Here is a 72,089-nt window from a genome sequence, read left to right on the forward strand (position 1 = left end):
AAGTCAACCATCAAAAGGGCTCTCTAGAATTCCAGAAGAAAGACACTGGGTGTAGAGTTGTAAAGGGGAGTTAGCAGGTCATTTTCCATGGCCAGAAGCTTAATAGTGGCCCCCAAACAATCTCCATGCAGGAGGGAAAGGGAAGATTTTAGCTTCCCAGGCCAGGGAGTGGGACCTGTGCACCCATCTGTTCACTCTGTCCCAACAGCACGACGAACACCAGGGGGCCGCACCTCTCCTGAGCTTGGAGACAGCTTGGGCTCCATACAGGAAGGCTCAGATCTCAAAAGAACTGATAATTCCTCCCACTGTGACAACTGACCCCCTGCTGACAATGGTGCAGCCCTCCAGACCCACTGGATGTCACAGGATGTGTACTTCTTGTTCGTCTATGACCCACAAGCAAGACTTGCTGTCATGTTGACCTCTTTTTCATATTGGTTCGGGACAACAACCAATATGTTAACAGCTTCCACTTTCACTTATAATGATATATACTTTTTCTTTTTTTTAAGTAAGTAAAAATTTTTATTTTTATTTTTTATTTTTATTAATTAGGTTGTTAAAAAATACCAATCCAAGGTCTGTCTCTCTCCCCTACTCCCATTCTCTCCAGACTCCCTCCCACTTTATCCCTATCCAATCATCAGAGAGGGTAAGGCACATTGCTTTGTGGAAGGTCCAAGGCCCTCCCTACTATATCTAGGTTGAGCAAGGTATCCATCCAAAGAGAATAGGTTCCCAAAAAGCCACTACATGCAATAGAGATACATTCTGGTGCCCCTGTCAGTGGCCTCTCAATCTGCCCCAGCCAATGCAACTGTCAACCACATACAGAGGGACTAGTGTGGACCTATCCTTGTTCTTTCCTAGGTCGGCTGGAGTTGGTGAGTTCCATTAGCTCAGGTAGACGGTTTCAGTGGGTGCAACCATCATGGTCTTGACTTCTTTGCTTATATTCTCATTTCTCCCATTCTTCAACTGGACTTTGGCAGCTCAGCCCAGTGCTCCCATGTAGATCTCTGCCTCTGTTTCCATCAGTTGCTGGATGAAGGTTCTATGGTGATATTTAAGATATTTATTAGCCTGACTACAGGGCAAGTCAAGTTCGGGCCCCCTCTTCTCTATTTCTTAGGGTCTTAGTTGGAGGTCATTCTTGGGAATTCCTTGGAATTTCTCTAGAGCCAGGTTTCTGCTAATCCTATAATGGCTCCCTCAATCAAGACAACTCTTTCCTTGCTCTCATCTCTGTCTTTCCTCCATTTCGACTATCCCATTCCCTCAGGTTCTCCTCAATCCTCTTTTCTCCTCCTCTCCCCTTCCACCCCCCCCTTCTCCGCTGACCACCATGCTCCCAATTTTGTCAGGCAATCTTGTTTGTTTCCAATTTCCAGGTGGATCTATATACATTTTTCTTTTGGTTCACCTAATTATTTAGCTTCTCTAGGATCATGAACTATAGGCTCAATGTTCTTTGTTTATAGCGAGTATCCACTTATGAGTGACTACGTATCGTACTCGTCTTTTTGGGTCTGGATTATCTCACTCAGGATAATGTTTCAAATTCCATCCATTTGCATGCAAAATTCAAGACGTCCTTGTTTTTTACTGCTGAGTGGTACTCTAATGTGTAAATGTATCACATTTTCTTTATCCATTCTTTGGTTGAGGGGCATTTAAGCTGTTTCCAGGTTCTGGCTATTACAAATAATGCTGCGATAAACATAGTTGAACAAATGCTTTTGTAGTATGATTGAGCATTTCTTAGGTATATGCCCAACAGTAGTAATGCTGGATCCTCAGGTAGGTTGATTTCCAATTTTCTGAGAAACTACCATACTGATTTCCAGTGGTTGTTCAAAATTGGTTCATTCCCATCAGCAATGCATGAATGTTTCTTTTATTCCACATCTTCTCCAGAATAAGGTATCATTATTGATTTTGATTTTAGCCATTCCGACTGGTGTAAGATGGTATCTCAGAGTTGTTTTGATTTTCATTTTCCTGATGGCTAATGATGTCAAACATTTCCTTATGTATCTTTTGGCCATTTGTGATTTTTCTGTTGAGATTACACTATTTAGTTCTGTACCCCATTTTTTAATTGGTTTATTTTGAATTTTAATGTGTAATCTTGAGTTCTTTATATATTTTGGAGATTAGTCCTGTTAACCAGTTAGCTCTTTTTCCCTCCTCAGTCAAGGTGATTTCAGATTCTCCTGGTATGGTACGGGTGAAAGGGACTAAGTCCTTTTTGCTAACCCCCAACCAGAAGACATTGACACTGGTTTCATATCCCCAAGCAGCACAATAAAATACTTCAAGCCCCCCCACACTGTCGAGTTTGCTTACCTCCCCCCGCCCCGACAAATATACCATTCAGAATATCTGCATGCAGGATAAGTGTTTCCAGATGTTCATTCAGTATTCAGCACTCCTAAAAAAAAAGGGATATTATAGATATGATAATATAGATATGAATATATGAAAAGGTAGATTATTGAATCTACTTCTAAAAAGCACATACTAGTTTTAAATGTTGATCATTGGATCGGATTTTTGTAATATTATTTACAAATTTTGTATATTGAGATTAATTTTTAAAACATACTATACACCGATTAAAACTCTCATTCAAGGTATTGTACCTATATAACTCATTTAATAGTGTAATGCAAATTTCTCGCCCTTGAATATTATTATTACCAACTTTTTAGAATAATAAGGAAATACAAGTTAATATTCAATAACCTAGTATAATCGAACTTGTAGTCATATTAGGTGTGTTTTCAAGGTTAAAAAAGATACATTTTAGATCGGCATGTCATCTTCAAACATTTCAGAGATCTACAGAATATGGCATTTAAGATGTTTTAATGCCCTAGGTCCTTCTATTTTTTTTTAATATGAGACATGCCTACTCCTGTCAGTACCAGTCTATTCAAGAAGATAATGGGTTTCAAAGAAACACAACATAGAGCTGTTTTTTTTTTTTTTGGTTTTTTTTTTATTTAGCAAAAGCAAGCCACTGCACAAGAAAACGTCCTTGTCTTGGCTGGTGATAGTATGCTGTCCTAATTGAACAAAGAGGACACAAAGAAAGTGACTGCCAATCATTTCCAAGACAAAGAAGGAGAGTGCTTCAGAATGTTCTGCTTCACAGAAAGGTCTATTGGATATGTTGGGCCTGTAGACTTGAAGATGGAGTTGCCTCAGTGTTGCAGAGGAACTTTGGGTGACTGTCCAGCCAGCCAGCTGTTTCTGTCATTCCTCACATTTTATGGAAGTCGCTTGCACTTCCTGCTTAATGTTACTTCCTTTTTGGTTGTCTGAGGGAGTTGAACACTGGAGTTGATATTTATAGTTTCCCTTATTTAACAGATAGAGAAAGAGAATTATGGTAGAAAGTAAATTAACTATAAGAACTACAACCACCAAGATAGTCTAGATATGGAGCCATTTCTTTGAATTTGTTAAATGCAAATGGGCTAGACATTGTTGATATACTCATTGCCTGTATATATTGTAAATAGTTATTGCACTTACTGTACATAGTTTTTCATATACTAGTTATAGCCTTCTTTTTTATTTTAGACAAAAAAAGGGAAAATATAGTGATATTTTTTATGTTTTAATGAACAAAACTTGCTTAAAGATCAGAAAGCCAAAGCTAAACCACTAGAGGTTAGGCCTTGGTAGCACACACCTCTAATCTCTGGATTTGGGAGACAGAGACAGGTGGAGCTCTTTGAGTTCAAGCCCATCCTGAGCTCCACAAAGTCTATGCAGAAACAAATCCAGGTGGTGGTGCCTCACACCTTTAATCCCAGCACTAATGAGCCATAAACCTTTAATCCCTGCACTGGAGGAAATGTAAAATGGGAGAAGAGAAAGAGTTTTAGTCTGTTTAGTTTTCAGTCACGCAGCCTTGGTAGATGTAAGACTTCTCTAGTGGTTGGTTTCTTATCGAGTTTTCGATTTCCCTCTCTGGGTTTTTATTATTAATGCTGTAGTGATTTGGACCACCGTTGGTTGATTTTGAGGTCTATGCTGGATTCATTTCCATTTTCCAGGGGGGCCTTGAGTCAGTCACCAGGACTTCCTTGAGACCGTGCCACATTCCCTGAGTGAGCCCAGGAGATACTCCCAGGGCTATCCGCAATTCCGGCCTACCTCAGACCCTGAACATCACTGCCCATCTGAACTTTTTATTTGTTGAGCCTGTTGTAGCTCAGGGATAATTTTTAATGAGAGTTCTTTAATCAACTTTTGCCTTAATACATGTATATAAAGCAATGAACTGAAATATTGGAGCATGTTTTGAAATTTGAAGTTTGGGGCTGGATATCTGCCCAATATTTAAGAACATTTACTGACTAAACCTTTTGTAGTGGTTGCTGACTCACTTTTTATAGTAAGTTTTTAAATTTATTTTACCTACCAAGCACAGTTTCCCCTCTCTTCTTTCCCCCCCTCCCCCACAATCTCCTCTCTGTCTGACCCCCATCCACTCCTCTTCTATCTCCATTTAGAAAGAGTAAAGCCCCCTGTTGTATGACATATGAAGTTGAGGCAGGACCAAGGTCCACTCCCCTGCATCAAGGCTGAGCATGGCATCCCATCATAGGGAATGGTTCCAAAAGCCAGCTCATGCACCAGGGACAAGTCCTGGCCCACCTCCTAGGGGCTGTACAAAGAAATCAAGCTACACAACTGTCACCCACATGCACAAAGTCTAGGTTGGTCCCATGCAGGCTCGCTAGCTCTTGGTCTAAAGTGTGTGAGCTCCCAGGAGCTTGGATCAGCAATGTCTGTGGGTTTCTCCATCATTATCTTGACCCTTCTTTACCATATAATCCGGTCTCCCTCTCTTCAGCTGGACTCCTGGAACCCAACCCAGTGCTTAGCTGTGGTTCTCTGTATCTGCTTTCATCAGTTACTGGATGAAGGTTCTATGATGACAATTAGCGTAGTCACCAATATGATTACAAGGGAAGGCCAGTTCAGGCACCCTCTCCACTATTGCTAGGAGTCTTAACTGGAGTCATCCTTGTGGATTCCTAGAAGTTTCCCTGGTACCAGTTTTCTGCCTAACCCCATAATGGCCCCCTCTATCAATATATCTCTTTCATTGCTTTCCCTCTCCGTCCCTCCCCTAACTCAACCATCCTGATTCTTCAAATTCCTATCCCCAATCCCTTCTCTTCTACCCCCGCATGCACCCCCAGTTTCCATTGATATCTCATCTATTTCCCCTTCCAGAGTGACCAATGCATCCCTCTTAGGGTCCTCCTTCTTTCCTCACTACCCTGGGCCTGTGGATTGGTTACCTGGTTATCCTCTGCTTTATATCTCATATGCACTTATGTGTACATACCATTTTGGTCTTTCTCAGTCTGAGTTACTGCACTCCGGACTCTTTTTTTCTAGTTCCATCTATTTCTCTGCAAATTTCATGATGTCATTGTTTTTTTTTAACTGATGAGTAATTCTCCATTGTGTAAATGTTCCACATTTTCTTTATCCATTCTTCCGTTGAAGCACATCTAGGTTGTTTCCAAGTTCTGGGTATTATAGATAATACTGTTATGAACATAGTTGAGCAAGTGACCTTGTGGTATGATTGAGCATCCTTTGGATATATACCCAAGAGCAGTATCACTGGGTCTTGAGGTAGATTGATTCCCCATTTTCTAAAAAATTGCCATACTGATTACCAACGTGGCTGTACAAGTTTGCACTCCCACCAGCAATGGAGTGTTCCCCTTACTCCACATCCTCTCCAATATAGACTGTCAATAACCTTTTTTCTTGGCCATCTGACAGGTGTAAGATGGTATCTCAGAGTCACTTTGATTTTCATGTCCTCAAGCTATGATCTTGAACAGTTCTTTAAGTGTATCTTGGTCATTCAAGATTCTTCTGTTGAGAATTCTCTGTTTAAATCTGTACCCCATTTTTTAATTGGATTATTTGGTATTTTGATGTCTAACTTCTTGATTTCTTTATATACTTTAAAGATCAGTCCTCTGTCAGATGTGGGGTTGGTAAAGCTCTTTTCCCACTCTATATGGTGCTGTTTTGTTTTATTGACAGTGTCCTTTGCCTTGCAGAAGTTTTTCAGTTTCAAGAGTTCCCATTGATTGTCATTATCAGTGTCTATGCTGCTGGTGTTATATTCAGGAAGTGCTCTCCTGTACCAATTTGTTAAAGCTATTTCCTACTTTCTCTTGTATCAGGTCTATGTAACCTGATTTATGTTGAGGTCTTTCTCTATTTGGACTTGAGTTTTGTTCAATGTGGTAGATATTTGATCTATTTGCATTCTTCTACATGTTGACATCAGTAATGTCAGTACCATTTGTTGAAGATGCTTTCTTTTTTCCATTGTACATTTTTGGCTTCTTTATCAAAAATCAGGTGTTCATACATGTGTGGATATATGTCAGAGTCTTTGATAGGATTCCATTGATCACATGTCTATTTTTATGCCAATGCCAATTTTCTTTATTACTCAGTTATGTAGTAAAGCTTAAAGTAGAAATCGGGGATGGTGATGCTTCATAAGTTCCTTTATTGCACACGATTGTTTTAGCTATCATGGGTTTTTTGTTTTTTCATATTCAAGTTTAGTATTGTTCTTTTGAAGTCTGTGAGTAATTGTGTTGGCATTTCAATAGGGAATGCATGGAATCTGTAGATTGCTTTTGGTAAGACTGCCATTTTTACTATGCAAATCCTACCTATCCAAGAGCATGGGAGATCATTCCATTTTCTGATATTTTCTTCAACTTCTTTCTTCAAAGTCTTAAAGTTCTTATCATACAGGTCTTTCACTTGATTGAATAAAGTTACCCCAAGACATTTCATATTATTTATGGCTATTGTAAAGGACGTTGTTTCTCTTATTTCTTTCTCAGCCTGTTTATCATTTTTTATAGAAGGGTTACTGATTTTCTTTAGTTAATCTTGTATCCAACCACATTATTAAAGGATTTTATCAGCTGTAGGAGTTCCCTGATAGAATTTTTGTATACATAAGGTCACTTAGAAATACTGTCATAACATCTGCCAATAAGGAAAGTTGACTTTTTCTTTCCAATCTGTATTGCTTTGTTCTCTTTTTCTTGTTTTATTTCTCTAGCTGGAACTTCTAGTACTATATTGAATTGACATGATGAGAGTAGACACCCTTGCCTTGTTCCTGATTTTAGTGGAACCACTTTGAGTTTCTTTCCATTTAATTTGATGTTGGCTGGCACCTTGCTGTATACTGCTTTTATTATGTCTAAGTATATTTCTTATATCCCTGACCTCCCAAGACTTTTATTATGAATGGCCATTGGATTTTGTCAAAGGCTTTTCTAGCATCGAATGAGATGATTACATGATGTTTTTCTTTCTGTTTTATTATATGGTGGATTAAATTAACAGAATTTCATGTGTTGAATCAATCCTGCATTTCTGGGATGAAGCATATCTGACGACAGCAGATTTTTTAGTGCTTTTGGAATCATTTTGACAGTATTTTATTGAGTATTATTGCATCAATGTCCATGAGGAAGATTGGTACATAATTCCCTTTGTTGTATCTTTGTGTCTTTTGGTATTAGGGTAACTGTAGCTTCATAAAATGAGTTTGGCACTGTTCCTTCTATTTCTATCATGTGGAAAAATTTGAGGAGTATTGGTATTATGTGTTCTTTCAAATTCAAACCATCTTGTCCTGGACATTTTAGTTGGGAGACTTTTGATGACTTACTATATTTCATTAGTGGTTATAGGTTTATTTAAATTGTTTATCTGGTCTTGATTTTATTTTGGTATATGGTACCTATCCAGAAAATTGTCCATTTCTTTTAAATTTTCCAATTTTGTGGAGTACAGGCTTTTGTAGTATGACCTAATGATTCTCTGGTTTTCTCAGTGTCTGTTGTTATGGTCCCCTTTCCATTTCTGGTTTTGTTAATTTGGATCTTCTCTCTCTAGCTTTTGGTTAGTTTGGATAAGGGTTTATCTATCTTGTTGATTTTCCCAAAGAACCAACTCTTTGTTTCTTTAGTTACTTGTCGTCTCTTTGTTTCTATTTTATTGATTTCAGCTGGGAGTTTGACTATTTCCTGCCACATCCTCCTCCTGGGTGAGCTTGATTGTTTTTGTTTTAGACATTTCAGGTATGTTGTTGAGTCCTTTTGTGAGATTTCTCCAAATTCTTTATGTAGGCATTTAGTGCTATGAACCTTCCTCTTAGCACTGCTTTCATAGTGTCTCATAAATTTGGGTATGAATTTCATTGAATTCTAGAAAGCATTTAATTTCTCTCTTTATTTCTTCCTTGACCCAGTTGTGATTCAGCTGAGTATTGTTTAGTTTCTATGAGTTTGTAGGCTTTCTGTCATTTGTGTTGACCCAGTTGTGATTCAGCTGAGTATTGTTTAGTTTCTATGAGTTTGTAGGCTTTCTGTCATTTGTGTTGATTTTGTGTTCTAACTTTAAGCCAGAGTGATCCAATGAGATACAGGAGGTTATTCTAAATTTCTTGTATATGTTGAGGTTTGCTTTGTGAAAGATTATGTGGTCAATTTTAGAGAAGGTTCCATGTGGTACTGAGAATAAGGTATATTCTTTTATGTTTGGGTGGAATTTCTGTATATGTCTGTAACATGAGGGCCTGTTTTGTTGGGGTTTCTGTCCTGCCCAGTTCCCACTGCCAGCAAGTCCCAAAGAAAATCACACAGACGTCTCCATAAGATTATAAACTGATTGGCCCATTAAATTAGGCTATGTATTAGCTCTTATAACATATACCAGCCCATTATTCTAGTATATGTTAGCCACATGGCTTGGTACCTTTTTCAGCGGGGTAGGTCACATCTTGCTTCTACCATTGTCTGAGCAGGACTGTGAAAAAGCTTCCTTCTTCCCAGAATACTCCTGTTCTCATTGCCCCACCTCTAATTCCTGTCTGGCTACAGGCTAATCAGCATTTATGTAAAACATAATTGACAGAGTATAGAACTGTCTCACACCAGATGTCTGTTAAGTCTATTTGAGTCATGACATCTGTTTGTTCCCTTATCTATTAGTCTCTGTCTGGCAGACCTGTCCATTGGCATGAGTGGGGTGATGATGTCTCCTACTATTAGTGTATGGGTTTTGATGTGTAATTTAAGCTTTAGTAATATTTCTTTTACACACGTGGATGTCTTTATATTTGAGGTATAAATCTTTAGAATTCAGTCTTCATCTTGATGAAATTTTTTTGATAAATATAAAATGTCCTTCTCCATTTCTTTTGATTTATTTTAGTTTGAAGTCTATTTTGTAAGATATTAGGATAGCTACTTGAGCTTGCCTCTTAGATCCATTTGATTGGAAAATTTTTTCCCAATTCTTTACTCTGAGGTAATGTCTGATTTTGAAGTTGAGGTGTGTTTCTTGTATGCAGCAGAAGGATGTTTTTGTATCCATTCTGTTAGACTGTGTGTTTTTATAGGCAACTTGAGTCCACTAATATTAAGAGATATTAATGGCCAATGATTGTTAATTCCAGTAATTTTGGGGTGGGGGGGTTTGGTGGTGGTGGTAGTGTGTGTTTCCCTTCTTTGGGATTTGTAGGTATGACAAGTATTGCCTGTATTTTTGTGGGTGCAGCTCACTTCCTTGGGTTGGAGTTTTTCTTCTAGTACTTTCTGTAAGGCTGGATTTATGGAGAAGTATTGTTTAAATCTCGTTTTGTCATGGAATATCTTGTTTCCTCATCTATGGTGATTGTAAATTTTTCTTTGTATAATCATCTGGGCTGGCATCTGTGGTCTCTTAGTGTCTGCAAATCATCTTTCCTGTATCTTCTGTCTTTCAGAGTCTCCATTGAAAAGTCAGGTATAATTCTAATAGGTCTACCTTTAAATGTCACTTGGTCTTTTTCCTTTGCAGCTCTTAATATTGTTTATTCTGTATGTACAGTTTTTTTATTATTATGTGGCAGGGAGATTTTGGTTTTGGTCCAGTATACTTGGTATTCTGTAAATTTCTTGTGCCTTCATAGGCATGCCCTACTTTAGGCTGGGAATATTTTCTTCTATGATTTTTTGAATAACTTTTCTGTGCTTTTGAGCTGAAATTCTTCTTTTCTATCCCTATTATTCTTACGTTTGGTCTTTTCATGGTGTCCCAGATTTCCTGATTGTTTTGTCTTAAATTTTGTAGAATTTAATGTTTTCCTCTATCGTATCTTCAACACCTGAGATTGTTAGTATTGCGACTCTGGAGGCTGCAAAGGTGTCCTGACTTCTCAGGAAGACAGGCTATACCTAGAACCACACTAGGATAGCTCTGTAGGATAGAGCCACTGTAGGTCATCTCTGGAGGGTAGAGCCACTATAGGACATCTCTGGAGTATAGAGCCACTATAGGTCATCTCTGGAGTATAGAGCCACTATAGGTCATCTCTGGAGGGTAGAGCCACTATAGGTCATCTCTGGAGGGTAGAGCAACTATAGGTCATCTCTGGAGGATAGAGCAACTATAGGTCATCTCTGGAGTATAGAGCCACTATAGGTCATCTCTGGAGGGTAGAGCCACTATAGGTCATCTCTGGAGTATAGAGCCACTATAGGTCATCTCTGGAGTATAGAGCCACTATAGGTCATCTCTGGAGTATAGAGCCACTATAGGTCATCTCTGGAGTACAGAGCCACTATAGGTCATCTCTGGAGGGTAGAGCTGCAACAGGACAGTTGTGGATGCTGGAGCCTCAGTAGGACAGCTCAGTTCTGAACAAAAAGATATCCTGACTTTTGGGGAAGCCAGGCTACACCTAGAGTCACAATGGGGTAGAGCTGCAATGGGATAGCTCTGGAGGCTGGAGGAAAAGGTTTCCGGACTTGTCAGGAAGTCAGGTGATACCCGAAGCTGGGGTGCAGTGGGAGAGGTCTAAACACAGAATATAGCAATCCTGCCCCTCTCCCAGAGAGAGCAGTTACAACTGAGCTCTGCTCTGTTCCCATAAGGGAACGGCCTATCAAGGTCCTTCTGTTCTGCTCTGGCAAACAAAGAGCTTCACCCAAGACTCTTTTGAGAAAGAGATTTATTTGGGAAGGAATGCAGGAGAATGGCTGCCTCTGCCAGGGTGGGAAAGGACTGTCCCAGACTGAACAGGCAGAGGGGATTCTATGGGGTTTCTTAGGGGCAGAGTTTCTCCAGGGGAAAAAAAATTCTGCTCAGAGATTGGCTAGTTTTCCTGCTCAGGGACTGCTGAGTTTAGTTTGTCAGGAGTAGAGTGGGTTCTGGTTGTAGGGCTAAACTGTGTTTCTTTCACTTGCCCTTTTTAGTTTTGGGTTTTTTTTGTTGTTGTTGTTTGTTTTTTTTTGGGGGGGGGGTTGGTTTTTTTTTTTTTTTTATTTATTTTTAGGGCTAAGATGTATTTCTTTCACTGGTTCTGGTTCTGGGGCCAAGGTGTGTTTCTTTGACTCTGGTTTCAGAGGCAGGGTGTTTCTCTTGGTTCTGTGTTCAGGGATTTCAGTTTCTTTCCCTGGCTCAGGTCTCAGATCCAGGGTTTCTTTTACTGGCTCTGGGTTCAGGGTCAGAGTGCTCAGAGACTGATTAGTTTCCTGCTCAGGGACTGATTGGATTGCCTGCTCAGGGATTGGTTGGTTTTCTGTCTCAGTTGGTCAGGAGCAGATTTGCCCCTGGTTTTCAGGGCCAAACTGCGTTTCTCCCACTAGTCCCTTTTATTTAGTTTTTTTTTTTTTGCTCTATTTTTCAGGGCTGTGGCATATTTCTTCCACTGACGCTGGTTCTAGAGTAAAAGTGTGGATTTGGGCTCTGGTTTCAGAGTCAGTGTGTTTTTCTTTGGCTGACTCTTTGACCCTACAGAGGTTCTCTCATGCATCTCTTGTATTCTGTTGTTTATGCTTGCATCTGTAGTTCCTGTTCATTTCCCCAGTGTCCACTTCCAGAATTCCCTCGTGTTTTTTTCATTGCCTCTATTTCAGTTTTCAAGTCTTGAACTGTTTCCTTCACTTGTTTGTCCTTGGATTTCTTTAAGGGATGTTTTGATTTCTTCCAAGTTTGATTTGTCTTTTTCTCAATTTCTTTAAGAAACTTTTCACTTTCTCTTTAAGGGCCTCTAACATCTTCATAAAGCTATTTTTAAGGTTTTTTTCTGTGTCATCTGTGTTGAGCTGTCTGGTCTTGCTGCTGTAGAACCACTAGGTTCTGGTGGTGCCATATTGCTCTTTATGTTGTTGAATATATTCTTACACTGCCACTTACCCTTCTGAATTTGGGATAATTATAGGTACAAGTGTTGATTCTTGTGTTGTCTTCACTGAATCAGTCTTGGTTCCTTTATTGTTTCCTATACTGTCTTTTGACCTGAATGGTCAAGGGTTCTGGTGATCGGATGGTTCTTTGGTCAAGTGTGGTGATCCCCTATATCATCCAGTTCTTCTGGATGGTACGGGCTTTACCTTTGTCTGTGGAGTCTGTTCTTCCGACTGGTATAGGTTTTGCCTGTTCCTGCTCTTCTGACTGGTGTGGGTTGTGCTTATATTTATAGGGTCTTCGGATGCTGCTGGAGAGGGCTGCTCACAGGGAGGAGGATGGGGTAGGTGGGAGTGGGCAGCAGAGTGGAACTGTTCTTCCAACTGGTTTAGATGGTACTTGTGCCCATAGGAGCTGCTGTTCTTCCAACTGGCATAGGTTCTGTGCCTCTAGGGGCTGTTACATTGCAGGAAAGGTTGGCCAAGAATGGGAGGATGATGGGTTTGGTGGATTTGTGTGACCGAGTGGGTCTTGTAGATTGCAGAGTCCAATGGGAGGCAATGGGAGAGGCCTACCTGCAGGAGTCTTCCCTGTTGTCTGGCTGCTTACTAACTCATCCTTCAGAGAATACAACCTGGAATCCCGTGATCCCAGCACCCATGATAGAAGTTCCACAATGAACACATGCATATAAACCCCCCCACACACACAGTTAGGTATGGTGTTGCACAGGTCTCAGGTTTCAAGGCCAGCATGAAGCCTGGTCTACATAGGGAGTTTTAGGACAGCCTAAGAACTTACACAGAGAAACCCTGTCTTTAGAAATAAGTGAACATATAAAATCACAAGAGACTGTAGCTCCATCTTCTGGGGCATTACTCACAGGCATATACCCTCATCATATACACAGTTAAAAATAAATATATGATAATCGTAAGGTATATTTATATGTTCTGAAATGTTTTCTTCTAGTATATGTAAATCTAAGCAAAATCACACCAAACAACACTCAAATAAGTAAACAAACGAAATCTGGATCCAGTGATTTTTGTTACATTCGTCGTGTGTGTGTGTGTCTGTCTGTGTGTAGGTATGTCTGTGTATGTATGTTGCGTGTATGTGTCTCTGTGTGTGTAGGTGTGTAGTTGTGTGTGTCTATGTGTGTAGGTATATCTGTGTGTAGGTGTGTGTAGGTGTGTCTGAGTACAGGTGTTTATGTATTGTCTGTGTAGGTGTGTGTATGTGTGTATGTGGGGGTGTGTGTCCCTGTGTATGTGTCTCTGTGTGTGTGTCTGTATATGTAGGTGTGTCTTTGTGTGTATGTGTGTGTCTGTGTGTGTAGGTGTGTGCGTAGGTGTGTCTGTATGTGTAGGTGTGTCTGTGTGTGTAGGTATGTCTCTGTGTGTGTGTCTATGTGTAGGTGTGTGTGTCGGTGTGTCTGTGTATGTAGGTATGGGGGGCATGTGTAGTTGTGTGTTTTCCGTGGGTCCCAGTTTAGGAAGTCACTTCTCCCTCCACCAGTGTTTCTGAGGACTGATAGTTCTTCAGACTTGTGAGCAGCTGCTCTTACCTGCTGGTCCATCTTGTTGACTTCCACAGATGTTCATATCAGACATGTGAATGAGGACAAACCTGGACCACATCACCCTGGAAGGCTGCACAGCACCAAGAGCCTTCTGAGGCCCAACTGTAGAGGACAGGGTGAGAGCACCTTTTTCTATCTGCAGAACCAGCGAGGGCTAGAGCCCGACATGGACCTTGGACCCGTGGTTTCAACCTTCCTCATGCCATGACCCTGTAGTACACTTCCCCAGGTTGTGGGGACCCCAGCCATAAAACCATTTTCTTTGCTACTTCATAACTGTAATGAATGCTACTGTTATGATTGAGATTGTAAATATCTGATATGTGACCCCTCTGAAAAACACTGGCTTGGAGATTGTTCTTCTGGGAATAGAGCGAAGCTCATTTGTGCTCAGGCCTAGGAGAAAGAAGCAGAGCACATGGTGGTGTCTCATGACATCCACGTGAATTTGCCTCACAATGAAATGAGATGGCACTGGACCAATGAGATGGTTAAGTGGACAAGGATGCTTGCCACCAAGATTTTTTCAACTGAGTGGAATCCCTAAGACCCACATGGGACATGGGGAGAACCAACACCAACAACTATCTTCTGACATCCACACTTTCACCCTGGCTCACACACTTCCAAACATACAACACACACTGAACACACGAGTATATGAATATGTGGATAGGCTTGGGTGCAAATGGGAAGTGTGCTATGTGAGAAACACACAGAACATGTGAGCTGCAGAATGACTTATTCTTCCAGACTAGACATGATTATGGCTGTCTGGAAACAGAAAAAGTGTCCTCATCCCAAAGATCCCACTGCCTGAAACTACAATGTTAAAAATCAAGTCTAATTCAACAATTTGGCTGCTTTGCCTTTATTTGTGAACACTGGGTAAGATACATTCTTTATACACCAACTTTGAGAAGTCATCTGTGACTCTCAAATGGCAGGTGTGTGTGGACGCGCACGTGTGTGTGTGTGTGTGTGTGTGTGTGTGTGTGTGAGAGAGAGAGAGAGAGAGAGAGAGAGAGAGAGAGAGAGAGAGAGAGAGAGACTACTAATCTAGTGGTAAAATGACATTTTCAAGAAATGGAAGAGAGGGAGAGAAACTTGAATTTTCAGCTTCCTCTACACTTGGCCCAGAGGACGGGAGGTCAGTGTTGAGCAGCCTGAGCTGCACTTAGCTCTCAGAAACAGGAAGTGACTGGCCAATGAAACCTCACTGGAAGCGGGGGAGTTACCAGTATCCAGAGGCTTGCCACGTTCTGGAAAGAGGAAGGTGCTCAAGCAGCTCTTTCCAGCGTGGCCACTGTCCTACCAACTCTATCAGAACTCTGAGGCGTTGGTCTTAGACAGCTTCCTGAGTGCGGGGCAGTAAGCTGTAAGGCAGGACATCCGTTTAGGGGTCAGAGATCAATGCACCTTCAGAAGCTGTCACAGGATGCAGTGTGGCTGACCTCACAGGTACAGGTCAGGCTATCAAAACTCAGTTCTTAGACTATGTCAGAAGCTCTGTGTCTGCTCTGCCTGCTGGCTGGCGCCTCTTGACTGGAGCCTCATTGGTGGACTCCTGCACTCCTAGTTCACAATGGCGTCGACCAAGACCACATCTTCCAGTTGACTTGTAGTGACGAGAAGAAGATGGACCCAGGGTAGGTGGTGGGACAGGGGCTCGATCAGGCTTCTGGACCTCACCAACTGCGGCATCTGACGGTTGCCTGTAGATGCAAGCAATCTTACTGCCAGTGGCTCTAGGCAGAAGAGAGTGTGAGACCTGGTGAAGCTGGAGGTGCCTCTGTCCCTGAGGTTTTCTTGGTGCTTTGGTCACCCGCCTGTTGGTGAGCTCCTGACTGGCAGAACCAGTCTCTGTATGGTCCACAACTGCCTGATCTTGGCCACGTTTCCACAGCTCATATCGCTCAGGCTGCAGGATCCGCACAAAGACATCCATGGAGAAGCTCACCCTGGCCTCCCCACAGCTGCACTGAGTCGCCACCTTCCCATAGTCGATCCACCTCGGGGTGGCGAAATTGATGGCCTCTGCGCAGTTGAAGCCGTGATTGAAGCCAGCGTGGTAGCCATAGGGAAAGGTGACCATGAACTCCCCAGCCTCCTGGGTCATGCGTGCAAACGGGATGCCATTCTCCTTGAGCACAGTGGGGGAGATGAGTGCCACCTTGTGCCTCATGAAGGCCTGGCAGCCCTGGGAGCTGCCCGGGAACAGCTGTCTGGCCAGGTGCTCCAGGCGCCGGCCATGCTCGGGGGGCACCGCATACCACGTCTTGGGCTGCCCAAAGTGCAGGTAGTTGATGCTGTACAGGTCCATGTCCTCCGTATGCCACGCGAAGGAGGTCTTCCACATGCCAAAGTACAGGTAGGGCGTGTTGACGCCCTCAATCACAATGCCGCATTCTTGTTCTAACAGGTCCTGAATTGTTCCCAGGTGTCCCACGTTCCAGTTTTGAGTTTTCCCATCAAACAGGGAGCCGCTGACATCTGCACCGTAAATTGGTGACTCGTAGAGGCGATTCTTCCAGTATTTTCTCTCCAAATCTTCAAAATTCAGGTGTAGCGGGGTCCGGTATTTTTTGCTGTTGGCCAGGTCACGGTACTGTCTCACTGTCATGGCTTTCTTCTTCTTGTGATATTGAGTGAAGACACCTGCGCGGCCAGACACCACTTGCTGCAGGGGAGTGCCTATTACCATGTCACTGACGTCCTCATAGGACTGCCGGGCTTTCCATTCTTTGGGCGGAATGACTTTGGCCAGTCCAGCTCGGTGTGCCCCCTGGGATTCCATGTAAGCGATGTATTTGTCAAAATCATTAAACTCTTCTTTGCTGGGACGAAATATCATTATGCTGCAGCTCGGATTCTGAGCACAACTGGACTTAGACTTCATAGCTTCAATTTGAACAGCAAACTCTAATATACACACAGGATTGAGGGGGCAAGATTCTTTTAAACAATGAATTACTGTGGGTAAGCTGCAGCAAAACTCCACTTGGCTTCTGAGACTGTGCCAGGAGCAGCCTGCCTTAGGCGTGCTGACACACTAAGAGCCGGCGCTCCAGGCGGCGTCAGCTCACTCCACCCTCTGAGGGGTCGCAACCTCTGCCGTGTTCCTCTTGTTGTCTACGGGATTGCTGGTGCAGCAGAATGTTGTCCTCGGGGAAGTGAGTAAAACAAACTCTGCAGGAATAAAGTTTGAGATGTTTAGTAAAGGCCCCGGGAAACTGAAAGGAAGCACTCAATTTCCCAGCCATTCAGAAGCTGGCCCTTTGCGCTCTGCCAGTACAGTGCTGATGAAGGTGTGGCTGGGAAGCAGATCGTGGGCGATTCTCGTCCCCACCCAGGGAAATGATGCAGTCAGTCTACACATCTCTGTGACAGTGTTTCTAGAACTGAACATGGGCGTGTGCTATGTATGATCCAATCATACAGTTGCAGAAAATGCTCATGCCTAGACAGTGAGTGCTGGTAATACTGTTTCTGATGAGCACTCTCTGCAAACAGCAAACTCCCACTGACTTTGGAGAGGACCCTGTTAGAAGTCTGTACAACAGAAGTCACCAAGCAGGAAGATGAGTGCTTTATATGGAACCAATGTTCTAAAGCTGATTTCAGGATTTTCTAATCGAAAAGGATGCCTATTACATGATCCATCCATGTAAGATTGGGATGAAACAAAGAAATTTATGTTCAAAGTCAGTCTGCATAGTCCGCAGAGTGAGAAATAGAGATGGTTGCGGGTGAGAGCTTAAGGTGGGATCTGCAGCTGCCAATCTGCTCTGACCCCACATGCTGCCTACCGCCTACCAGAATAGCTAGCTCATTGTGACCAGTTCTCCAGCTTGGAGATCGTTTTTTAAAAAAAATATTTATTTATTTACTTATTATGTATACAATATTCTGTCTGCATGTATGCAGGCCAGAAGAGGGCACCAGACCTCATTACAGATGGTTGTGAGCCACCATGTGGTTGCCGGGAATTGAACTCAGGACCTTTGGAAGAGCAGGCAATGCTCTTAACCGCTGAGCCATCTCTCCAGGCCCCCAGCTTGGAGATCTTACAAATGTCTCTCCACTCACTAAAATGGTTCAGGAAATAAACACCAAAGCCAAGGAAATGGGGATAATTGGGTTAGAAGGAAAAGAGTGATTAAAATGAATCAAACAATTAAAATGAAAATCTAGGGAATTCGAATTTGAAGAGCTTGTTAAGAAAAAGGTAAGCTGGACAGTGGTGGCGCATGTCTTTCATCCCAGCACTCGGGAAGCAGAGGCAGGTGGAGCTCTGTGAGTTCAAAACCAGCTTGGTCTACAAGAACTAGTCCCAGGACAGGCTCCAAAGCTACAGAGAAACCCTGCCTTGAAAAAAAAAAAAGAAAGAAAGAAAAGAAAAGAAAAAGGAAAAGAAAAGAAAAAAGTAAATACGGGTTATGAGTTTCCTTAACTAACATTGTTTGATTTGATGGTCACGAAGATGTTTTGTACACCTGGTTTTCCACAGACCAATGCAGGATGCAGAGCTACGAGTAAGAGCTGTCCAAATGTCTGAGAAAAGCAAGTGGTGGAGCTCAGTCAGGCCAGAGTTTCTCCGTGGTTGTATAGCAGAGAGAGGGTCAGAGAGTGTTGGTGTCCAGATGGAAGTCGAAGCACATGATAGATCACTTCATCTCTTCTATATAAGAAGAAAGTGAGAACACGGAGGCAGTCCAGGAGAAGGAGACACTATCTCATTCTCGGGCTATTCCCCATCAGGTCAAGCATTTCTGCCACAGTCCTGGGAAAGGAGAGGTGCAGAACATGAGATTCTGAAAATGGTTTCTAAACTAACCACATTGTTTTGTATCTGTCTTGAGGTCTCCCCTAGTTTTTACTTTGCGTTGTTACTGTTTCTTTCCTCTCCCACTCTCACCCCCCAAACCCTTCTTCACTCTTCTCTTCTACCCCTTCCTAACCCCATCTTCCTTCTTTCTCAACGGAATACTCTTCTCCTCTCCTGCAGCTCTCTTTAGGAATTATCACCTTGACCTAAATCGGCTGTGACCGCTGTTGTAAAAGTTTCATATCCTTCCAGCTCATAGCTGCTCTGTGGAGCTGACCCTGCCAGCATTCCTGCTTTCTGAAGACTGTGATGTGGAGATGCTAAGAAACCCATTAGCTCGTGTCCTCAGTTTCAAGTTCCTTCCCGTCCTGTTGTCTTCCACCCAGTATACTAGGAGCGTCACCGTGTGTCATATTTCTCGCGGATCTTAGGAATTTATTGTAGGCCCTTGGAATACTTTTATTAGAGATAGAATTAAACGAGGCCCCTTGGCCCACAGCATCCTGCTCCTTCCTCTTGGTTGCAGCCTGTCTCTCCTGCTATCCTCCCAGAAGCGGCTACTCCTTTCCTGAGCTGGTCTCTGCACCTCAACTCCTTACCTCTCTAACTCCCGTTCATCTCAGGACTTCAATCAGTTAAGCAAACACTATCACCATTTTCTTTATTAAGGTACGAGTCATCAGCCTCTTTCATGGGCAATGTCATTTCCCTTTCACCTTTCTCCATATTACAATGTGTCAAAACTTCAAAGTTTGCATTCAAGAGTTTGGCCTCCCCCACCAGATGGCGCTCTAGGGGCTACACCTTATTCATGTGGGCGTTTTGTGGACTACCTCTCCTTTCTCCTACTCCTTGACCTCCGGGCACTATCCCTCTTCTCTGGATTTCCTTTTGCTCCTCGGATTTTCTTTCTCTCCTCTGACCCCTCTCCACACACACACTCAACCACCACGCACCACAAAAGGGCAATCTTTTCTCAAAGCTCAACTCTCATTCTTCTCAACTTTCTTCCTGCCGTGCTGTTGGCATTGGTTGGCGCTGGTCTGTCTGTCCCTTTTGTGTAACTCATTGCCACAGGCCCCTTACTAGTCACACTCTCACCTTGCTTCTCCTCCTTCCACTGAGGCCCTGAGGACAGGTGAGTCACTTCCCCTGAGACTCATTCTGGCGGATGTCTTCATTTACACCAAAGGTAACACGGCTGTGCTATCACCGCTGACTATTTCACCTCATTTTCCAGATGTCAAAGGCATCAACAGAGTCTACTTTGAGACCGAGACCAGCTTCACCCTCAGGAAATTTTTTTGTGCTCTTACCCTCCCCACAAGGAAGCTCGGGATGCCTCCTACTTTGCTCTCCTGCTGACAGCACTCCCCAAGTCAGTTCAACCAGACTTGATGGTTAACTACTACCAACACTCCATGCAGGCATCACGTGACAATCTCCCACCTACTACCCATCCCCCATGCATCATGTGACAATCTCTCACCTACTACCCATACTCCAGGCATCATGTGACAATCTCCCACCTACTACCCATACTCCATGCATCATGTGACAATCTCCCACCTACTACCCATACTCCATGCATCATGTGACAATCTCCCACCTACTACCCATCCCCCATGCATCATGTGACAATCTCCCACCTACTACCCATACTCCATGCATCATGTGACCATCTCCCACCTACTACCCATACTCCATGCATCATGTGACAATCTCCCACCTACTACCCATCCCCCATGCATCATGTGACCATCTCTCACCTACTACCCATCCCCCATGCATCATGTGACAATCTCTCACCTACTACCCATCCCCCATGCATCATGTGACAATCTCCCACCTACTACCCATACTCCATGCATCATGTGACAATCTCCCATCTTACTCCAAAGTTTTCATCTTAAAAGTCATCTATGTGACTAGAGATTGTTCCATGGGTAAAGTCCTTGCTGTGCAAACAGAATCGTGATCCTCTGTACCCATGCACAAGTCAGACATGGTGCTTTGTCTACAACCCTAGAGCTGAGGAGGGGCAGAGACACGCAGGTGGTGGGAGGGCTAGTCTAATCTAAACAACCAACTCTGGGTCAGTGAGAGACTCTCTCTCAAAAAACAAGATGGAGAGACAGCTGAGATGAACTTCTGACCTTCCACATAGGCACATAAGAACAAGTGCACACTCATATGTGTGCGCTCACATGTGCACACCCAGGCATTCAACAGACATACATGCACGCACACACACACACACACACACACACACAATTCAAAGATTTTATAAATTACTTTGATATATATACATACATATACACACAATCAGTTTTAAATTTATAGGCAAATATTTCATCAGTCTGAAAACATGGTCTGAAAAGGTGAGGTAATTTGAAAGGAGACTTAAATACCACACTGAGGATCTTTTCTCTAAGATATAATTAAAATGTTTGGTAGTAACACGAGTACCAATATCTAACTGAATTTTGAATTGAATATGCTTTAAGCTAGGCTTGTAGAGTTTTCTAAACTACATTTATGAGGGTTCTAGAAAGAGTAAGGCAATGTGTCCCTGTATATAGTCTTAAAATTCTGTATATCCCAAGGCAATAATCTGCTTTTGCAAGTTTAGTCTATGCTCACGAAAGAATTGCCTAGAATCTGCCAACGATAGTTACAGCAATCCTTCGGTACCAAATCTAAAATGGTCCCCTTTACAATGAACCTGGCCTCTGGCTTCTCTGAAGTAGAGCCCACAGGACCAGTAGAGAACACCTGTCACAGCAAACTATCTGGTCCATGCAGTCATGGTTACAGTCTTCACCAAAGAGACTGGATGGTTCTGACACCTGAAGGAAAGTATTTTATTTCATCCGTGTTAAAAACATAATTGACATCTTAACTTTAGGATTTCTGGAAATTAAAAAGTCATTTCTCCACATTTTTTGAAACAATGCCTTCAGTCAGCCAGATTGCTCAGAGGGCAAGGCACCTGCTGCACAGACCTGTGCTCCATCTCCAGGACCCACCTGGTGAAGGGGAGAGCCCAAAGTTGTCCCCTAGTCGCCACACATGCACACTATGGCAATCTTCCCTGGAACCCTCCACACTAAATAAACTTAAGTAAAAAACAATGGTGCCTACATTGTGGTGGGGGTGGGTGGATGGGTGTTTTAAAGGAGAGAAGATAGAAAATGAAGTATTGATAACCTGTTCTGCTACAGTCATAGCACTGATTGTAGGAGGAAAACCTTTGTCTTTCATGTTCTTTACTTGTCCCACATCTATTGCTTTAAATGGGATTACTGGATTGCTGGTACTATGCCTCAGATAGTAGCCACCGTTTCTTTAGACAGCATCACCTTTCTTGACCGTCTACTTATTCCATAGCTGAAAACGTTATGTAGAAATGAATGACTCATCTCTTCTCTCACTGGACAGTTATTTATTCACAATCCACAATTATTACCAATCACAAGCAAATATTAAACTCAGTTCCAAGTACCTGAAACAGCATATCCAGTAAAATATTGAAGCTCCCCAGGGCACATATTTGTCAATGAAATGACATCCTTGTAGCATTATTTTTAAGATTTTTAGCACATAGTGCCAAAGCTTTTCTGTAAGAAATGATTATTCCCCAATGTTGCAAATTTTTTTTGCAAATTTATTTTTTAAGTCTTTCACTACTTGGTGAAATGTAACAAGTTATAATTTATGTTTCTTGGATCACCCTGGAGATAAAAACTTTTCACTAATGTTGACCTTTGGATCTCATCTTATTACCTCATTCTTTTGTCCATTTTTTGCTAACAGTGGTGCTAGCAGACCTATTTATATGAACATTTTACATATAACTTAAACATGCTCACTTTACGGCCTTTGTTAGATGTATTAACAGTTCTGCCTATTTGGCATATTTCTTATATTTCTTTAATTCCAATGAAGTTAAAATAATGAGTGTATATTTAATATTTTATATTGTATATACTGCCCCATGTAAACACATGGAAGCATTGCCTTAATTTTTTTCTTTTTATGTGATACTAATTCTCTCCTGGGGCTTAATCCTTAAGACTGTTTTGTGGGTCCTGGTATAGCTGACTCTGTGTTCTTTATGGATGAGCCATCTGTGCTGCTGTAGTGGTTTCATTTAGTCTGGCTCTCCCCTTTGCTCCAGAGGAGATTCTCTCCCAATGTCCTTAAACTTGACTAGCCTGACAACCCAGGTTATCTTAATGAAGTTTTCGAGTTTCTTCTCTGATGACTTGGCCTGCTTTCCTCCTCTGGGAAGAAAAGCTAACTGACGCAGGAATGCCTGTGGGCTGAGCCCTGGGATATCTGCTAATTGACGCAGGAGTGCCTGTGGGCTGAGCCCTGGGATGTCTTTTTATTTCTCCCAGTTCTCTAGTTTTCTTTAATTGCTATACTGCATCTTCTGAGATTTTTTTCTTATCTTCTTATAGTTTTCTTTTGTTGAACTTTTGATTTGCAATAGGTCATTCCTGTCGTCTTGGTTTTTATTGCTTCTGTGAATTCCCTTTTCATATTGATCTTGCTTTGCAGACACGTTTATCTCTTAAAAACGCTAAAATATCAATGGTTTATAGAGTTTTGCTCCTTGATACAGTCTCTTTGAAGAGGGTGCTTGTATCTTGGTTTTGGTTTCTTACATGCATATTTAAATCGTTATCAAGGCTGATCTCCAAAATATACAAAGAACTCAAGAAACTAGATATCCAGATAGCAAATAATCCAATTTTTAAAATGGGGTACAGATCTAAAAAGAGATTTCTCAACAGAGGAATCTCTAATGGCCGAAAGGCACTTACGAAACTGCTCAACATCCTTAGCCATCAGGGAAATGCAAGTCAAAATGACTTTGAGATACCCTCTTACACCAGTCAGAATGGCTAAGATCAAAAACACTAATGATAGCGTACGCTGGAGAGGATGCAGAGTAAGGGGAACACTCCTCCATTGCTGGCGGGAGTGCAAACTTTTACAGCCACTTTGGAAATCAGTATGGCAGTTTCTCAAAAAACTGGGAGTTAATCTACCTCAAGACCCAGCAATACCACTCTTAAGCCTTCACACAAAGGATGCAGATCCATATACCACAAAGACATTTGCTCAACTATGTTCATAGCAGCATTATTCATAATAGCTGGAACCTAGAAACAACCTAGATGCCCCTCAACCAAAGAATGGATAAAGAAAATGTGGTACATTGGTACAATGGAGTACTACTCAGCAATAAAAAAAAAAAACCAATGACATCTTGAAACTTGCAGGCAAATGGGTAGAACTAGAAAAAAGCATCCTGAGTGAGGTAACCCAGACACAGAATGAAAAACATGGTATGTACTCACTCATAAGTGGATATTAGACATAAAACAAATAATAACCAGCCTATAGTTCACAACCCCAGAGAAGTTAGGTAACAAAGAGAACCCTAAGGGAGACTACATGGCTTCCCCACTGCAAGGAAAAGTAAACAAGATCTCCTTAGTAAATTGACAGTATGGGGGAGAGGAAGGGGGTAGAAGGTGGGGAGAGGTGAAGGGCAGTGGGAGGAGAACATTTAGATTTTAGAAGATCAAGTTGGGAAAATGACAGAGAGGGAGAGCAAAGGAAGCAATACCTTGAAAGAGAACCATGGTGGGGTTAGCTAGAAACCAGGCACTAGGAAAACTCCCAGGAAACCACAAGGATGACCCAGCTGAGAATCTAAGTAATAGTGGAGAAGGCACCTTAACTGCCCTTTCCCTGCAATCAGATTGATAACTACCTTATCATTATAGAACATTCAACAAGCAGATGCAGATGGAAGCAGATGGAGAGATTCATAGCTAAGCACTGGCCAAATTCCTGGAGTCGTTACAGAGGGAGGAGCGATATGAGCAAAGGGGCAAAAACCATGATGGGGATACCCATAGAAACAGCTAACCCCTCTGAATGTGGGTGGCAGTTATGTGGCATGGGTAGTTTGTGGGGCCACTAGCAATGGAACCAATATTTATCCCTTGTGCATGATCTGGCTCTTTGGTGCCTATTTCCTATGGAAGGCTACCTTGCTCAGTCTAGAGATATAGGGAGGAGGGCCTTGGTCCTGCCTCAAGTGATGTGACAGACTTTGTTGACTCCCCGTGGGAGGCCTCATTCTCTCTGAAGAGTGGATGGGGGTGGGGTGGGGGGAATGTGGGTGAAGCAGGAGGACTGGAGGGAGAGGGGACTGGGATTGGTATGTAAAATAAGATTTAAAAAAAAAAAAAGTATTCTGAAAAAAAAAAAGTCGTCCTCAAACACCTCGCAGTCCTTGGTTAGTTCCAGGGCAGGAAAGCTGCCTGGAAACTTGGGGGCACGTGGACTCATTCCCAACAGTTCTTGCCTGCTTGTTTCCTCTAGGCTGACCATATTCAGCAATGAAGGGTCTCCCAACTTCTCTCCTGGAGGCAACAGGTCTAGCATCTTCCATTATCTGACTTGTAGAAATTCCCCTAACTTTGCATACTCCAGTTCAGAAACTAGCTTTTCTCCTGCGTAGAACATAAGCTGTAGCCTTCTGCTCTGACTGACAATGTCCTAGATCGCAGAGAAAAAGTCTCATTTTTAGAGGTGCCTTCTACAATGGCATAGTAATGCCCTCAGGTCCTGTAAAGAGAGCTGTGTTGCTTGACTCTCCTGATAATTGAGGTGAGGACTCTTCCGTAGGATTTTTTACAAATCAGCATGTATTTCTCCATCTCATTTCAAATGTCCACATGTTGTCACTATTGGCTATCTTATCTGTTTTATGTTTTAGTTCCTTTGTAAATTTGTCAAAATATAAATCCTGTTATTGTCAGTTCGAGGTGGTTCGGTATAATAAAAAAAAAATGATGGCACTTAAATTCCTGTCTTCATGGCTCCCCAACCCAGATGCACTGATGTATGCGTCTCTGTCCATAAACCTTGGTGATCCATCCCTCATAAGTTGCCAGGAAAGGGAAAGGGGAAAGGTGGCTGGCTCTTCCCATATGCTTGTGCCCCTGAACGCCACTTTTTCTGCTGCCATTCAAGTCAAGAATGTACAGGAAGTATGGGTAAAAGACATATACATAGCAGGAAGAATCAGTAGAGGTTATATCGTGACATAAATCCTGAAGACAAGGAACTGGCCTTTAAATTCAGCAGTGTAAGCGTCACATTATGACTTCAGTGTAACCTATGATAAGCTGGGCATGGTATTACTAACTTCATCTTAGTTACTTTCTGGGGCATGCGAACTGAGGTGCTAACAGTTGTACCAACTACAAAGATCCCTCCTTACAAAGATACAGCACTCAATGAAGAAATTACTTTGAATTATAAATTTTAGATACACTCCCCAAATGAGTCTGCAAATCTTATACAACACAATCTCCCTTTACCTTAAACTACAGTGAATTTTACAGCCTCCAACTGAGATAACCCTCATCCATACATATCCTTTCCTTCATTCCTGTTCCCAGAAGCCAATTTCTTGTGTAGTTTAGCTATTTCTTCTGCTTTTCTTGTGCTTTTCAACTTTTCAATTTTAGTTATTATGAACACATACAATAAAAGCTTTAAGATCTACTTTGTGATGTATTTTCCCAACTCACATAGATTATTCCTTCCCCCTCTTAGCTCTATCAAACTTTCAGGTTAAAGTACTGAATCTTCAGCACATAAAATTAGCCACAGCTGATTTGTGCATTGAACAATGACGTCACTACTGCTTGTTTATAAAAATTTAATATTTTCTCCTTTCTTTGTTTTATACACACTCATTCTGATTCATTTCTAGAAATTTAAATCAAAATGCACAAAGAAAACTTGTTACTGAAGCAAATTTCTCTCTTCCTGGAGGCCCATGTTTGCTTGAAGCTGACACTTCCATCCTCTGCATCCAGGGATTACCACTCCACTGGCAGATCCCTCAGGCTCCTTCTTTGTGTGCACACTTGCTTCAACAGGGGTCATCCACGGAGTCACGTCCTGAGAGACTCATTAGAGATGAAGGATCTCCAGAAAAGGTTTGAAACCTGCATCCGGGAAGAATACCCAACAATCTGTACTGGGTATTCATAAATTCTTCTCTTACCAAAGGCACCAAAGATGCTGAGCAAAAGTCATTTTCCACTAGAATTCATGTCGTCATTGCCTCTGCAAACCTACCCCATCTATCACAAAGATATGTGGCAAAATGCATCTAGAAGGTCTTGCTAAGTCAATGTCTACCATCTTTGCGGCAATAGATGCAGTGTATGGAATTCCAGACTCAGCTCTAGTCAGGCAGGGATCGTGTCAAAAGTTTCTTAACTATTAAACAAGAACTTTAAAGTTATTGGGCAGCTATAAATAACACTCCTGTTTGCTAGAGTTTGGATATGTAAAAATATCTTTGCTCTATGCTCTTGCTTTCCTTTCAGAATTCTGAAGGCATTTTATTGACTTCTCAAAATACAAAACCAACCGGTAATCCTTTTATAAATTCTGTTCCAATCCTCTGCTCACTTTTAGAATGTTCCTCTGGTCATTTTCTGCTCTAGGCATGCCTTACACAAATTATGGAATTATTATGTTCTGCTTTGCTGTGAAACAAAAGCCTTGTCATTTCTTTCATGTGCTCTCTCCCACTCCGTTTCTCCTTTTCATCTTCGCCTAAGCCATCATTTGGACCCCACACCTCATGACTGAGCCCCTAATTTTATTACCTGTCTCTTTTCAACATCTTGTTTTTTTGTTATTAGCCAATCTCCTATCATTTTCCAGTTCGTGAATGCTCACTGTAGATAATTGCTGCAGGCTTTCTCTTCTCTTTGAGAGATTGGTTTGCTTTTGGGTTTCATTTGCTCTCTGCGCTGCATTTTTTCTCTGGTTTCCCTGTATCAAGTTTAAGAAGCAGGCACCAAGTAACTGCTGTGTTTGCTATGAGTGCTCTAGTAAAACCTAGTCATTTCCTTTAGAGACGGGGACACTGGAGATATCTAAAGGTGAGTCTAATGAAAAGACTTGAAATTTATACTTTTTTTGAGACAGGGCAGGGTCTGTTTACATAGCCCTGGCTGACCTAGAACTCAGAAATCCACACACCTCTGCCTCCCAAGTACTGGGGTTAAAGGTGTACCACCATGCTTAGCTAAACATTCTTAAATTAGTAACTGGGGCCAGGAATTTGTGCTATTCAAGAGTTTTTTGTTTGGAGTTTTTGTTTTGTTTTCTTTCAAGACAGGGTTTCTCTGGATGTCCTGGAACTTGCTCTGTAGATGAGGTTGGTCTCAAACTCAAAAGATCCACCTGCTTCTGCCTCCCAAGTGTTAGGAATAAAAGCATGTGCCATCATGCCCAGCTACACATAACTGGAGCACAAGAGTTTGTGGTGTCTGAGGGGCTTTTTGTTTGTCTTGTTTTGTTTTGGAGACAGGATTTCTCTGTGTAGCCCTGGCTGTCCTGGAATTTTCTCTGTACACAAGGCTGGCTTCAAACCCAGAGATCCACCTGGCTCTACCTCCTGAGTGCTGGGTTTAGAGGCATGCACCATCATGCACAGATTTTTTTAATGGAAATACACACACACACACACACACACACACACACACGTGTAGTAGTTGAGGTTATAATCTCAACATTCCAAAAGAGGCAAGAGGACCATGATATTGAGGGTAACTCAGGCTAAGTGGTGAGTTCCAGGACAGGCAGGGCTACACTGTGGAGCCTTTTCTGAAACAAATAGAAATCAGATAATCTATTACAAAATCCTACAATCCAGCTTGTAAGAATTGATAACTTCACCTTTTGCATTTGCTTCAGGCATTTTTTTATATTGAGACAGAATTTACACATTTAAACATACACTTCAATGCTGGGCAGCTGATGTGTTTTTACATGTAGTGCTATACAATAACCCCTGTAAATTAATTGTAAGACATGTCTATCACCCAAAAAGTATGTGTTTCCATCTTCAATCATTGCCCATTCCCACCCACAACAAAGCAACTCTTCTCAATTTGCCTACTCCTGATACTTAATGTAAGCAAAATCTAGAATATGTGGTCTTTTGTGCCTGGCTTCTTCCACACAGCAAATTCTTGAATTTGTGTTACATTACATACCAATATTTTGCTTCTTTTTATGACCAAATAATATTTTGCAGTGTACAGATAGTTATCCATTCACGTTTGACATAAATCTGGGTTGTTCTCACTCTGAGGCTACTAACAATGCTGTTATGAACATTCTTGGACAGTTCTGTCTTGATACCTAAAATTGTTGGACCAATCAACAGCTCTATTTAATATTTTGAAAAGTTGTTACACTGTTTTCCAGAAACGGTATTTTTTCTTCCACCAATTATGAGGATGTCAATTATGCAGACCGCCTCTCCAAGAGTGCAGACAGCTTCTCTAAGAGTTACTGTCTTCTCTTTCAGAGAAATTCCAGGAGTGATCATCCTGGTTTTAACATTCACTGTTAAAAACTGTTTTAACAGTAACTCAATAGTGCCTACTGAGGATCTTATCAAAAGCTTCCTGACCATTCTGCATGCTTTTGGAGAAATATCTGTTCAAACCTTTTGCTTTATTTTATTCCTGAATTGAAAGAGGTCTTCTTTATTGTGAGATGTTTTTTAAAATGCACACGTTTGGATATTTTCATTTGGGTTGGTGTTTTGAGACAGGGCCTGGCAATGTGGCTGTCTGCCAGCTGCTGGGAATACAGGAATGTGCTACAATGACCAGCACAATCTGACAATTTAATCAAGTCCAATCTACCAATGTTCTGTATTGTAGCCTGCCGTTGGTGCTGTGTCTGAGGCACTCATTACTGCCCAGTATGCGGTTATGAAGCATCTGCTGTACTGTCTACTAAGGTTTTGTTGTTTTGGTTGGTCTTTTAAAGTCTATGGTCTCAATTGAAATTGATTTTTGTGTAGGAATCAAAATTCATTCTTTTGTACTTGGATATCCAGTTGTTCTGGCACCATTTTGTTTTTTTAAGATTATTGGTTTTTCTCCTTGAATTGTCCTGACAGTTTTGTTGGCAGTCTGACTGGAAGGGCTTTTTGGGACCTGTGTTCCACTACATCTCTGCACACCTGTGTCAGTGTCACCAACAGAACAGGTCATTTTGCTTTCTCCTTTCCTCCAGGTGCACTTGCTAGGCAGCTTTTTGGATTGTTGACAATTTGATTGATTCACCTTATTATTGTTGACTTACTAATATTTCCCAAGTTTCATTTCTGTGAATTATGACAGATTTTTTAAGTCAGTTGTCCAGTAGCAAACACCTTACTTCTAAGCCACAAACTCCATTAAAATTATAAGCCACACATATTTTGAAAAAAAATAAATGCAATTAAATTTTTTCCATTATTAATTACTCCCTTTTATGTCTTGTTTAAGAGATCTGTCTTCTTGAGACCACAATGTACCTTTTTATATATTTATTTTTCCCAATGACAATTAGAAGAGAAAATACAGCTGGAAGTAAATTTGGACAGCAATAGCCAATAGAAGACAATCCAGAATCTGAAATTCTCTCTACATGGTCAGATGCTAATACAATTAATTGTAACTTTGAGGTTTAAAATATAGCATAAATGACTGAGATTTCATTAAAGAGCACTTTTCCACTGTAAGAAATTGTTGCTTCTCTCATGGGCTTCTTTCTAGTTTTCTGATGTCTCTGTTCTTCGGTTCCTATGTAGATATACAGAAATCAAAAACCTGAAGCTAATATCCACTAATGAGGACATATAATGTTTGCCTTTCTGAACCCGGGACACTTCACTTATTATTTTTCAGTTCTCACCATTTTCCTGCCGATTACTTAACTCCATTTTTCTTTATGGTTGAAATCCCATTGTGCATATGTCCCGCATTCTTATTCTTAATTCATCTATTGATGAACATGTCGACTGATTTGTTTTCCTAGCAATTCCTTTATCTAGCAGCCATGAACAAGATGAACAATTATCTTTTTTGTAGGATATTCCATCTTTTTGGTGTCTAGAGATGGACTAGCTGTCATGTGGAAGCTCTATTTTTATGTTTCTGAGGGAAAATCATGCTGATTTCCATAGTACCTGTATCAGTTTGTCCTCCCATCATGGTGAATGAGGCCCCTCTTTCTCCAAATGCTCGCCAGTATCTGTCATTTTCTTGATAGCTAGCATGACAGGGGTAAGATGGAATCTGAGTGGCTTTAATTTGCATTTCCCAGATGACCAAGTACTTCTGTTGTGTGCTCTGGCAAAAATTTGCTCCCATTCTGTATGCAGTTCACTAATTTTGCTGTAGAGAACCCTTTCAGTTTCTCAAGTCCCATTTGCTGCTAATTGCCTCTATTTCCTGAGCTACTGTTTCCTATTCAGAAACTCATTACCTATTATTACTTATTTTTTTCTAGTCTTCTTAGTTTCTGGGGTCTTTGCATTGAAATCCTCTTACAGCTGATTTCTATGGATGATGCGAGAGAAGGGTTTATTTCACTCTTCTGCATGTGGAAACCAGTTTTCCCAACACTTTGCTGAAGATACTGTCTTTTCTCCAATGACTAGTTCAGCACTTTAGTCAAAAAATCAGGGGGCTTAGCAGTATGGATTTATGTCAAAGGTTTTTGTTGTTTCTTTCCTGGATCCACTGGTTTACATGTCCATTTTTGTGCTGGCACTTTCTTTTCCTTTCTCCTTCCCCCATCCACAGTAATACACTGTGTTTAGGGAGAACAAATGTGCATTTTTGGTTGTAATATTTTCTTTTGCTTTGTTTTTATAGGTACCATTTCTAAATTTTCCACCCACTCCTTTATTTGTACATACCTATGTGACTACCCTGTTTTAACTTCTATACCATTCGACACTGATAGTTGGCATGCAACTATCTCACCTTCCATACTCATCCCCTTTGTAGAATTTGACTCCATTCGTAGTTACACTTGAGCATTCTTTCCAGAGTAAATTCCTATTCATGTGAACTAGGATTACACCAAAATAACCAAACAAACTGCAGCCAGACTTCATGTTCGTTAACTGAGCATTCTTGCCTATTACACAATCTTGACATACAGCAATCATATTTTAAGCATGAAGATAATGTATCTGTTTCCTTATATTCTATGATGCCTTAGGATTTGGTGTGTGTGTGTGTGTGTGTGTGTGTGTGTAATAGAAACTTTTCTCATTATTTCTTGATTTTACTTTCCTTCTTAAATATTTTTATTAGTTCTGTTTTGATTGTTCACTGAGTCTAGAATATTTCATATATATTACCGTATTTTAGCCGGGCGGTGGTGGCACACGCCTTTAATCCCAGCACTTGGGAGGCAGAGGCAGGCGGATCTCTGTGAGTTCGAGACCAGCCTGGTCTACAAGAGCTAGTTCCAGGACAGGCTCCAAAACCACAGAGAAACCCTGTCTCGAAAAACCCAAAAAAAATAAAAATAAATAAATAAATAATATATTACCGTATTTTTATTGCTCATAGTTATTATTCTCCTTTGTTTGGAACTTGACACAAACCAAATTCTTGACAACTAGACACATCCTTTAGTAAAATGTTAAGTGTTGCCTGACTTATTAAAAATTCTATACTCATTGCAGATTGTAGTAAGAGTTGCTTTAGACTTTAATACTATTGTATCCCATAATTTATCGCCTAATCTAAGACCCTTTTAAATATAAAGGGACCCAGAAATGACAGTATAAACCAAATCTTACTGATATATCAAGTTAAAAAGCAACAGAAACACAGAACTGTATTTTCCCAAACTGCAAAATACATTTATCAAGTACTAAAAATACTTTTAAAAAATGACAATAGAGTATGGCTGCAAGTTTTTACAAGTGGCAAAAATTAAAAATATTCAGAATATGTTCTATAAGTACAAAATAATTAAGTGTCAGATGTTAATGACAAAAATACTAGAAATTCCCAAATTCATAAAATTGAAAATATTTTTAAATTAACCCTTAAAAAGAATGAAAAAGTTAAACGAGGAAATCCATTTTACATAAATGAGAATAAAAATACCACCTTTCAAATCTGTGGTATGCTAACAAGTAATATTCAAGAACATTTGAAAATCTTAAATAGTTAAGGCAGGAGGCTAGAAAATTAGATGAACTACGTAGGCAACTATCTGGAAATAAATTTTCAAAAAAAATTTAAAAGAACTAAAAATAATACCAGGAATTGATGAAATACAAAACCAATAAATAACAGAGTACAGAGAAACACAAGCTTTTGAGAATTTTAATATACTTAAAAAAAAACTCCAGTGAGAATGATGAAGAAGAAAAGTAAAAGACACAGATCACTAGCTCTAGTAAGATGGAGGTCAGCGCTGTGAGAGACGTGAAAGTAAAACAAAGAGGAGACAAAATAAAACAAGAGTATGGACAATTTTACACTAACACATTTTTCAAATTAAGGGGATAGATTGCTAGAAAAATATTAACAGACACAAGAGAAAATTAACTATATTCATAACCATCAAAGAAATTGAAGTATCAGCCAAACTCTTAGAAAGAAACTTCCAAACTCAAGATAGCTCTACTGGGGAATTTTACCAACCATTTAAAAAACGCAATTCCAATCTTGGGCAAATTTTTCCAGAGAACAGAAAGTATGCTTCCTAATTTGTATTATGAAACAAATCCTGAGGACATTAGGAGAAAGGAAAACAGTTAATATTCCTTTTGGACACTGACACGAAAATCCTAAATAAAGTATGAACTCACTGACCCTAAGACTATGTGCACTGTGGTCCAGATGGCTTAGTCCATAAATAAATGATTAGGTAAAACCTAAAATAAATCTGTTGAACACATAGTAACATATTAAAAAGAAATCTCAAACGCAGAAGTATTTAGTAAAACTCATCATTCTAAACATGGTGTTTACATTCATAGTGTCGCCGTCAGGCTTTCAGCAGAGGAGCTTCTTTCTGAAGCATCCAGCGGTAACTGCAGACTCGTGACTAGTCAAAGTGCTGAAAATAAATGTCTGTTCAACACTCAGCCCTAAGTGGGACACCTCTATCACCCCCTTAAGGTTCAGAGAACACGGTGGAAGTGGCAGGGAGAACAGAAATGCCTAAGGAAGGGCAGTGTTGGAGAATAATCTTCAGGCAGAAACATGGCCTCTGCACTCTTGAACTCAAAAGCTCTGGTTGCCTGTGCTTGACCTACACAAGACTGGGTTTGTCAACATCCTGCCAGAGAAGAAGGAAGGACTAACAGGACCCCACCCTTTTCTGCAGATCTGTGGTAATTAATGACTTCCAGGGTGAGGGAAGAACAGCCACCAGAAAGATGCCCGTGCTCCTGTAAGCAACCCTAAGGGAACTCACTGAATCACAAAAATAGGGAAATAAGTAGATGTAAAAGTAGAAAAGGGATTAGTTGGGAAGAGGAAGTGGGATCAGTAGGAGGGAAAGACATATGAATATGATCAAAATACATTATATACAAATATAAAATGTCATAATAAAAATCAGGTGTAATATATAATTTTTAATGTATTATTTTTCAGCAATCTCAAATATTAAGAAAATCCCATAAAATACATCATTACAAACCTTCAGCAAAATTACACATAAAAGTAGTAAAAGTCTTATCTTGCAGATCAAGAAAAAAACAGGGACACCTGAGATCACAATCTTTATTCAACATTGTCCTGGAAGTTCTAACCAACACAAGGCAAGGGAAAAGAGAAGGCAGAATGGAAAGAGACTGAAAAAGAAGAAACACATTATCATATTGACAGATGGTATGTGTGTAAAAATATTCAGAGTAAACCACTTGAATTAATAGAAGAATTTGGCAAGTTCTCTAAATTTCAAATAGATATATGCAAAAATCAACTATATTTACATATACCAGTTACAAATGATCCAAGTTTAAGAATGATATCATTGACAATAACATTAGTTATTAATGACACCTAAAGCCAGCAAGAGCTTGTGAGATTTCTGAAGCAGTAATATGAATATACACAGAAAAGCAGTATACTGACATGCTTTAGAAAACAAAGATGATCTAAAGAAATGAGAAGATATACTTTGTGCCTAAATCTAAAGACTGACTCATTATAAACACCACTTTTTAAATTTGCAAATGCAATGTTATTCCAGTTAAAACCTCAAGTGTATAGAACTTGACATTTGGCCCCTGAATATACAAAGGGCAAAGAGATCTTGGAAGAGAGGAAGAGGTAACAAGAATTGTTCAACTAGATGTCAAGATACCACTATTACATTACAGACAAAATGAATGCCTGGCTGTCTAAGAAAGATCTATGAAGCCTTTAGAAGATACCCACAAAGAGTATCAATATGATTTCAAAGAAAAATCATTCTCAACTAAAATATAGCATGCACTTACCAAAAAAAAAAAAAAGATTGATTGAACTCCCCCAAATGGAAGATTTCCATCTATAAAAGTCAGTATCAAATATTTCCAAATGAGATGTCTGAAGTTATATGTACAGTTTAAGAAGCAGCAGTTACTACCTCAAGTGTTAAGAACTCAGAAATCTGTAAGGAAAAGACAATTCAATAGAAGAATCCCTCACAAAGAAGTCAAAGTAGATAATAAACATGAATTAGACATCAAGGAAACACGGTCAAGATGTCAATGACAGGTCACTACCGCACTGCCAGGTCTGATGAAACTGAGATATTGTACAGTATCAGGCATGATGAGATTCCCCAAGGAGAGCTCTCCCCCTGCGGATGTGGTTCATAGGAAATGCACTCTACTCCTCTGCACATTTGCAACAATAGCTGTAGTACTTTTATTTGTAAAGATCACTGTAACAGAAACATAACTGTTAGATTTATAGAGTACATTTTTACAGTCAAATTCCAAACAGCTACACACCACATACATTAAGTGGAAGGGCAAAAGAAAAACAAAAAGATTTGTTTATATAAACATTTAAATCTACATAAGTTCAAAGCTGACAAGATTGACTTTCACTTAGAAATTCATTCATGGGCATTTAGTAAATATATTTGGAGGCTGGAGAGCTGATTCGGTAAGACTGTTTGCTGAACAAACATGGAGACCAAAACCCTAATCCTTGGCTTACACATAAGGAGGTGGTCACGTGCATGAATTTTCTTTCTTACAAAAAAATTTCACCTTTTTTGAGCTATCAGGTTCATAGATGATGGGTTTATTAGATGTAGGGGAATGATTCAACTAGTCGAAATGGAGAGGCATTTGATAACAATTATAACTGGATTGGAGGGGACTAACTAGAATTTTGATGGTATATATAGAGGAGACTGACCATCACATGAGTTTACATTAAGAGACTATCTCCTGAAAGGAATTGTTTTCTCTGGGTCGTGTAAGTCCTGAAATCAAGACTTGGGTAACAGATGAGAAGTGGCCTTTTTCTAGGGATTAGTGCACTAGTAGACTGTCCAATTGTTCATGTCACAGATGCCACAAAAAGACAGACACATATGAAACAAACAACTCTTACACCAGACAGGATTTCTTCCTGGTAAGCTTTATTCATTCATCTGTTCACTCACTTCATTTGGAAAACTCTCACTGGGCAAACGATAAAGTCCTTGTTTTAAATGGCTGGTCTAGACCACTGAGCATGACCTTATGGAACTTACATTCTACATGTTCTGCATGGAGATGGAGCAGCAGTGATTTTAACAATACAAAACCACACACATGCTCTGTAAAAAGAAAAGAAGAGCAGACTATGGGAGACAAGAGTGCAGGACATTAGATGAAAAAAAGAACAGCTACCATCTTAACTGGGATGTCATAGCTGGCTGGTCTCACTTGAGTGAGAAAGACCCTTCATGGACACTAAGAAAAGGCCCTATAGCAGAAGTAACTGTGACTAAGCAAGAAGGTATGCAAGCCAGAAAGGCATAAGCAAGGAACTTTGGAGCCCACTGTAGGAATATTTTGGCTTTTCCAGGGAGGGTATTGGGAAGCCAATGTCCCTCTACTGTCTGTGTGTCCTTTTTCTTCTCAATCTCATTCAAATATTTTTTAATAAATTGCTGAGAACACAATATTGTAATGTTATCATTGAAAACTGAGTATTTTGTGTTTCTTTTAAAAAAAGATCTTATTATGTTTTTAATTTTGTACATCTATGTGTGAGTATGCGTGTGTATGTGTGTGTGTATGCCTACTGAAGCCAGAAAAAGGTGATGGAAGCCCTGGAGCTGGAGTGCCCTGCCAGACACTGATGCTGAGAACTGAACTTGGGTACTCTACAAGAGCAGTAACTGCTCTTAACCCCAGAATCACCTCTCCAGCTTTACTTTCTATAGTGACTAAATCTCTTCTGCAGTTTTTATTCAGTTGTTTGTATTTCTTTTTCACATTATGTGTATCAGTCATAGTGGAGCTAAGTATATGTTAAAGACTTTACAAAACTTACTTTCTAATCTGACATTCAGTTACTGACTTCATTCACATCTCCTAATAACTTACTTATGTAGTCCTGTCTCTCCTGCAACTAACTATGTAGACCAGACTGACCTCAAATTCCAAGATCCTTCAGCCTCTGCTTCCAAGGTGCTGAAATTAAAACACATGTGTTATCCAGACCTAGCTCATGACAAAAATATGTTTAGACAGGGTTCTTGACTCAGTCTCAGATCACTGGGATCACAGGTATGGGTCACCATATCCAGCTTAAATTTAATCTTAAAGATCAAAGTGATTTTTGAATTTATTCTAAAGCCATGTAATGTTCTGCCTTCATCAAACTGTGCTACTAAACAGCAGGTACTATACACTCTGAAATGTCCTTCTGAGGTTTCTTTTATCCCTTTGGAGACCGTTTTCTGTAACCTTTGAAGCTGGAATTCATATATTGTCTCCTCCATGAAAAGTTAATTTTGCAATCATAAGTATTGCATAGAACATATTAGCACACTAAAGCACTACCCTTGCTCTATTAAAAATGAAGGTGCATATAAACCTGGTGTGATCTATAAGACATGAGATGGGACATGTGTCTCTAAGGTTTGGGAACAGGACTGAGTTCCAGGAACTAGAGAGGATAACCTCATCTCTAGTGACACACGAGAAAGTAACCTGTTAGATAAGTCAAGCAAGTAATCTTTCTAGAGAGAATCCTATCTTTCCAAATTCAAAGATCTTCTGTTAGAGGACCTGGAAGATGGTTCTGTTGGTAAAGTGCTTGTTGTACAAGTATGAAGACCTGAGTTTTGATTCCCAACAAAAGCTAGGTGTGGCAGAAAATACCTGTCAGCCCAGGGATGGAAAGGCAAAGACAGGAGGATCTCCAGGGCTTCTGGCTAGTCAATCCAACCAATCCAACAGTGTGAGGTTAGTGAGAGGCTATTTCAAAAGCAAAGGTGAAGCGCAATAGAGGAAGACACCGACATGAACCTCCTACCTTCAGACACACACACATGAACTGCACATCCATGGCATCTTCTACTCTAAAGAAAGAGGATGTAGACGGAGAAGGGAATGTGAAAAATATTGCCAAGGAACAAAGTGAGCAAGCAGGGGATAAGATGATTGTAGGCAGAATGGGGGGGGGGGGGATTACTTTTCTGTGGTAATCAATTTCAAATAAAAGCACAGAGGAGGCTGAGGCGGAGAACTGCCGTGAGGTTACTAAGCTAATCTGGGCTACACTATAAACTAGAGCAGACAGAAAGAGCTTAGTAAGTTTATGATAAATGTGAGATAAGCTGGCAGGGCCACCTCTAAGGGACTTTCTTGATCATATTATTTGAAGTAGGATGGAATCTTCTAGTGGTAGTCAGACAAAAGAAGGCCCAAAGGAAAAGTCTTAGGTTTTGCCTGCTTGTCTTCCATCATGGTATCCAGTTATCTCCCTGTTCTAGGCTGTTGTCCAGTTATCTCCCTGTTCTCGGGTTGTTGTCCAGTTATCTCCCTGTTCTAAGCTGTTGTCCAGTTATCTCCCTGTTCTAGGCTGTTGTCCAGTTAAGCTCCCCTGTTGCTACCATCGCTTGTGACATCAGAATTCAGTTTCTTCAGTCTTCCAATGTGGACTGAAGACCAGTGGCTCTCAAGGAATGCTTCAGGCATTCAGAACCAGAGTGGGACTGTTTCTGAGACTGCATGTAGCCTTGTGGACTGTACGGCTACTCAGTGTGGATACCTATACTGCATCACTAAGTCAATCTAGCAAACTCCCTTTTCATCTATGTTCACTCTGTTAGCGCTGTTCCTCTGGAGAACCCTGGCTCATGCAGACATCTTTCCAACTTCATTTCTTTTTCCTAAGTGTTTTCACTCTTGAATTTAAAAGCTTTATGCTATCATTTTCATAGTATCAGGACCTATAAGTTAATATTTTTTTGGTTTTACCTTTCTTACTAATAATTCCAGACTATTTAAATCAAATGCTTTTAATTTTGTGAACTAATTTTTCTTGTGCTAAACTATAATGGAATCATCAAATGTTTAATTAAAATATCAAAATTTAAATAGACTTGTTGAGAGGTTGATAAAGGCAGATGGAATATAAAAACTGTCACCATCTTGTCATTGAAATTTCATTCCTCTAGTTTATAACATGCATGCCATCCATTCATTCAGCCAGTACTCACTCAGCACCTACTATGTACCACGCATGTTCTATATGCTGAGGACACCAGTGAATAAGCAGGGTTCCTGCTTTTCTGAAATTTAGATTCTAATACTGTTAGACAATATTGGTAACAGACAATATTGATTTGGCCAGCCTGCTTGCTGAGATAGTTCTAAGCACTGTACAGTTATGTAATCACCATAGCAAGAGAAAGAATGACCCCTACTTTTGGACAAGGGATGGAGGGCATGAAAGGGAAAATAATTTGCCCAACTGTACACAGCTAGGGTGGGCAGAACTGGAGTTGAAGCCAGAAGAGTCGTTAGTTGGTCTCAATATTGTGGCTCAGACCAAAAAGATGAAGGTGTATAGGTAATGAAACAAACAGGAAACCTGCTGGTGTTCAGTATTGCGGAAGTACAGAACTGGGTGCTATAAATTTATGCATGGGAGGAATGGGGGCACAGTATGCATGCCAAAGGAAACCCTGCTGAGAAAGCAGCGGTCAGCTAAGACCTGGAAAAATGGCATTACAGCTGTCTTGGGGCAGAGGTGAAGAACACAGTGCAAGATTTTAACAAACACAAGGATGCAGACCTGAACTCAGGAGGCTAAGGCAGGACAGTCAGTGCAGAACACATAGAATTTAGGTTCAAAGTCAGCTTGGCCTACATAGCAAGACCTTACCTCAAAACTCAAAATAAACACTGGGGCCCTACCTTGCTCTGAGAAACAGAAATGTCCAGTTGAGTGTATCTAGGACATGGTGTACCCATGACTGTCTGAAGCCAGGAAGGTAGGCAGGAGATAGACCTGCTCAAAGCAGCCTCAGCATCAAGTAAAGATAAGTGGCTGTTTTATCCTAAGTGCCCAAAACACGATCGTTCTGTGCAAAACCACAGGAAAGTTCACTTGAAGGTAATTACAATCCAAGAGGAAAATGACAGTGGCCTGAATGAGTGTGGCTACAGGGAAATGAACGTCAGGATAATTTTCACACTACTGGATAAGAATGACAAGTGGGCAGGATGTAAAGAGTCAAGGAAGTGGATGTTGGACTTCGGGTTTGAGCCGCTAATATGATGCAGTGTCCTTAGGCTATGTGAGGCTGAGGGAGGTATATGCCTTCTCTAAGAAAAAAGAAGCCTTTCACCGTCTGCTTCACAGGGGAGGGGGGAGGCTGTCTTGTCCAATTCTATTTCTTTATTTAAAAGTTCCAAAGGAAAGATTGGAGGGCACCGAAATGTCCAGTTTTGGGAGAGCCTTCCACTTGGGACAAACTGGAGAACTGAATCCGAATTTATTTATTGAGCATCTACCGTCTCCCAAGATCTCAATGATGGGACACCAAGACAACGCTGGGAAGCCATCTTAATTCCATCCCACGCTCCTCCTGGATGTTAGGCCCACTGTTCTCTAAATGCTCACTGTCGTCAACGCTCATGGCATGTCCCGTTACAGAACACCAATTAATGCATATCTCTCTCTCTCTCTCTCTCTATATATATATATATATATATATTATATATAATTAATATATTTTAATTAATATATATTAATATAAATATATATATTTAACAAGCAATGCGACTATAGCCCCTGCCTATCTATCATCTATCTATCTATCTATCTATCTATCTATCCAAACTGCGACTATAAGCCCTGCCTATTTATCTATCTACCTACCTACCTATCATCTTTATCTTAACAAGCAATGAGACTATAACCCCTGCCTATCTATCTATCTATCTATCTATCTATCTATCATCTTTATCTTAACAAGCAGTGCGACTGTAAGCCTGCCTCCAAGGCTAATGGTTTCGCAGGGAGGTACCTTTGGAAAGCTCGTGGCTGCCCCCGTACTTATTTGCGCGTTCTTCATGTCCACTTAAGTGACAACTCTAGTCCCTAGGCTGCGGGGTCTACAGAGGCAGGAGCCGTTGGGCCAGCTGGCGCGCTCTCCTCAGCTCTCACGCCTGCGAGACGCAGGCCAATCCCCGGCGCCTTCCGTCCTCGCAGCACCGCGGCGAAGGAGTCTGGGAAGGGGTCGGGGAAGGAAAAGACGCGAGAGAGATTAAGTAATTGGCTCTCAAAGACACAACAGGACTTCTACGTTCGGCTCCGAAGCGCAGCTTTCAAACGCCCGCCCCCTGAGCCGCCTTGGCTCCGCCCCTCAACGACGTCACACAAACCTCCTCCCGGGTCTCCGCAGATTGGTCGGGGCCTCAGCCTTTGATAAACGGTTAAAAACACTCGACATTTGCTTCCGGGTGTGGAGTGCGAGCTTCCGACGCAGCCGTTGGAGGCGCGAAGATTTTGCTTCCGGGTCTTACTGCGCCCCAGGCGTAGAACCGGAAGCCTCGCATTCTGCTTCCGGTCTTGGGCTGGCGTCTCCGGCGCGGAGGTTTCTGGGAGCCTGGAGTTGCAATGGTTCGTGGGTGAACATCTGAGGGTGCTGCGTCGGTCCCTGCCAAGGTAAGCCGCTGGGGCAGGGAGGTCTGTGGTCCTTGTGCGGACGGCGCCGGCAAGCCGGGATCGCCGTGACGACGGCCGCTGTGCCGCCCGCGGTGCCTGGGTGGCGGGCGGGAGCTGCGGCCGAGCCCGGAGCGGTCACCGGCCGGAGGGCGGGACGGGGCTGTCTGAGCGTGCTGCCTTAGCTCGCGGAGGCTCAGTAGCCCCGAGGTTAGGCTGGAATTCTTAGTTGACAGCTCAAAACTGAAAGTGCCACAGGATTCTCTTGCTGCTGCAGCGACGCAGTCTCATGTAGCCCAGACTAACTTGTGTTGAAGCAAACTGCTTAAGCAATTTTGGGGAGAGTTTTGAGATTTTTCTCAAGGATAGTAATTTATGAATGATCTCTAAAACGAGAGTTCTACAGAATATAACATAAACTCTCTTTTGTCAGAGAATAAAAGATGACAACAGCAGCCAGACCGACTTTTGAACCGGCCAGAGGTGGAAGAGGAAAAGGAGAAGGGGATTTGAGCCAGCTCTCAAAGCAATATTCAAGCAGAGACCTTCCCTCCCATACAAAGATAAAATACAGGTAATAAGACTGCCATTTGTCTTGTTCACGGAATGACTTATGATTACGTCTAGATTATTGTATTTAAATTACCTATCTTTAAAGAAATGGAATTCAAAGGAGTTTGCAATAAAATTATGCAGTGTAGTTTTCAAGTGTTAGCAGATAAAGCGATCATTCATGACGAGCCCCTCAGAAGACTGGGCTGTACTGAATATGGGCGTGTTCTGTGACAGCCCCTGAGCTGGTCAATGGTTTACATTTCAAGTAGTCTCCAGCCATATTGTCGGGAAATGCGTGCTTCAGTTTGTTCTTTTGTTGGTGCTGACAACATCACAAGTGTCTCTGAGTAGTAACCTTCAGATTAAAATATTATCTAGTCCTCTTCCATTTTGTGCTTGAGACACGGTTGCATTCTGAGTTGTCTTAAATTGCTGTGGCCATATAGGTTCTTTTCCTTGACAAGTGAGAATAACATTTTTAACCCAGTTCTTTTTCCACTTAAGACAAACTACACAAGATGCTCCTGAAGAGGTTCGCAACCGTGACTTTAGGAGAGAATTGGAGGAGAGAGAGAGAGCTGCTGCAAGGGAAAAAAATAGGGACCGTCCGACCCGAGGTACCTACCCTGTCGCAAGTGTTGTTTTCAAATTTGTGTGGTGGAAATGGTTTGTTGTATCTTAGTAATTGGAAATAACAGTTTTGTGCACTGTACCTCTTTGATACATGATTAGAGATGAGAGCCAGGCAGTGGTGGCACACACCTTTAATCCCAGCACTAGGGAGGCAGAGGCAGGCAAATCTCTGTGAGTTCGAGACCAGCCTGGTCTACAGAGCTAGTTCCGGGACAGGCTCCAAAGCTGCAGAGAAACCCTGTCTCAAAAAACCAGGAAAAAAAATGATTAGCAATGATAATGAGGTTCATTCTAGTCGCATCTTCTCATGCTTGGTACTAGAAGAAATGGTGACCTGGAGGTGTTTAAAAGCTGTCGTCTCAGTTCCTGTCATTAGACTTTGGCTTGGACTTTCTAGCAGCTGGAACCCAGGCCTTCTGTTAGAGCTGTCCTGTTTTATTTGCTACCTCATGTAATCGGAGAGTAATGAGAGAAGCGTCAGTTACCCTTCTTGTGTTTTTGGTGTGTGTGAACATTGGCTAAATTTCCTGAGATGCCATGATTCTCATAACTCACTAATTCATTTAAGTTTACCAGCAAATATTTATCCAAGGCTTATTTGCCAGTCACTGGGCGATTCCCCGCTGTCACTGTGCTTTGTATGCATCCTTTTTGTTTTAAAATACAGTACTAGTTTCATTAACTAAATGTTTGTTTTCTTCAGAGCATACAACTTCCTCTTCCGTGTCCAAGAAGCCCCGCTTAGACCAGATCCCCGCTGCCAACCTTGATGCCGATGACCCTCTCACGGATGTATGTGGTGGTGCTTTGGGGTTCTGTTTGGTTTGGTTTTTGTGTTTTTGTTTGTTTGTTTGTTTGTTTTTGCCTCCTAAGTGCTGGAAATGGACCACTGCCACTGGTCCTAGTTCTTGAAAATTTTTTTAATATTTTGACATTGTGAAGTGATCTATGTTTGTTTTTACCTAATGTTACCGACATATATTGTTGACCTCGACTTTAAACTTAGTAATTGTCCAAAGTATTCTGTGTCAAAGACTTTTACTACAGGTCTAGTTTGGAGGGTTGCATGAAAGCAGTCTGTGAGAGAGGGTGTGTTCACCTGGGACTGAATTGAGTTGTGGCGAAGGTTAAACTGCCTTGCTGTAACGCACAGGACTCTCAGAGACTGAGTGCCCTAGGAGCAGCACCTTTGACCTTTCTACCCAGTCGATATGATGCCCTTTTCAGACACATAATGCCTGTGGGCCTCTTAGTGAACAGGGAGCGTGAACATTCAGTGGTACCCTGCAGCCTTTTTATGTTAAATGTAGCTCAGGCTGGCCTGGTAATGACAGCCTTCCAGTCTCATGCTTCAACCTCCTAAGTGCTGGGTTTACAAATGTCGTCTACTACACCTAACTCCCCACTTCACTTGGCCATTTTCTATGTAACTGAACATAATGTGAGACCTTTCTTAAGTATCTAATTGCATACATATGTCAGCAATCATTATATTATTATAATTTATGAGTTATTCTGATAAATAAGAAGCCTTACATTAAGTGAAATTGTGTTATTCATTCAAAATATATTCTTTTGGAATTTGAGCACCCTTATGCTGGCTTAGTCATTTTGTGCTATGTGAACTCTTCTAAGGTGAGACACTGTACACTGTACTGTGTTTCATTCTGAAGCATTACTTCTTTTGGAATGTTTTCATATGAAAATCCTTTTTTGCCTGGTGGTGGTGGTACACACCTTTAATCCTAGCACTCAGGAGGTAGAGGCATGCAGATCTCTATGAGTTTAAGGTCAGTCCGGTCTACAAAGCAAGTTCCAAGACAGCTGTCGCACAGAGAAACCCTGTCTTGACACCACCCCCAAAAAATTCTTTTTGACCATCTAAATATGAAAGGTATTTTATCAAAGGTTGCCATTTTAGTTAGTATTTATAATTTTTTGTCAGGTTTTATTTCTGTTTTATTGGTTGTTGGTTTTACTATGATATTTCAGTGCGTCCACTTTCTGTGAGAAGGTGAATGATGTGTCCCGGGCCTTGCTTTGTCACAGGAGGACGATGAGGATTTTGAAGAGGAGAGCGACGACGATGACACTGCGGCTCTTCTGGCAGAGCTGGAGAAAATCAAGAAGGAAAGAGCTGAGGAGCAGGCCAGGAAGGTAGTGCTTGACACTCAGTTTCTCCGCCCACGTCCTAAACCAGAACCTTTAACTCTGCTGCTGTCGTTTATTAGAGAGCAGCGTGTCTAAATATCGTAATACCTATGGATCTGTCTTTTTAAAATGACATTCTACGTCCCCTAATTATGTTGACAGCTCCTTTCAGATAGTTTACAAATGAGTAATGTTCAGCTTTTAACAAACAAGGGCGCCTTAGTCTTCTAATTATATGTAAGATTGTCTGAAGCACTTGTTCCCCACCTTCCTAATGCTGCCACCCTTTACTACAGTTCCTCATGTTACAGTGACCCCAACCTTACATTATTTCATTGTTACTTCATAACTGTAATGTTGCTGCTGTTAGGAATCGAATGTAAGCATCCTCGTGTGGCTGTGCCACAGTCACAGCCCAGATGTGGTCACAATACCTGTAAATAAGGTTCCCGTGTTCCCAAAAATCGAACCTCAAGCCCAGGGGAGGGAGTGTGGATTTGATGCACAGGCTGTCTGACCATTAGACCACAAAGTAGGGAAGGGGTTGCCCTTTGTTCCCAGTGCTCTGTGTTAACTGTAAGTTTGTGTACATTATATGCTTACTCCTGGTTTTGTGACATCTTTAGAAGACAACTGTTTTTATCTGTGATTTATTTTGCTAGATTTGAGGATAACTTTCAAGCGTCAGGTTTCTCCTTCCCTGATGGGGAACTGAGGGTTGAGCTTAGGTTGCCAGGCTTGTGACAAGCACCTTCACTGCTGAGTCATCTCAGTGGTTCCCTCCCCACCCCAATAAGCATGTGGTTTTTAGAAAGCTTTCTGGTCTTAATTGTAATAAACCTTGACTTTAAGGTTTCTGCAGTGACCTAAAAGATTTTTCCCACAAGTGACATTCTCTCACCTGCCAGTTACTTTCCTGGTACAAGTGAAACCTGTCGTTCACATTTGCATATTAAAGTGGAGTACCAGGAAGCTGTGGGAGCACTAGGTTCACTAGAGTGACTTGGAGAGAGTCTCCTTCTTACCTGTTAGGTCGTCTGTTTCTGTCCCCAAAGCACAGCAGAGTAGTTTAAGTTATCTTAACAGATAGCTACGAAAGTTACAGGTAAGAATTTTAGAAATTTTGCATTTCTGTTTCTTAAAATAGGGTGATCTGAATCTGAAGAAATTAATGCTAAAATAAAAGTGAGAAAAATAATCTAGATATGGTGGCTCATACCTGTAGTCCCAACACTTAAGTGGCTAAGGCAGGAAAATCACAAGTTGAAGACCAAACTCAGCAAGTAATGAAAGCTTGTGTCTTTAAAACAAAATGGAACGTGGTGAGATGGCTCAGCAGGAACCCACGTTCTGAGAAAACAGATTCCTGCAAGTTTTCTCCTGACCGCTATTGCACTGTGGTGCCCATATACATGTATGCACGTTAAATAAATATGAAAATGCTTTCTAAAAAATAGTTGTAACAAGAAAATATATAAAGATATAATAGATCACTAACAGTAAAGCATAAGAACAAAAGGTGTTTTATGTAAACTAATAGATGTACATGTTATGTTTTGCATACTTTGTCTTGTCTTAGGAATTACTCCTCAATAATCAGTTCTAGAGATGAAAGCTTATACTGTTAGTAATGTAAAATTAAATTCAAACTTAAATTAACATTAAGTATATTGTCTGTAGCCCTTTAAAAAGGGAGGTGATAGCCTTGCTAAACTGTTCTTTGATAGTATGTTCTTAAATTATAAATATTTATTAATATTCTCTTAAACTTAATCTGAATGTAACTAAATAAAACATTTACATCTGCATCTCAGCTTCTCACAATTTAGAGAGACTAATGACTGTTGGCAAGATTGAGATATTTATAATAAAAATTTCATAGTATTTACTTTTTATAAATAAGATTTTTCTGGTGTTTATCAAGAATCAAAGAGGAGTGAGTCAGTTGGTAAAGTACTTTCCTACCGTGTACCAAGCCCTGGGTCCCATCCCTAACACCAAGAAGCTGGGCATGGTGTGCACACCTGTCATGTGAGGTGGATCACAAAGTCAAGGTCGTCATCTGCTACCTAGCAAGTTCCATGCTAGCTTGGGCTACAGGATAGATAACCTGTCTCCAGAAAGAGACAGGAAGGAAGGAGAAAGAAAACTGTCTTCTCTCCCTGTACGGTCTGACAGATGTTCATCTGTGAACTAACCTAACACAGCTGACCTGGAGTTAGTAACTGTATCTTCCTCCATCATTGGCAGGAACAAGAACAAAAAGCAGAAGAAGAGAGAATTCGCATGGAAAATATTCTGAGTGGAAACCCTCTCCTTAATCTCACTGGCCCGTCCCAGCCTCAGGCCAACTTCAAGGTTAAAAGAAGGTACTAAAAGTAGTGGGTTGGCCAGGTAGTTGGAGCGCATGCTTTTAATCCAAGCAGGAGGCAGAGGGAGGCAGATTTCTGTGAGTTTGAGGCTAGCTAGCTTGGTCTACAGAGTGAGTTCCGGAACATCCAGGGCTGCACAAACTCCGTCTTAAAAAAACCATGGGGGACGGGGGTGGGGGGAGGATAATGAGTTGAGCTACATGTATGGTCCATGATTTGTGTTATATGTGTTATATAAGGCTTCTAAGACCCCCACTTCCTATTTCTAACCTCAGTCAGATTTTAGAATAATGGAAGAAGGAAAGGGGACAGGGTGGCATCTTTTTAATGCATACATAATAAGTCTTTGCTTTGACCTTAGCTATAAAGCCTATATGTGAGATGGAGTGGAAGGGTCCTCAAGACCACCCCTCCCAGTACAATTCTAAGATTCAGGGGGCTTGTCACGGCCATATTGTTGGTTGATATTGTAAGATATACCCAGATCATGCAATTGTGAATCTTCACAGGTATACATCCGGGTCATAAGTGGAAAGACATAGGCTTTCTGAACTCCTATGCCCTGTAAGAGGTTACCAAACAGTGAAACTGAAAGTTTAGACTCGATGCTCCAGATTATTGGGACTTGTCCTGCAGGAACTTGTACTGGATGGAAGTCAAGTTAGTTGTGCACTGTAGGCACAGTGATGGTGAGAGATGAGGCGGGTCCAGTGCTGTAGGCACAGTGATGGTGAGAGATGAGGCGGGTCCAGTGCTGGCCAAGGCCAAGTTTAGAGGCAGGCTCGTGAATGCCCTCTGTACTGTGTGCAGGAGGGCACTAGAGAGCTGAAGGGTGTATGATGTGATACAGATGAGGATGCATAGGGAAGTAGAGTGAGCACTTGCAGGAGCTATGGTGTGGGGGGAGGATATGTTCTCTGTGTCAGGATGAGGAGTCCTGTTGCCTTTCCTTCTCCCTCCCCTGCTGCTGTCACAGTGTTCCTTCTGCTCATGCACAGAGCTCCGTCTTCCAAGCTCACTTCTCATCCCAGCACCGTGATTCTTATAAAGTCATAGTGATAGCTGCCTTTTTCTAAACTCGTTGGCTTCTTTACTTGATCACAGTGAAAGTACGGTGACATAAAGCTAAAAATTTAACAGATTCTTGAAGACAACAGTACAGTCAAGGGCAGGTTTGCTGGCAACTAGCTGTTTATCAGAGACCAGACTTCAAGCATTTGGCCTGCAGTTGCAAGACAGGAATGAGGAGGAGTGTGGCTTATGCCAAGCATGAGAAAGGAAACTTGTTTCGGGCATCGTAGATCTGGAGTGGTCTGTACTTCTCTAAATCCATCTATCCTGTGTGTTTCTACAGTTGGCTCAGGTTGGTAGTAATGCATCTGGGAGTTGTCAGCATGGGCAGAAGGAAGTGAGAATTGTTTTGGTACCTGGAGTGGTGCGCAGTATAAGTTCATAGTAAATTCTTAATAATAGTATTTGAATTTAAATCCTAGGCTAAGCTTAGCCAGAGAGGAAGGAGTACAGCCAGGATACTGACATTAGTGCTGTGGGATCAATGAATGTTGGTCTAGGGATACTGAATACTGCTGTGAGTGCTAGCAACACGGGGACCAAAACTCTTCGGGAATGAGTTAAGAGGAAAAACACTATCAATTGTATATTGACTATGAAGCAATCTGGCTTACTCTTCCGAAGACTTTGTGGATGCAGGAGCAAACATCCCAGTTACACTAAGCTGCTCAGCTTCTCATGTGCATTAGTGCACATAGTCTGTGCACGTTTTCCTTGTGCAGGTAGTTTCTCCTGGTGAACGTGCAGCATTACACACAAGCACATTATGTAGGCTGTGTCTTCTGCGCATTTGTGCGTGTCTTTGTCATGTGTAAGAGCTTAGGTTATGGGAAGTGCTGCTCTGTAGTTATGCCCTCTACTCCCATAGCACCAACCCATGGTTGGTGTGTTTACTGCTTTCTGAAATCCAACCACGTTCTGCTCCGAGCATTTCAGCAGATATTTCTTCATTATTATTAGAGACTTAGGCCAGTCTTTGAATATTAATTGTTATATTCCTGTCATTTCCACTTTTGTTGCATTATGATGTATGATCAGCATAATGGATATAGTTGATTAAAAGTATATACAAAACCATACAAAGCACCAGTAAACAGATCACTTACTGTCTAGTGATGTCTGGGTCAGGACTGTGGTCCTGCCTCTTGCTTTTAGACCTGAAAAATATCACACCTTTCCCTGAGCACAGTATGTGTGTCTGCTTCCACCAGAGGAGTGGTGTGTGCTCTGAGTATGGGTGAGTATGGCTGACCTCCTACTGTGACGACCTCCCCCCACAGGCGCGCTTGTTCGTTTGCTGTCGGTGGCAGCTTGTTAGAGTGTCTGTGCTGATCCAGCTTTCCAGCCTCCGTGGTTTTCTTGTCTCCTGATGCAGTTGTAAGGGGTTTATTTTCTTTTCTCCCCTTTAGGTGGGACGATGACGTCGTTTTTAAGAACTGTGCAAAAGGAATAGATGATCAGAAGAAAGACAAAAGATTTGTAAACGACACACTGCGATCTGAGTTTCACAAGAAGTTCATGGAGAAATATATTAAGTAGTACAGTTTTATGTGCTTAAAGTCTGAAATGTTAAGGATCAGTTTGACTTTGGGGGTTTTGTTCTTTCCAGTTTTAACTTTCTCAATTTCTTTCCCCTAGTGTTGTACTTTATCTGATAACGGATTTAGAAATGGCTCTAACCAGTGTCCAGTTTCTTAAATGTTTCCGGTATCATTTTCTTTCTGATATGGGGAGTAGGGAATCTGCTTGGAATAAATATTTTTAACCTAAGTAAACCATTGTCCCCAACTTTATGCTATAATTTGTGCAGCTTATAAAAAGTTGCATGATTTCTTTTCAAAATGAAAGGTACCTTTGTATGTTGTTTGTATTGCGTTAAAATTTCCCTTTATCTCACATTGATTTGAGGTCCGTTGGTAGATGACAGCACTGTGGTTTGTAAATGTGGAGGGGAGTAAGGGGGCTCCACTTCAGAGAACATGTCACCATTAGTCACCCTGTGTGGTCAGACACGCCTGCCATGTCAATCCTGCAAACTGGTGTGCATTCCCAGGCAGTGCGTGTATTCATGTATGTCCTTTGGTGCTTGTCGCTGAGATGAACAGTTCCACATCAGTACAGAGCGACTCTTTGAATGGCTTATTACTATGGAACGTACTTCTGTGTGAAGCCAGAGGGAGAAATAACGGTGTAAAAAGTGTTATTTGAGATACAGCTTTAAATATGCCACTTTGATAGAAAATTGGGGACCACAAATTGAGTCTTTAACAATGGAAACTTTTTTTCTTTTTAATGTTATTTTGCTGTGTAGGTTCACTTCAAAACTGCATTCCTGTTCTCAGCTCTCAAGTTTACAGTGTCAGCTCCCAGGCACAGCTCAGACTCTTCAGAAACAGTTGGCATGTCTCACATCCTCTTGTCATTTAGTCATTTTCTTTAAAAAAAAAAAAAAAAAAAAAAACCAAAACATTTATTTGGGGGTTTGAGTTAATTTATTGATAATTTCACTCATTAGTTAATAGGGTTTGTTGCTCTTGCAGAGGGCATTCAATATTTGTAACAACCATCTCGGGATCTCATACCCTCTTCTGGCCTGCATACCCTACACACAGGCACATACAGAAAAAGATGCAAATTCATCCAGTGTAGAGATGACACAGTTGTATGTTGCCTGAATTGAGAATAAAGCTGGGAATGAAACTAGGTCTTTATCTTGCAGCAGCATCCTTTGCCGTTTTTGTGAACGGTAGATCTCCTTTTCCCTATTGGTTGTAAGGCTGTGGTTGTCTTCCTAGCCCTGTTCTTAGCTCCGAAACTGTTTTCATGCAAGCTCTTTTAGGAATTTCTCATCTCATTTTGTAGAATGCACTGTTCTCTCCTGGCCTGGGTCTCAGAGCACTGTAAGGGGGAAGAAGGGTATCTGCCAGGTTTCCTCTCCCTCATCCTATGATCAAATGCCTTCCCTTTTCACAAAGGAGGGAGGTGATAGAGGTGGTTAGCTAATCAGAAGCAGTGGCTCAGAGCACACTAAGTGTGTGAGTGGCAGGGTGGAGGAAGGTTCTGCGTCAGCACTCACAGCTTGAAAGTCTCCCAGTCCTGTGCCTCTTCCCAAAGGTTGTTAAATAAGCACTGGGGGCCGAGTCTCTCCTTGAATCATGACTTCTGAGAAGGGAACAGGAAAGATGCCAGTGACAGTGACTGCCTGCATTTCATGTCGCCTGGCTAAGCCCTCAGTGAATGACCACCAGTGGAAGATGGATGAAAATAATCCCACTCACTAGCTATAGAAAATGTAAGCCACATAGGCATAACTTTAACAAAAGCCATGGCGCACTAAAAAGACCTTCCTAAATTGGAGGACTCATTACTTTAAAGTTAGTTCCACAGCCAAGAGAAATCACAATTCCAGTACATTCACACCTTTATTTTTTTTTTATTTTTTAAATTTATTTATTTATTAAGGATTTCTGCCTCGTCCCCACAACCGCTTCCCATTTCCCTCCCCCTCCCCCGATCAAGTCCCCCCCCCTCATCTGCTCGAAGAGCAATCAGGGTTCCCTGACCTGTGGGAAGCCCAAGGACTGCCCACCTCCATCGAGGTCTCGTAAGGTGAGCACCCAAACTGCCTAGGCTCCCACAAAGCCAGTACGTGCAGTAGGATCAAAAACCCACTGCAATTGTTCTTGAATTCTCAGTATTCCTCATTGAGCACTGGACATTCACACCTTTAAAAAGCATTGAAGCTGGGGGCTGGAGAGATGGCTCAGAGGTTAAGAGCACTGGCTGCTCTCTTGAGTTCAATTCCCAGCAACCACATGGTGGCTCACAGCCATCTGTAATGAGATCTGGCGCCCTCTTCTGGCCTGCAGGCATATAGACAGAATATTGTATGCATAATAAATAACTTTGAAAAAAGTATTGAAGCCAGGCATGGTGGTGCACACCTTTTATCCCAGCAGTTGGGAGGCAAAGGCAGGTGGATCTTTGAGTTTGAGGACAGCCTGGTCTATAAACAAGTTCCAGGATAGCCAGGGCTATTACATAGATAAACCCTGTCTCAAAACATCCCCCTAAAAAATATCTGATCAAATTATTTTAAATGTTCCATTAGAACAAATTTGTGATAGTGCAGTATGTCCTTAATTCCGAAGGCAGGTGGGATCTCTGAGTTCTAGGCCAGTCTGGTCTGTATATTGAGTTCCAAGTCAGTTGGGGCTACATAGTGAGACCGTCTTTAAAAAAAAAAAAAATGTTTATAAGGATGTGTCCAGAGAAATAACAGGAAGCAATAATAAGAATTTTACCTAAGTTTTTAAACCTGTGTGTGTGCACACAGCTTTACTTTTGAGGGCATGAGCAGGCATTTGGGTGTTGGCCCTCACCTGCCTTGAGGTAGAGTCTTTCTTGCTGCTATGTGGTATATTCCAGGCTAGCTGTCTTCTAAGCTTCCAGGACCCCACTCCCCACCCCGCCCCTGCCTCCCATCTGTGAAGGGATTATAGAGCATTACCACTGCATCCAGCTTTTCATGGGACTCAGGGATTCAAGCTCAGACTGCCGGGCACACACAGCACTTTTAGCCCCTGAACCATTTCCCTGGCCCTTCCCTACCAATTTTCAAATGGACCATAAATATGCAAATATGAGTTTGTTTCTGCTGCAAACTGGAGAACGCAGACATAGACTGTCATTGGTTTCCACACAACATACACTGTAACAGTATATATGCGTCTTTTGTAAGATGGTGTGGGCATCTGTCCTGTTCCTCTAGTATGCTCTTCCAACCCTTCAAAAGAGAAAGAAACACCTGTTCGGCATTTCAGGTAAGTCAATATGGTAAAATCCTGTGTGCTTGATCTCGATATCAAGGCAGATAGATGATCACAGACTAGTCTGAGTCAAAATAGACATCAAATGCTGATCCCTAAAACGCTTCCACAGGTCCCTCCCTTCAGAGGGTGTGAGGTCTTTGTGTCACATATAGGGAAACAGAATGTTAATCATTAGGCTTGCCTATTAGACAGAAGGGATATGTATACCTATTGTCCATCCAGAAGGTTGGGTGTGAATGTTGTTTTAGTCTGGTGACCACACTAGATCCTAGGCCCTTAAGCTACAGAACCCATCTCACGATAGAGGCCACATGTACTTTGCAAGACAGTTTCGATGTAGTGATGTCTTAAACGTTGTTCACATGGAACTGATGCAACTGTTAGCAGGAAACTTTTTTCCAAAATTGTGCTTTGAACCAGTACCAGCTAACTAGGTTGTGCTGACCCAGATTTCCCTCTTGCCTCTCTCAGATTGTCTCTCTGCTGCATTCGCCTTTGGAGGGACCCACACGCTCCATGTGCAGAGTTCATCCTCCTTGGCTGCATGGTGGCTTCTCCATGCCCCGTCCCTCAGCATACAGAGGCACTACAGTCACTTGTGCCCCGTGAACAGGCGGGCTTACTGCTATCACACGATCTCTGGGAAAGGGCACTGAGAAGACTCCCAGAGCCTGGGACTCGGGGAGAGGATACTTGTACCTTGAAGTCAGACTATCATGAGTTCCTGGCCTTCCTTCCAGTGACCTGAGTGTCTTCCATATTGATAACCATTTTCAGAAGCCTACGCACAAAGTTCCCTCCCTTGTTAGGGAAATAGGCCTCAGATATTTGGTTCCTTCCACTTGTGTTCTACATTAAATTACTCGTGGATTTACCTTGTCTAGATGTGAACTCAGATATTCGTGCATAGATGCATAAAAGATGCTCAAAAATGCTTAACAAGAGAGGAGGAGCCTAGCCCTGCTGCAGCTTCATGTACCGTGACTGACTGATATACACAGGAGGCCTGCACTTTCTCAAGGGAAGGGAGAGAGTGGATGTGAGATAGCGGGCAGATGGGGAAAGACAGGAGAGGAGAGATGGATGGAAATTGGCTCAGGCTAGGAAAAAATAAGTGATTGAAAGTCTGGTTGCAACTGTCCCTTGAGAAGTCCACACTAATCCTACCAAGCGTCAGCAGATGCCTGTAAGGTGTGGCCCTGTGTCGCTATCCAGGTGACAGTTACCACAGAAGACTGTAAGTCCAGGGAAAGCTCCCCCGTGAGATGCTAGGTTCAGGCAGAATGACCCGATAGCAGGCCCTAGGGGCTCCTGACTAAACCAACAGGCCCACGGCAGATACCCAGCATTTCCCTCTGGCTCTGTGGTCCCCTGACCCTGCCTGAGCTTCTCCAGAGAGTCAAGACCATGGGGTTAAGGGAGCAGATAGTGACCCAGACCTGAGGGACAGGGAAGGAATTTCTTGCTGTCCTGTCTCGGAGGTGTCCCCTTTCCTGACTGAGGCCTGAAATAGTGGAAATTTGTCAAACAGAAGCAAGAGAAATGGTTTCCATAAAGAAGGGGGAAATCAATCCCTGGGGAATTTCCGGGTCTCAGACATGCCCAGTTCTTGTGGCTGTCTTGGGATGAAGTGAGCCCACAAAGCAGTACCCCAGGGAACTTCAGGACAGAGGTCAGGAGGGTTACATCTCTCTGGGTCCACAACCCCAAGAGCTGGGTGTCCCGGGCCACAGTGAGGCTGCCCTTCCGTGAAATCGATGCCCAAATCCAGTCTGTCGCCCCCTCTTGACCACTGTTTCATTTTGTTTCTTTTCTCTTTCATTTATATGTTCTATTTTCTTCTCATTTTACTTGTACGATTCAATTCCTCTATGGTGCTCTCATCTCTGCTTGCCCCTTGTTAGGTTCTGTATTTTATTTATTTTGTGTCTGGGTGTTTCCCCTGCATGTATGTCTGCCAGAAGAGGGCGCCAGTGCCCTGGAGCTAGAGTTAGAGATCAATGGTGGGGGATGGGGGTACTGAAAGAATCTCAAATGCTCTTAGCCACTGAGTTCTGGATTTTTTTTCCTAATGCCCTCCAAAGTTTATTAGCTAGCTTATTATTTATTTATTCATTTATTTTTCTCTCATACATTACATCCCAACCAGTTTCCTTCCCTCCACTCCTCTCAGTTTGTGTGTATGTGTATATATATATATATATTTTTTTTTTTTTCATTTTTATTACTTTTATTTTGAGGTACTGAGGATTGACCTACAGCCTTGCGCATACTGGGTAAAACTTAGCCCTTCATTTTCTCCTGGCTCACAGTCACTCACACTTCACTTACACACCCTCCAGACCCGAGTAACCCCTTTCTTCCCACTGCTAGTGCGTGTTTGGTTTATGTCCTATCACACGAAACTAGGAGGGTTTTAAGGCCAGAGAAACTGTTTCCCCTGATGTGTTGTTAGAACTTAGCTTAAAGTAGGGCCCAAAGGATGAAGAGTGTACACTTACCCTTAATTTATTTGTTTGTTTGTTCATTTATTTTTAAGAGAGGCTCTTCCATGCCAGCAAGACGGCTCATTTGATAAAGGCACTTGCTGAGCAAGTCTGGTCCCAAATTCAATTTCCATAACCTGTCTAAAGATAGAAAGGGAACCACACTCCATAGAGTTGCCCTTTGACCTCTGCATCTGCACCACGGCACACATCCTCCATCACACACATCCAATCGTGCACATTTTAAAGTGCTAGGATCTTCACTGGCAGAGAGCAGGTCTGTTGTCACTGTCCAATCACGCTTGACCAGCCTTTGCAGAGTCCCATGGCCTGGCTGAGAAGAGGGGCAAGTGGCAACATCTCCACAGTTCCTGCTAACTGGGGCACACGTTAGTGAGCTCCTGAGACATCTAGAGCCTCCTTTAAACCCAGAGTCCCAAGGCATTAAAGCTGCTTATTTGAGAGGTTATGGGTTTATATTTCAGAGGCTTTTCCAGCCCCCGTTTACCAAGGGATCATGAGTTGACTCTCGAACTGGAAAGAACATGGAGACATGAGCCCATGGTTTCCACCAACCCAGGGTAACTTAATACCATTCATAACCGTCACATGAGCGTCAAAGTTAGGTGGACTCTCTCAGACTTGAGAGCCCTACTAGGCTGTGCTTGCTGCTACCCAGGCTCTCCTATTGGTCCCCACAACAAGCTCCTACACACAATGCAAATAAAGTCATTGCCACTTCTTAGGGATCTACTGTGTGCCAGGTACTATGGCAGATTGCCTTCCTAAGTTCAGTTCTCCCACTAGCCGGCTGAGCCATGCCACACCTGGGGGGGGGGGGGGGGGCAGCAGTAGCAGCAGCAGCAGCAGCCCAGGCATCCTGACCTTGACTTTGCTGCTGTACCTTGTGTGAGAACTCACCTGAAGTGACCAACACGGGGGACATCCCAAGTCCTAGGTCAGACTCAGGATCAGACCAGAATCCCCCTGCACTCGCCAGAATCTAGGTTCCTCTGGCCTAGCATCTCCCCAGAAGATGACAGTCCTCAACTGTATGGAGCCAGGGCCACAGTCCTCTGTGGAAGGAGTGAGCCTGGAAATGACCTCATTTCCATACTCACCATGTCTCCACAAGACACCAGGGCTGTGGCCTCTGCCTTTGTAGCTGCAGAGTGTCCTGGCTGTTCTGTGGAGTCTGAAGAGGATCAAAGGAGGTTGGCCCAGTGCAGTGGCTTGAAAGCATCACCTAGAGACACCGGCCCCCAGGCGTGTTCTTGATAGGGGCAGCGCTCAGAGGAAAGCCAGGTTTCTTTGCTTTTGAAAGTTTGAAGGTAAATGTTAGAGAAGGAGCCAGCTGTGCTCTTCAGTCCCTGTGGCTTAGATGGCTTTAATTCAGGAGCTCTGAAAGCAAAGAGTGATATTTAGAAGCACAGTTCCCAGAAATAGGCCGGGAGAAGAAGCTGGAGCTACCTGGGGAGGGCACTGGGGTCAGAGAATCAGTCCCAACCCTCCCCCACCATCAGCAGTGTCTCCTCCAAGGTTCAGGGAAAGTTTCCCATCCCTGGACTTCATTGGTGCCCCACTTCCTCCCACGGGGGTAACAGCGCCCCTGCAATAGAGTACTTGAATTTGTTGAGGAAGAAGGTTGAGGAGGGGGCGTGTGTGGTTGGGGAGATGAGGGAGTTCTGATTTGCTGCGATAATGTGCTATGAGGTCTAGGACTGAGGGCTTGGTATATTTTATATGATATGCCGTTCACAAGAGTCCAAATGGAATGCTCTGTTTCTCTGCCAGAAACAAGGAGACAGGCTCAGATTTGGGAGGGTGCCTCTTGAGAAGGGTCCGTATCTGTGATATAGTGGTCCTGACTACAAAGCAGGGTCCTGTGTGAGGCCAGCAAACCATTCTCCGATTTCTCCCAGGAGGCCTTGCATGTCCATCTAAGAGACTTGGAATATGATGGTGCCCTAATACAACACTGTGTTCCACCACAGGAGCCCAGCTGGGCTTTCACCACCGCTAAGAAACTGAACACAGCCCTGTACACCTCGCGTCCCCTCAGCGCGGGGCAGCTAACTCCTTCTGGTAATGGTTTTAGTGTCACCTTTATTCCATCGCAACTCTTCTCTAAGAATGCAGTAGGCATCACACTGGACAAACGTCCCATGTGCACATTTGCTGTTTAAGTTCAGGGTCACCCCAAATACCCTTCAATTCAGGCTGATACTGTAGAAGGTCGTCAGAACCTAGAACCCAGAGTCGATAAACCTTCTCTCTTCTGCAATGTGTATCTGACCAAGCACAAAGAGCCATTTAGCTGAGCTCGCTGTTGGCTCACTGTCCCATTGTTCAGGATCCCAGAGAGACTCTGCAAGGCACTCAGCATCTTGAGAGGTCGATAAAGACTGCCCCACGCTCTGGGTTTGTTGTTTGGTCTGTTGATTTTGCTAATGAATAATTTACTTAAACTGTATGTTTGTCTTCCTCAAGCCAATTAGACACGGAGCTGAATACTCCTCATTTAGCGCACTGGCTGAGATGTGCCCTTACTGAAAAAGCAATTCCAAGAAGGGTGGTGGTACAGTCTGCCTTTAAGCCTAGCACTCGGAAGGCAGGGACAGACAGTTCTCTGAGGCCAGCCTGTTCTACAGAGTGAGTTCCAGGACAGCTAGAGCTGTACAGAGAAACCGTGTCTCAAAAAAACCCCCAAAAAACCCAAAAACAAACAAAAGAAAAAAAGAAGAAGAAGGAGAAGAAGGAGGAGGAGAAGAAAAGAAAAAGCAATTCCAGCTACAAACTACTCACCTATTACCCACTGACTCTTCTACATACAAACAAATCCACATCACTTCCTGAGACGATGTGGTCCTCAGGGCTGTGCCTTTTCCTCTTTAACCTGAATGAAGCAGGCACTGTTACTCCTTTGGCTTTTGGCTTTGACAGAGGTCAGAGATGATGAATGAGCCAACAAAGCAGACACACAGTAATTACCATGACAACGACGAAGAAGAAGGGGGTGTGGTGAGTAGTGTTCCCAGCAGGGATGTTAGCAGCTTGGATTCTCCAGAGAGGCAGGACCAATACACACATTCACTGGATTCATTTACCGAGCTGGCTTGTGGAACTACAGAGTTTGAGAAACTCATGAGGGTTGTTTGCCCTGCTGGAGACCCATTGAGTGCTTGCTGACAGTTTCAGTATGCTCCAAAGGCTGGAGGGCCAGAAATGCGGATGCTGTAGGCTTCAGTTCAAGACTGAGATTGAAAAAGAAAAGAATGATGTCACAGATTAACAATAGGCAGAGAGATAGCAGTCTTCCTTGCCTAGTCTTTCCTGGATGAGTTGGGGCCAGCCACAATCGGGAGGTCATTTGCACTACAAATCAAAAATTATTATCATCCCGAAAGACAGACATTCTCAATATAATGTTTCACCAGATATCCTGGTGTTCTTTGTCCTAGGAGACATACAGCATGAGGTACTACATCTGAAGGGAGCTGAGTGATAAGAATCCAGCCCTGAGAAACTCCAGGAAGGGGGCCCCCAGCAGGAAGAGCAGAAATATGAAGTTCTGCCGGTTTGTGAAGGAGGACTGGAGCCAGGAAGCCTGAACTGCCAGAGCCATGGGGAGGAGGTATGAGAAGAAACTGGAAAAGAGGACAAAGACCAGGTCACATCCATGTTTCCATCCTTGCCTAGAATGTCCTCCTCCTTTTGTGGGCTCTGTAGCCCAGGCTGGTCTTGAACTTGACTCTGGTTCTTGCCTCATCCTCTCACATAGGATTATAGACCTGCGTTATCAGAGCTGGCATTAACTGTCCTGTTTCCTACAGACTACAGTGCTGGGCAATTGATTGACTCCCCAGAAATCTTTAACTTACCTGTTCCCCAACATAGAAATGATGGAATATAAGGACTCCAACCCATAACTCTCACCTGAGGTGATTCTCCTAGGAATCAGAAGAAGTCTGCAGCTGATCCCAAGTCTCCCACACCTGTCGGGAACAGTCAGGAGATCCCATCTTCAAGTCCCATAGGTTAGTGGGCCAGAGAGAGGGACGGAAACAGCTGCAAACACAGAAGGGAGACGGGTGGCTCTCGAGGACATGGGGGAAGCAATAACCAGGCACGGTGGCATCAGTGCCTGAGAATCACAACTGAGTGCACTTCGTGAATCAACTGCTGCCTCCAGTCTGCCCGGCTTGAGTCCTGTCCTGACTTCCTCTAATGAAGAACCGTGACGTGGAAGGGTAAGCCAAAAACCTTTTCCTCCCCAGGTGGCTTTGCTCAAGTCATTTTGTCACAGAAATAGTGACCCTAAGTCACCACCCCATCCAATCCCAAACTCCAATGCTGTCAATCATCTACTTTTCCTTTAATAGACTCAGGTGGATCACAACCACTATGACATTTTATTTAAAAACCCCTACCCTCACCCCCATATGAAGAGGGAATTGATTCTTTCCTTAAGACCTTAAACAAGGTTTGACTCCTGGCTTTTCAAGGTGGGAGCTTAAGCAAGTTGCCCTGGGTTTCAGTTTCAACATTTTGAAATATAACTTGTTATAACAGCAAGCCCATGTGGTGGTTGTGGACACCACACATGTTACATGTTGGGAGGTAATGCCAACTTTCCCTTGTGTTCTAGACTACCCTTTTGAAGATGAGTACATAGTGAACAACCTCAAAGACAGAGCTGGCGTCTTCCCCAGGAGCTAAGGGCAAGGATGTTAGTGCCTGTTGTAATAGATGGGTTTCTGCTGCTGAGATCTCTTGGCTCATGGCTCGTTAAGAGAGACTCTGGGAATCAGAGCTTGGGAACTGGTATAGGAATCTGAAGCCCTAGACACTGCTGTTGCTGGGCAAAATGAATTGTGCTTCATGTTGGTCTTCTATAGAGAGCCGTGCCACTGTGGCGAGTAGGTTGTGAATTTGTAAGTAGGCTGAACAGCAGACTTCTCACTGGCTGCAGGAGCACTCACCAGACATGATTTTCCCTCTTGGAGAGCTCTCATTTCCCAAAACATCACCCTGGCTAGCAGAAGCCCAGGCCTAGGAAGCCCCCGCTCTGGCTGACAGCCAGTAACTAAGAAAAGTAGAAACCCAACAGCCAGCCTTCCTGGTCTGGTATTGGAATATCTACATTAACAACTGGCTGTAAAGGATCGTTATGAGCTAAATATGAGTGACCATGACCCGAAAAGTTTTAGTCAAGTTACCCTGAATGTGAGGTGATCCACTGTGAAATTGCAGGAACCCCCTCTCATAGCCACAGAACACAAAAACACCATGAGTTGGTGAGTTTAAAAATTCTGCTTCCAGAGACATCAGGGCTACATCAAGACAGGAACATCTCTTGTGCAAGATTGGGATGTGCCCCATCCCATTCTGGTGGAGGCGAAGTGCAGGCCTAGCACACATTCTGAGAGTTTTCTGTAGAAGTAATGAGGATGTGGTCAGACCCACATGGACAGTGTGGAGGGGGACTAGGAGAGCTCGCTGCCTGCCACACCATCTTCCACAGTTCCAGCCCCCATGCTATTCAGTATAGTTGTGGCTTCTTCTCGGGGGCAGGGGAAATGCCATCCCCCAGGCTCTTCAATACAGATGTGGCTTCTTCTCAGGGGCAGGGGAAATGCCTTGGTGGTCCTTATGACCTGGGGCCCTCCACCTAGGCATTGGGTTCAGGAAACACTCCTCAGGAATACATTCTTACCCATCCCGTTTCCTTTCTCTAATTGGCTCTCCAACCACTCTCCCTCTAGACTTCACCCAAGGAATCTCCCTCATCGAATGACACGACACAAACCCCTGTGTTGGGCTGTGCATCTTGGAACCTGGCCTAGGAAACACACAACATTCTTTCTTCCCAGAGTGGTTCAGGGCTGTCTCTGAGGGTACTACAGCCTGTCTGAGATGTGTACATGTTTCTGCGACACTCCCCTGGCCAGCAGTCAGAAGCTGCTGCCACAGGATGTCCAGCATTCTTAGGAATAAGTTAGGATATAAACCAACAGCCCTGTGATAGTTATATTTAAATATCACCATGACTGTATTGGGGAGATTGGGAAAGCACACAGCTGTGTCCGTGAAGGCGTCTCCAGAGAGGGTCAGTTAGGGGAGAGAAGTCACTCTGAATGCAGGTGGCAGCAACCCCTAAGCGAGGGACCTGGGTGGGACAAAAAGAGAGCCCAGGAATGCAGCTCTCGGTGCATTCTGTTTCCTGTCATCCATGAGCTGAATGGTCTCTGCCCCCTGTTCCTGTACCATGCTCCACCTCACCACAGACTCACAACCCAGGAGGCCAAGGACTACAGACTGAAACTTTGAAAACTATGACACAAAGTAAATAATTCCTCCTGCTAGGCTGTGGTATCAGGCATCTTTTCACCCAAACAAGAGAAAGGTAACCTGAGGCTGGATTACTCAGCCTGTGACATTCCAGTCACTGGGCCAACAGGACCATTTAAATAAAGTGATACATGTCCTTCAGGCAAGTACCCACTCCAGCTCCAGTCCACACAGTGCATCTGGGGAGTCCCAAGTTCCTGCCCTAACAGTCCCTGATGTTGTATTAGCCTGTCACCAACCTGCAGTGTAGGTCAGTCTTCCTACAGGGAAAATGTTCAGATTGCATGTTGGTCCATCTGGGGGATAGATACCCTTTGGTGCAGCCTTGGGGTTTGTTTGCCCTCCACCTGGTTGTCTCTGCAGAAGAAGGTGGAAAGATCTCCCATGCCTATAGTAGGATTAACATAGTAAAAATGGTAATCTTACCAAAAGCAATCCATATATTCAATGCAATCTCTATCAAAATTCCAACACAGTTCTTCACAGATCTTCAAAAGAAAATTTTCAGCTTCCCGTGGAAGCACAAAAAAGCCAGGATAGCTAAAACAATCTTAAATAATAAAAAAAAAACTGTGGGTGGCATCACCATCCCCGACCCCAAGCTGTACAGAGGTATAGTTATCATAGCTATTTGAAGTTGTACATAGCTATATAAAGCAGCATGGTATTTGCAAGAAAACAGATACATTGATCAGTAGATTTGAATTGAAGATCCAAATATAAAGCTATACACTTATGGGCACCTGATATTTGATAAAGAAGCCATAAACACACAATAGAAAAAATACAGCATCTTTGTTGGGCGAGGCAGCTTGTTGGTTCCCAGCTTAGACCTGAAATAATCACATAGAAACTGTATTAATTAAATCACTTCTTGGCCCATTAGCTCTAGCTTCTTATTTGCTAACTCTAACATCTTAATTTAACCTATCTCCATTAATCTGTGTATCACCACGAGGTTGTGGCCTACCAGCAAAGTTCAGCACATCTATCTCCAGCCATGGATCCAAGGCATCTCTCTCTCCACCTTCCTTCTCCCAGCATTCAGTCCAGTTTTCCCACCTACCTAAGTTCTGCCCTATCAACAGGCCAAGACAGTTTCTTTACTCATTAACCAATAAAAGCAACACATAGACAGAAGGACTTCCCACACCATTTCCCCTTTTCTGTTTAAACAAAAAGGAAGGCTTTAACACAGTAAAATTACGCATATAACAAAGCAGTTACCTACTTTATCTTTTATCATAACAAAGGAAAACTATAATAATAGCTATCTATTCTTCAACTCCATCAAAGACTCCAGAAGGATAAATATTACCTAAGTAAACAGGTAAACAGTTGCGTTGTAAGCAACTTCCAAAACTCTATAATTGACAGAGACATCTCACTGCCTGGACACATCTTCAACAAATGGTGCTGGAAAAATTGAGTAGCTGCATGTAGAAGAATCCAAACAGGTCCACATTTATCATTCTGCATAAAGATCAACTCCAAAGTGATCAAAGACCTCAACATAAAAGCAGATACACTGAACCTCATAGAAGAGAAAATGGAGAATAGCTGTGAACTCATTGCCATAGAAAAAGACTTTCTGAACAGAACACCATTATAACAGGCACTAAGATCAACAATTAATAAAAGGGACCTCAAGAAACCGAAAAACTTCTACGTGACAAAGGCTACCATCACTGGGACAAAGAAGCAGTCTACAGAATGGGAAATGCTTTTTACCAACTCCACATCTGATAGAGGGTTTATATCCAAAATACATAAAGAACTATAATTCATGATCCTAGAGAAGCTAAATAAGAAGGTGAACCCAAAGAAAAACATATAGGCATTCTCCTGAATATTAACCTTCATCGGGCGATGAAACGAGACAGAGACAGAGACCCACATTAGAGCACCAGACTGAAATCTCAAGGTCCAAATCAGGAGCAGAAGGAGAGAGAGCACGAGCAAGGAACTCAGGACCGCGAGGGGTGCACCCACACACTGAGACAGTGGAGATGTTCTATCGGGAACTCACCAAGGCCAGCTGGCCTGGGTATGAAAAAGCATGGGATAAAACTGGACTCGCTGAACATAGCAGACAATGAGGACTACTGAGAACTCAGGAACAATGGCAATGGGTTTTTGATCCTACTGCACGTACTGGCTTTGTGGGAGCCTAGGCAGTTTTACTAGACCTGGATGGAGGTGGGTGGTCCTTGGACTTCCCACAGGGCAGGGAACCCTGATTGCTCTTCTGGCTGATGAGGGAGGGAGACTTGATCAGGGGAGGGGGAGGGAAATGGGAGGCGGTGGCCGGGAGGAGGCAGAAATCTTTAATAAATAAATAAATAAATAAATAAATAAATAGAAGAACTAAAAAAGTTAGATAACAATAAATCAAATAATCCAACTTTTCAAAAGTGGGGGTACATATCTACACAGAGAATTCTCCTAGAGGAAATCCACATGGCTGAGAAACAAAGAAATGTTCAACATCCTTAGCCATCACAAAAATGCAAATCAAAACTTAGAGATTTCATCTTACAACTGTCAGAATGGCTAAGAGCAATAAAAGAAGTGACAGCTCATGCTGGTGAGGATGTGGAGTAAGGGGAGGATTCCTCCAATGCTGCTGGGAGTGCAAAATTGTACAGCCATTATGGATATAGTATGGTAGTTCCTCGGGAAGAATGGAATCAATCTCCCTCAAGATATAGCTATACCATTCTTGGGCATATGCCCAAAGGATTCTCTGTCAACCATGTTCACTGATGTTCTATTCATAATAGCCAGAAACTTGAAACAATCTAGATGTCTCTCCATAGAAGAATGGATTAAAAAATGTGGTACATTTACACAGTGAAGTATTACTCAGCCATTAAATAATGGCATCATGAAAATTGCTGATAAATAGATAGAACTAGGGGAAAAATCATCCTGAGTAAGGTATTCCAGACCCAGAAAGACAAATATGGTATGTACTCACTTATATATTAATATTGGCTGTGAAGTCAATGACAACTAAGTATAATCTGTAGACCCACAGAAGATATGTATAGAATAAGGGCTTAGAGGGTACAGATAGATCTTGTTAGGAAAGAGAACTAGAATAGATAGTTTTGAATGAATAGAGGGCTGGAAGTAGAGGATCAAGTGGGGAGGGGAAGGGGATTATGTGAGGGAATATGGAGAGAGAGCTAAAATTATGGGATAATTGGGGGTAGAATGGAATACGGTAGAAGCCTCCTTAAATTTATACATACACGAAAGTGATCTAAATGCAATTACCAAGTAGTAGGGGAGACAGAGTCCCATCTGGTCATAACTTATAACCAAATGAAACTTCCAGTACTGGGAATTAGGTTACAACTCATTGAGTTGTTGGGAAAGGGAGTTCCACTGGGAATCTCCAAACAACCTAGACTGTTGCCAAGACAACAGGTTGCTCTCCATAAACTGACAGCAAGTCCCCATTGCTGAAGACAACACCTACACAACCCTTTGAACATGGAGAAGTCAAGCCAGTACCTACACAGAGACTTCACTCCTAGGTGCTAATATCTTTGGTACAGGAAGGTACTCTGCATGCTACTAAAAGAGAAATGTAGATATCACGTCATACATTAACCCTTTGATCTATAATGGTGTCCTGCATGCGAGGTGTACCAGAGCAACGGTGGCACAAAGCTTGTGTAGGTAACCAACCAATGTCTGATTTGACTTAAGGCCCACTCCACAAGAGGGAACCTATGCCAGACACTGCTTGGATGGCCAAGAACCTGGTGCTGGAGAATTGTCTGTATTCTGTCAATCATGTTTTAGCTAACATAGATAAGAATAATGAGTTAATATAAGTTATGAGAGCTAATACAAAGCCTGAGCTAAGGGGCCAATCAGTTTATAAATAATGCAGACTCTCTGTGTGATTTCTTTGGGGCTTAATGGCTATGGGAACCAGGCAGGACAGAAACCCCAGCAAGTTGGCCCTCGTGTTACAAGAACCAGAGACTAAATAGCCCAGGAACCTCGGGGTATGATGGCTAAGGAAATTCCATTTGTACCAAGCATGCACTTTAGTAGCCATGGCCTCTGACCTGAATTCTGAAAAGCTCTGGCCCCTTACCCCCTCCCCTAAACTGTGTAACTCTTGTGAAATGATTAGCTGATTGCTCTGGCTCCATTAAACACACTTATTGCTGTGGGCAAAATGAAGGGCTGTTTCTCATGGAGCTGGAGGAGTGGGATCATTTCTTATATAACTGTAAGTTTCAAAGACATTAAGTAATTATGGTGTTTGCCTTTAAAAACCTTTCCCCTATCTGCTTCCTCTCGGCACATTTCTCTTCTGGCTTAGAGGTGGCTGTCCTGCTAGCAGAATTAATAAATTTGGCTGCTTATAATCCATATTGCACCTGTGGTTTTTTTCCTGGTCTTGAACTCCATAACAGGGTAAAACCAAATACTAATTATATAAAACAAAACAAAAAACTGGTAAGATCTAATGATGCTCTGCTATGCTTAGAGATCAGTGCCTTGCTCAGCTATCATCAGAGAGGCTTTCTTCTGCAGCAGATTGGAGCAAATACAGCCATACAATATGCAGGGAGTAAAAGACCTTAGAACACTCAGTCATAAATAGAATATCTCCATCAAATCCCTCTGCTCTGGGCTCAAGGAACCACAAGAAAGAAGAGGTGGAAACAATGTATGAGCCAGAGGGAATAGAGAACACCAAGAAAACAAGGCCCTCCAAATCAACATGATCAAAGCTCATATTAACTCATAGAAACTGAGGAAATGTACCCAGGGCCTGCACTGGTCTGCACCAGGTCATCTGTGCATATACTATGGCTTCCAACTTAGGGTTTTTATGGGATTCCTGACTGTGAATGAGTGGGTCTCTGATTCTTGTGCCTTTCCTTGGCCTCTTTTCCTTGTTTGTTCTACCTAACTCTGATAGGATAGTTTCATTTTATGTTATCATTTACTTTGTTATATTTTATTATTTTCTCTTAGAAGCCTGTTCTTTTCTAATGAGAGACAAAAAGGGAGTGGATCCAGAATGGTAGGGGAGGTGGGGAAGAACTGGAGGAGTAGAGAGAGGGGAAACTAATTAGGATATATTATGTGAGATAATAATATTTTTAATAAAATGGAAACATTAAAAAAACAGCAACAACAAAACTCTGTTTTGGCTATGCTACCTACTAACCCCTTAATGATGGCCATAGTTAGTTATCTCAGCCAGATAAGGGAGGGGTGTCTAATAGTACTTACTTTGAATAGATTCAAAGAAATAACACATGCAAAGCTCCAGTGCCTAAATAGGTAAAAAAAACTGAACATATCAAGTACCCTGATCACTTCATCACCATCATCATCATCACTGACATCATCATTATCCTCAACACCATCATCATCACCATCACCATCATGACCACCACCACCATCATCATCACCATCATGACCACCACCACCATCACCATCATCATCACCATCCTCAACACCATCATCATCACCACCATCATCACCATCATCATCACCATCCTCAACACCATCATCATCACCATCATCATCACCATCATCACCACCATCATCATTAACATCATCATCACCATCCTCAACACCATCATCATTACCATCATCATCACCATCATCATCACCATCATCATTACCACCATCATCACCATCCTCAACACCATCATCATTACCATCATCATCACCATCATCATCACCATCATGACCACCACCACCATCATCACCATCCTCAACACCATCATCATTACCATCATCATCACCATCATCACCACCATCATCATTAACATCATCATCACCATCCTCAACACCATCATCATCACCATCATCATCACCATCATCATCACCATCATCATTACCATCATCATCACCATCATCATCACCATCATCATCACCATCATCATCACCATCATCATCACCACCATCATCACCATCCTCAACACCATCATCATCACCATCATCATCACCATCCTCAACACCATCATCATTACCATCATCATCACCATCATCATCACCATCATCATTACCACCATCATCACCATCCTCAACACCATCATCATTACCATCATCATCACCATCATGACCACCACCACCATCATCACCATCCTCAACACCATCATCACTACCATCATCATTACCATCATTATCACCATCATCATCACCATCATCATCACCATCATCATCACCATCCTCAACACCATCATCATCACCATCATGACCACCACCACCATCATTACCACCAACATCACCATCCTCAACACCATCATCATCACCATCATCATCACCATCATCATCACCATTATCACCACCATTATAACCATCATCATTGCCATCATCACCATCCTCAACAGCATCATCATCACCATACTTAGCACCATCACCATCATCAACACTGTCATCACCATCATTATCATCACCACCTGTAGTGAGCCGGACAGGATCGCCATTACAAGATGGCACCGACATCCTGTCTTGTTGGAAATAAACAACTCCATATTTGGCTATGCCTTTGAGAGCTGCGCGTCCCCTGCTTCCTGCATGCGCAGGATGGATGAGAATCCTTGAGCCTATCCCTATGCAGTCTGGTGTCAGCTGTTGGTGGCAGCCAATCACAGGGTGACCCGTGTGCCATTTCCCTATTTAAGCAGCTGCCCAAGAGCCCTTCACCCCCTTCGTTTCATGCTGTCTCTTCCCTTAGCTCCCTGCCCCTTCGCTCCCTGTCCCTTCGCTTCATGCTCTCCCTGCCCTTCCCTTCCTGCCCCTTGTTTTCCTGCCCCCCTTGTTTCATGCTCCCCATCAATCAAGGGTACTCCAGTAAAGCGTGATCTGAGTGGAATCCTGATGTGGTGGTTATTCTTTCTCGCCGGTCGAAAGGTCCGCCACAACCACCACCATCAGCAGCAGCATGCTCCAATCCCACACAGCGTTCAGGACGCATCTTCACTCTGGTGGGTCAATCTGACCTCCACCAGGATCTCCAAAAGCAGATGGGACAGAGGTCTTCATCTCAACTCATCAATGAAGAAGCGTACTTAGAAGACCACTTCACTGGAGGTGACTCAATTGAAAACAAGCTTAGGCCTTTCCTCCCTAGATCTTAGGTTCATCTCCCTGCTTCATGACAAGCCCCCTATGCTGTCACTGTGCCTTAAACTCTGTGTGGATAGGAGGGATCCTAGAATGTTCCCCTGAGAAGGGTCACGGAAGAGAGAGGCTAACTTCTTTCCTTGTCTTCTCCTCTCTGTGTTGTAGGCTCTGATACCCACAGCACAAAGATATGGGACTAAAATCTCATTCATTCACTGGGAGACATCTGCAGACTTTTTCCCCATTTGCCCAGTGGAAGGAGATCATTGTGTGTCAGTCTGTGTCCTGCCTGTTCTAAGGGCTGGAGCTGTTAGACATAGGGACATCTCTATGTGTGATAATGGGCATACACCACCTCTCCTGGTTCCACTCCTGACCTCACTTGTAGAAAGCAAAGAGCTGCAAGCTTGTCCTTCTAAAATATGAGTGTTGCTGACAGGCTCTGGCTCTCTTGGAACCCCCTTCTCTGTAGAGCAGGAATAGAGGTTTCTGCTCAGTCCGCTACCCTGGGTTTGCAGTGAGGGGTAAGTGAATGAAAGTGTGGGAGAACTTTGGACCAGAGGCAGCTTGTTCATGTTTATTGCCTTTATTTCACTCTGTTCCTAATAGGCTATAAATCCCCAGTGTTCTGTGTTTCTGTGCAAGATGTAGGGCTCTGGGTAAGGAAGGGCCAATGATGAGAATGATGTAAAGAAAATGAGGCCAAGGTCACAGCCATAATTGGATCAGGCTTTGGCTTACTTTCCCAGGAATAGGACTCGTTTAAGTGTTATTCTATTGCCATAAAAAGACACCATGTCCAAGGGAACTCCTATAAAGGAAATCATTTAATTAGGGACTTGATTATAGTTTTAGAGCATTAGTCCATGACCATCATGGGGGGAGTCATGTCAACATGAAGGCAAACAGAACAGGGTGCTAGAGAAGTAGCTGAAAGCTACATCCACAGGCAGCAGAGAGAGAGAGAGAGGCAGAGAGAGAGAGAGAGAGAGAGAGAGAGAGAGACTGGGCCTGGTGTGATACATTACCTCCAACAAGGCCACACCTCCTAGTCCTTCTAATCCCTTCAGACAGTTCCACTTTCTGGTGACTAAGCGTTCAAAAACATGAGCCTATGGGGGCCATTCTTACTTAAACCCCCACAGGACTTAAGACATGGAGAGTTAGAGGTGACTACCCAGACATCCCGAGCAGGAAGCCCCCAGAGTAACCTGAGCACACCATCCCAGACAGAGGGCCCTCTCTCTTCTGCATGGAATTTTCTACAGAAAGATGCTCTTTAGGGTGCAGCCAGATGAGTTTTTCTGTTCTGGGCTGGGCCTCCAGATTTCTCTCTGAAGTGACCCGGAATGGGTAGACAGGCTCCACCATACAACAGCCTTCAAATACTGCAATGTGTATACACTGGTGTGGGCCACATGCAGCTTGTATGGGCTGTTTACATGGTGTACTAATCACTAATTGCTATACATTCAGCTGTGACAAAAATCCCTAACGAAGCCACTTAAGGGAAGAAGGGCTTACTTTGCCTCATGGTTTGAGGAGATCAAGTCTCAAAGCCACTTCTCCCATCCTGCAGCAGCCTCTTCTCCCACCCTGCAACAGCTGCTTCTCCCATCCTGCAACAGCTGCTTCTCCCATCCTGCAACAGCTGCTTCTCCCATCCTACAGCAGCCTCTTCTCCCATCCTGCTGCTTCTCCCATCCTGCAGCAGCTTCTCCCATCCTGCAGCAGGTGCTTCTCCCATCCTACAGCAGCCTCCTCTCCCATCCTGCAACAGCTTCTCCCATCCTACAGCAGCCTCTTCTCCCATCCTGCAGCAGCTTCTCCCATCCTACAGCAGCCTCTTCTCCCATCCTGCAGCAGCTTCTCCCATCCTACATCAGCCTCCTCTCCCATCCTGCAGCAGCTTCTCCCATCTTGCAGCAGGTGCTTCTCCCATCCTACAGCAGCCTCTTCTCCCATCCTGCAGCAGCTTCTCCCATCCTACAGCAGCCTCTTCTCCCATCCTGCAGCAGCTTCTCCCATCTTGCAGCAGGTGCTTCTCCCATCCTACAGCAGCCTCTTCTCCCATCCTACAGCAACTGCTTCTCCCATCCTGCAGTAGCTTCTCCCATCCTGCAACAGCTGCTTCTCCCATCCTACAGCAGCCTCTTCTCCCATCCTGCAACAGCTGCTTCTTCCATCCTGCTGCAACCGCTTCTCCCATCCTGCTGCTTCTCCAATCCTGCAGCAGGGGCTTCTCCAATCCTGCAGCAGCGGCTTATCCCATCCTGAAGCAGGGGTTTCTCCCATCCTGCAGCCGCTTCTCCCATCCTGCAGCAGCTGCTTCTCCCATCCTGCATCTGCTTCTCCCATCCTGTGATTCTTTGTCGCTGGTCCCAGATCTGACAAACCCTCCTCTACCACCCCTACTCTTCCATCTCTTCAAGGCACCGTGGCTATACTTTTAAAAGTATATTCTCAGTTTTAAAGGATATGTGTTGAAATAGGGGTATAAAATGATGTGGCATCTGGGCCTTGCTTCAAAATAATAGGAGAAAGAAAAATGGAGGAGGAACTTTCCAGGAACTCTTCGTGCTGATGGGTTTCTATTTCTCCCAAGGGAATAAAAGCTGACATTGCGCAGCCTTGCTGACGTGCAGGGCTCTGCTGCCTCTACTTCATGTCCAACAGGAATCCCGGACCGTCTACTCTCCACCCGTGAGGAGGCAGACATTCTTGGGAAGCTTCCTTTCCTCAGGACATTCTTTGAACCTATCATCTGCTAATAGGGCTATCC

At 42.7% G+C, this 72,089-nt stretch overlaps 2 protein-coding genes across 5 annotated transcripts; one reads left to right on the forward strand and one right to left on the reverse strand.

Moving 5' to 3' along the window:
- Positions 1-14,751: 14,751 nt before the first annotated feature.
- Positions 14,752-41,476, reverse strand: LOC121451793 (lysine-specific demethylase 4D-like). 4 transcript variants are annotated; one of them, XM_041657555.1, is made up of 3 exons: positions 41,461-41,476; positions 41,103-41,304; positions 14,752-17,041 (listed from the first exon to the last, which is right to left on the reverse strand). In XM_041657555.1, exon 3 carries the CDS (start codon positions 16,749-16,751, stop codon positions 15,348-15,350), a length of 1,404 nt encoding a protein of 467 aa, XP_041513489.1. In that variant the 5' UTR covers positions 16,752-17,041; positions 41,103-41,304; positions 41,461-41,476; the 3' UTR covers positions 14,752-15,347. The 4 variants fall into 4 exon arrangements, 2 of the variants coding, with proteins under 2 accessions (XP_041513489.1, XP_041513488.1); XM_041657554.1 differs by lacking the exon at positions 41,461-41,476 and having other exon boundaries at positions 41,103-41,361; XR_005974754.1 differs by lacking the exons at positions 14,752-17,041; positions 41,461-41,476 and adding an exon at positions 26,593-26,728 and having other exon boundaries at positions 41,103-41,361.
- Positions 41,477-41,627: 151 nt separating this feature from the next.
- Cwc15 (CWC15 spliceosome associated protein homolog) lies at positions 41,628-50,292 on the forward strand. Its single transcript, XM_041657301.1, has 7 exons — positions 41,628-41,743; positions 42,174-42,314; positions 42,800-42,912; positions 43,632-43,720; positions 44,978-45,085; positions 47,330-47,448; positions 49,932-50,292. Exons 2-7 carry the CDS (start codon positions 42,184-42,186, stop codon positions 50,059-50,061), a joined length of 690 nt encoding a protein of 229 aa, XP_041513235.1. The 5' UTR covers positions 41,628-41,743; positions 42,174-42,183; the 3' UTR covers positions 50,062-50,292.
- Positions 50,293-72,089: the final 21,797 nt, after the last annotated feature.

The sequence above is a fragment of the Microtus oregoni genome, unplaced genomic scaffold (genome assembly GCF_018167655.1).
Source record: "Microtus oregoni isolate MIOR12 unplaced genomic scaffold, Mior012 000008F_ref0000371, whole genome shotgun sequence".
In the NCBI taxonomy this organism is placed as follows: Eukaryota; Metazoa; Chordata; class Mammalia; order Rodentia; family Cricetidae; genus Microtus; species Microtus oregoni.

Excerpts from the sequence above, each read along its gene's own strand:
- Cwc15 (XM_041657301.1), top strand. The coding sequence starts at position 42,184 with ATGACAACAGCAGCCAGACCGACTTTTGAACCGGCCAGAGGTGGAAGA. Across the intron at positions 42,315-42,799 it reads CATACAAAGATAAAATACAG|ACAAACTACACAAGATGCTC; the intron begins GTAATAAGACTG and ends TTTCCACTTAAG. Across the intron at positions 45,086-47,329 it reads CTGAGGAGCAGGCCAGGAAG|GAACAAGAACAAAAAGCAGA; the intron begins GTAGTGCTTGAC and ends CATCATTGGCAG.
- LOC121451793 (XM_041657555.1), bottom strand. The coding sequence starts at position 16,751 with ATGAAGTCTAAGTCCAGTTGTGCTCAGAATCCGAGCTGCAGCATAATG.